The sequence below is a fragment of the Neoarius graeffei genome, chromosome 11 (assembly GCF_027579695.1).
Source record: "Neoarius graeffei isolate fNeoGra1 chromosome 11, fNeoGra1.pri, whole genome shotgun sequence".
Taxonomy (NCBI): domain Eukaryota; kingdom Metazoa; phylum Chordata; class Actinopteri; order Siluriformes; family Ariidae; genus Neoarius; species Neoarius graeffei.
The window spans coordinates 69,833,521-69,905,609 of NC_083579.1; the positions used below are offsets into that span (position 1 = coordinate 69,833,521).

The following is a 72,089-nucleotide window of genomic DNA, read 5'->3' on the forward strand; positions in this document are numbered from 1 at the left end:
ATGAGACCGAAATAGAACTTTTTGGTTTAAATGAGAAGCGTTATGTTTGGAGAAAGGAAAGCACTGCATTCCAGCATCAGAACCTTATCCCATCTGTGAAACATGGTGGTGGCAGTATCATGGTTTGGGCCTGTTTTACTGCATCTGGGCCAGGACGACTTGCCATCATTGATGGAACAATGAATTCTGAATTATACCAGCAAATTTTAAAGGAAAATGTCATGACATCTGTCCATGAAGTGAATCTCAAGAGAAGGTGGGTCATGCAGCAAGACAACGACCCTAAGCACACAAGTCGTTCTACCAAAGAATGGTTAAAGAGGGATAAAGTTAATGTTTTGGAATGGCCAAGTCAAAGTCCTGACCTTAATCCAATCAAAATGTTGTGGAAGGACCTGAAGCGAGCAGTTCATGTGAGGAAACCCACCAACATCCCAGAGTTGAAGCTGTTCTGTACAGAGGAATGGGCTAAAATTCCTCCAAGCCGGTGTGCAGGACTGATCAACAGTTACCGCAAACGTTTAATTGCAGTTATTGCTGCACAAGGGGGGGGGGGTCACACCAGATACTGAAAGCAAAGGTTCACATACTTTTGCCACTCACAGATATGTAATATTGGATCATTTTCCCTCAATAAATGACCAAATAGAATATTTTTGTCTCATTTGTTTAACTGGGTTCTCTTTATCAACTTTAAGGACTTGTGTAAAAATCTGATGATGTTTTAGGTTATATTTATGCAGAAATATAGAAAATTCTAAGGGGTTCACAAACTTTCAAGCACCACTGTAGGTGTGAATGTGAGTGTGAATGGTTGTCTGTGTCTATGTGTCAGCCCTGTGATGACCTGGTGACTTGTCCAGGGTGTACCCCGCCTCTCACCCACAGTCAGCTGGGATAGGCTCCAGCTTGCCTGTGACCCTGCACAGGATAAGCGGCTACGGATGGATATTTTCATATGCTGATTTGCATATTGATTTAAAAATTCCAGTGAGGATTACTGGCACCCAAATTTATCAACACAAACTCTCACATCAAATCACCACAATTTGTTTCATTCGTCTCTCCTACTTTAGTCATGCAAACAGGAAATATACATTCCTGACCTTCCAAAATTCTTGATGACTGTCATGTGTGTAATGGCTATTGTAATTATCTCTGAAACGTACATTATGTTCAATAAGTACAAAAACAAACAAGACATGGTTTTATTGAGGTTTTATTTATAAAAACAAATAAAATACAAAAACACTTTAAAAAGTTTCCATAGGAAAGCAATATGAATGCAATCCCATCTCTTTCGTATCCATTTCCAAATTCATCATGGTCATAAATAATGGTGCTTTTAATTATCATTAGTGTCATTATCGTCTTACCACCATACCAACACAAATGCTCTTTTAAAAGAAAAGAAACGAGAGGAATGTGTATGGTTTCTGCGAATGGTCAGAAGAGGCAAAAAAAAGGAGAAAAAAAAAAAAAAAAAAACATGCCAGGCTCGTGAACTCTGTGGTCTATTGTAGTGGTTAAATATAGTCAAACTCCATTGCACTGATGGTGTAACTCACTGTATGCTTTGGAGAGTGGGTTGCGAAACTGCAATAAACTACAGGGATGTGATTTGGGGCTGGTGAAATTATCTGAAAATTTTAGGCGGGGGTCTGGGGGCCGCAGGCCCCCAGCTGGTCCAGGGCAGCGCCCTGGTGGGGGGACAAGGGGGAGAAGCCCCCCGAAGCTCCTGGGTTTTGTGACTTAATTGTACTAAAATGGCAAGCAAAACACACAAGAAAAAAAACTTGTCATGATTAACAAATTCAAGCCAATTTAATGGTCAACATGCAACTCTGACACACACACACTCCCCCCCCAAAGAACCAGCGCGAGCAGGGCCCGCTAGCCCTGCGCCTTGGGACATAATTCACCCTGAGGCGAGCTGCGGCGCTCCGCTTAGGTTTCGTTTCTATCCCGGGCTCCAGCCCGACTTTGGACGCTTGTAGCTCGGGCAGGGGAGATCACAGTATCCCCAAACTTGACAGCCAGAGACCTCTCCCCAAAGAAGAAAATCGCTGAACAAATGTCTCACAGTCTTATGTCCAACGTCTGTAGCAACCTCTTTCCCCAACCATTCCCAGTGGAACTTGTTTTTCACTATTCTGTTGATTTCTTTAACTCGATTTGCATCTTTACGCTCGAGGCTGCCATCTTTCAACTCTTTGTTTGAAACGAGCTTACGTACAGCTAACAAGCGCGTTCACTGGTTGTTACAGAGTGATGGGCCAATCACGTACCTCGTTTCATCTCAATGACGTAATTGCGTAAATTACGTAATTACGTCAATGAGATGAAATGAGGTACGTGATTGGCCCATCGCTCTGTAACAACCAATGAACGCGCTCGCTTCAAACGGAGTTGAAAGATGGCAGCTTCCGTGATCGAGGCATAAAGATGCAAATCCGAGGCTGCCATCTTTCAAACAAAGTCGGAACGAATAGGATACGAATGTGGATTTGAGGGAAAAATCGGAAACTTTTTTTTTTTCCAAGTTTTGAGGTGAAAAAAGCGGAATTCCGCGAATTTGCGGAAAAATCACATCCCTGAAACTACTACTGAACACAGGAAATAGAAAGACATCAATGTTCTTCTCTATTCTCTGGTTAAGCAACTATATAAAAAGGAAGCAAGGACATATTTAGAATAAAAAAAAAAAATTGGAAAAAAAAAAAAGTAAATTTGTGCATCTGCTATATTTCAGGCACATGCACCATGGACCAATTACAAGGGTCATTGTGAACTGGGCACCACAACAAACTAAGGTAGCACAGCACCTCTCTGTACTGCATCTATGTTGACTTAGAGCACACAGGTGGCAGAGGGCTTAGCAGGCAGCTCCAGGGTGCTTCCATGCCCACAGTGGCCTGGCATGTTCACAGGGTTCTGTTCCTCCACCAGAGATGGCATCCCCTGGGCATGAATCTGCTGCATGCATTGCCTAAAATATGATGACAAATTCCTCACTATCAGACTGCAGAGATGGATTCAGCAGGAATATAAATTCTGTTCAACCAGAAGTACCAGAGGAAAGCAAAAAATGTGAACTCACCAAGCTGATCTGGACATGACGTAATGGATGTCTGGTTTTTGGAAGCCATTAAAGGTGGACGAGGCGGCCACGGTGTAAGCACCCATGTTTTCAAACAGGAGCCAGTCTCCGATCTGCAGGTCAGGTAGAGTACACAGCTCCACAATGCGGTCCAGGCCATCGCAGGTGGGACCCCAAATACTGCATGGGTACATGTGCTCATCAGGCTTGGGTTTCTGTGGAGAAAAACCCAAATAGTAACATTTAATAATATGTTCAATGATTAAAAGTTAACAGGATTTGCGTGTTTCATATCATATTAATAAGGTTTAATCTAACAAACAGAACATATGCAGTTATTTCCATACCTTGTGCACAATGGGAAACACATGTGCGTGATCAAAAAAGATGCAGTTGAAAGATCCATAAACACCATCATTGACGTAGTACATTATAGTTCTGTCACTGGTCCCGTCATCTTCATCTGAATTACGGGAAAAATAAATGTAAGACTCAGATGTTTCAGAGATATATTACAGAAGGGAACAGAAAGCAGTATCTTACCATCAGAGCTAGACTCCTCAATCATGTTGACTTTTTTAGCAATGATGTTGACAGCTAGTGTATATGCAGAGGCTGCGTAGAATCGGCCAGGCTCAGCAATTATCCTCACGCCACAGTCTGCAGGAAAGTACTTATCCAGTGCAGGGTTGATCACAGCAGTAATCTAGGGGAATCGAAATAAAAAAAATTTAACTTGACATTAAAAAAAAAAAAAAAAAGCCACTCATAAATTGAAACAAGTAGTAAACTAACCTCCTCAAACTTCAGCTTGCAATCATCAGAGCCAGGGAAGCCACCACCGATGTCCAGCAGAGTCATATTGTAGCCCAATTCAGCCTGAGGGAGAATTTAAATTGCAGTTTAGAAATGCAACTCTGCTGAAGGAGCACTTTTTACACCATCAGACAAGCAAGTTCACATCATTTGACCACTCACCCCCATGTCAAAGACACAGCGTGCATCTGCAATGGCCTGGCTGAATGACTCTGGGTCATTGCAGCCACTGCCTACATGAAAGCTGACGCCAATGATGTCCAGGCCCAGCTCCTTTGCCCGCTCCAGAAGCAGCCTGCTGTTTTTCAGCGTGGCTCCAAACTTCACACTCAGTCTGCACACTGCCTTAGTGTCATCTGTAGCTATACGCAACACTAGTCTGCATGGATATACAAATCACGGTTAGATAAGACTTTTAACCCTTTGATGCAAAACATATGCGCACCCCTTCTAATGCACAACCTGAGTCAAAAATGACCCGCATTCGTTTTCCAGGTTATTTCATGCTGACTGAGTTTTTCTTTGCTCCATCTTTTGAAATAAATTTATTTTATGATTGAATATTCCAAGTATTCTTTAAATATCTTGTTTTTAATTACCACAAATCATTAATTTAATTTTTTCTTTCCTACTTTATGAACAAAAATACTTTTTATATTACTACACATGGGTCATCCAAGTGGGCGGCACGGTGGTGTAGTGGTTAGCACTGTCGCCTCACAGCAAGAAGGTCCGGGTTCGAGCCCCGTGGCCGGCGAGGGCCTTTCTGTGCGGAGTTTGCATGTTCTCCCCGTGTCCGCGTGGGTTTCCTCCGGGTGCTCCGGTTTCCCCCACAGTCCAAAGACATGCAGGTTAGGTTAACTGGTGACTCTAAATTGACCGTAGGTGCGAGTGTGAATGGTTGTCTGTGTCCATGTGTCAGCCCTGTGATGACCTGGCGACTTGTCCAGGGTGTACCCCGCCTTTCGCCCGTAGTCAGCTGGGATAGGCTCCAGCTTGCCCGCGACCCTGTAGAACAGGATAAAGTGGCTAGAGGAGATGGGTCATCCAAGTGTGATTTAAAATTAAATGTCTTAATACTATAATAATAATAATTTGTTTCAAGTAATTACTTTAGCAGTGAATGGGGCCAGTTATTTATTTATTATGATCTGGAAAAACTAATACATGCCTTCATCTCTAGTAGGGTTGATTACTGCAATGGCCTTTTCACAGGCCTGCCAAAAAAGACCATCTAACGACTTCAGCTGGTTCAAAATGCAGCGGCTAGGGTTCTCACACAAACAAAAAGAACAGAGCACATTACTCCAATTCTAAGGTCCCTTCACTGGCTTCCAGTAAGCTACAGAATTGACTTTAAAGCATTGCTGCTGGTGTACAAATCTCTAAATGGTACAGGGCCCAATTACCTCTGATATGTTGCAGCGGCTTAACCCAATCAGATCTACCAGATCGAAACAGAAAAATTTACTATTAAAACCAGTTGTTAAAACAAAAGAATGGTGAAGCAGCTTTTAGCTACTATGCAGTACAGCTATGGAACCAACTGCCAGAGGACATTAAAAATGCTCCTGCTGTTGGCAGCTTCAAATCTAGGTTAAAGACCAAGCTGTTTTCAGATGCTTTCTGTTAAATAATTAATATTGTCTTCTTTACATTTTTTATAATCTTTACTTTCTCTGCATGTTTTAAATTTATGTTAACTTTATTCTATTTTATTCTGCTGGTTTCTTTTTTTTTCCTTTTTCTCCTCCTATTTGAACTACTACTTCATTTTATTATTTTATTTCTACTATTGTTTAATTCTTATTTTCTTTTAATTCTTTTAATTAATTGTTTTAGAATAAAAATAAAATTTTATATAATTATTTCTCTATTGTTTACTGTTTTTGTTTTTACTTCTGTAAAGCACATTGAACTGCCATTGTGTATGAAATGTGCTATATAAATAAACTTGCCTTGGCTATTAACTATGTAGTTAGCTAAGCCAACTACAATAAAATTAGCTAACTAAAGTAGAATATATCAACAGCTAGGTAGCTAATAGTAATTACTTGTAACTTTCTGACAAGTAATCTACTCACTCTTAAGGTAACCTAAACATAATCAATTTTTTTTCTAAGGTAATGTTAGAACAACTGAAAAACATTCCTTACATGTATGAGATGGGCAAAGGGCGCTGTGCTGAGCTGTGAAATGTCTGACACAAGCACAATTCACAGTTCCCACCAAACGCTGGAGTAAATGCATGCGGGTCGTTTCTGACCCATGTGTGTAAACTTGATGTAGAATTACAAAAGCTGTGCTTGTTCATAACTTAAGAAAGGAAAAATAAAAATGATTTGTGCTAAACAAAAACAAGATATTTACTGCATATTTGGAAAAGTAAATGACAAAATGAATTTAGTTCAAAAGCATATCATAGAAACACTCAGCCATACATGAAATAACCTGGAAAATGAATGCAGGTCGTTTTTGACCCATGTTGTGCATTAGAAGGGTAGTGATACAAAAAGGGTTTTTGTTCAAAAAGTAAGAAAGGGAAAAAATAAAATAAGGATGTATGATGATCAAAAACAAGTTAATTGAGGAATACCTTGAATACTGAATGATGGAATTAATTTATTGCAAAGATAAAAACTCAGCCGGGTCACTTTTGACCCATGTTTTGCATCAAAGGGTTAAATATTCTTGAATTTTTGTAATTACCGTATTTTCTGGACTATAGAGCGCACCTGTATATAAGCCGCAGCCGCTCCATTTAAAAAAAAAAAAAAAAAAAAAAAAAAGATATACAAGCCGCACCGGGCTATAAGCCGCAGATATCCATGTTGAAAAATTAGATATTTACTGCATGTACAGAACGATTTTGTACTGTAAATGTACATGTATGTACCTGAACAGATTCTTTCCGAACAGTGCCTTTTAACACGGCAGCAACTTTACTGATTAAAACGGAACAGAACCAAGAGAAAATAACCGGTATTTATTTACCTTCATTTCTCCTGTGTTTGAAACCACAAGTCACTTTAATCATCTTCGCTGGATTTGAAAATAATTACCAGTTAGTAATTTGTCGTGCGTGTTCTATCTGCTAAAGATCTGCTAATTCTTCTTTGCATTGATTTTTCGTCTATCTTATTTTTGATTCTACTTCCGGTTAGAGCGCCCCTAGCGGTGGAAGAAAAATCCACAGAATAGCCGCACCTTTGTATAAGCCGCATGGTTCAAAACCTAGGAAAAAAGTAGCAGCTTATAGTCCAGAAAATACGGTAAGTAAAGACAATGACAATTATAACTCTAAATACAGAAAGCTACTCACTTGGCATTGTCATGGCTACGAGCAACCTTCATCAGCTCCACTTCACTATCAAAGGTCATCACTTGCACGCCGTGTGCAAAAGCATACTTGATCTGCGACACCTGCTTACATGGGTTGGCATAAATGATCCTACTGGGCTCCACTCCCAGAGACTGCACAAGCTGGATCTCAGCCTAAAGGAAGATACAGAGACGTCAGTATAGTTTCTGCTAATGCTACACCTACTGGTACATTCAAAGGTAACAACAATTTGCGAACCTTGCTTGCACAATCAAATCCCGCTCTCAGCGTTGCCAGTGTCTTTACAACAGCCCTGCTATCATTGCATTTCACAGCATAGAAAGGTGTGACACGAGGCAAGGAGCGTGCCCATCTAAGGTGCTTCTTAAGGACATCCCCCAGGTCTGCCACAAAGAAAGCATCCTTGTCATCCTACAGGGGAAAAGAGAACAAAAAACATATCAAAAAAGAAAAAAAAAAAAAAAACCCAAACAAAACCACCATCAATACTGTACGCATTACCATCAAAAGAAAAAATGTGATGGAGAAAACTCACTGAGGTAGACTCGTTGATCTTCTGCTCAACAATGTCCCGTGCACAGAACCCCTCCTCCAGGAGAGTGAATTCAAAGTCGTTGAATGAAGTCATGGTGACAAATCAAGTTCCACTTGCAAAAGAAACTGTAGAAAGAGACATACTGGTGTTAAATGCAATCCATCAATCTGTTTATGCTATCAACAATATAAACAGTACAAAATACACAGACAATATGCAGGATATTTACAGACAATACACAATATACCAAAAATACACACGACACAGTCAGTTTACAGAGAGTGCAGTGAGGTCGTGCAAACAAGAGTGTGTTACAGGAGGTACAAGAGTTTAATGGCAAGGATGGATCAGGTCAGAGATTTATGACGTTGATGGCATGGGGAAAGAAGCTGCTCTTGGTGGTCTGGTGGTTCTGGTTCATAGTGCTCTATAGCGCCTGCTGGAGGGGAGGAGTTGGAAAAGGTTGTGACCAGGGTGCGAGGAGTCCTTAAAGGAGAGACGCAGAGCCATGGCCTCACTTTCGTTTATAAATGTCTTGAGACCTCAAGAATGGCACAGGAATAGTTTTAAGCATTAACAATAAATCTAATATAGTAATTTTTACGATTAAAGTGATTTATATAGGTAGCGGTCTGAGTGAATGACACTGATGTCCGTAACGTCACAGCAGGAAGGCAATCGGTCTCATCGCCATTTCCACTATACTAAAACACACAGCTGACTGCAATGCCGATCCTCCATTCTGAGCTAATTTATCGCCATGCCACGTAGATGTGTTGCTGGCCGGTGCAGCAACACGACAGCAGGTGGATTGACGTTGCATTCATGGCCCAAGAATGTTCAAACTGCAAAGATTTGGACGCGTTTAGCGAAACGTTCACGGGCACATTCAAGCGCCTACGAAGTGGTCTCTCCTCCGCTCTGCACATTTTACTGAGGACTCATATGAGACCTCTGATCTGTTGAGGAGCATTGGCTATAAACCCGCACTGAAAGAGGGTGCAGTACCAACAATTAAATAAAACTACAAGAAAAGGAAAGCATTTATTTTATTTATTTATTAAAAAAAGGAAGGGGTGGCACGGTGGTGTAGTGGTTAGCGCTGTCGCCTCACAGCAAGAAGGTCTGGGTTCGAGCCCCGTGGCCGGCGAGGGCCTTTCTGTGCGGAGTTTGCATGTTCTCCCCGTGTCCGCGTGGGTTTCCTCCGGGTGCTCCAGTTTAGAGCCCTGCACTCCCGCGGGAGTCCCGCGGGACCCGCCGCAAAGCAGTGTGGCGCGGGACAAATTTTGAAAGCTCATTGCGGGCGCGGGCGGAAGTGCACATATGCGGTGCGGGTGGGAGTGGTGATAAGCTGCAGTCCCGCTAACTAAAAACATGCTTGAAATAAAATTTATAAATTATTAATTTGTATGTCTATCATATATAATTTGTGCTGGATATTTTATTTGACATTAATAAAAACATTTTAAGATGCCTAAATTTGCAGAGAAAATCAGATTGCCAGATTACTCAGACTGAGTGAGAAATGGCATCTTAAACTTGCCACTGATCACTCTAATGACTCGCAGTTCACACCCAGCTAGCAAGAAAACAACAAGTAAGTTGATTTACTTGTTGCATTCGTCTACAACTTTAATCAGAGAGACAGGTTACACAGTGACGGTAGGCTTGACTCAATGCTATCCCAGAAATCCTTCCTGTAATATGCAAATGTGCATATTACAGGAAGGATTTCTGGGATAGCATTGAGTCAAGCCTACCGTCACTGTGTAACATGTCTCTCTGATTAAAGTTGTAGACTAACGCAAGCAGTAAATCAATTCACTTCTTTTACTAGCTCTGCTTTGTAATAATAAAAAAAAGAAAAAAAAAAAAATACACTGGTACAAAGCAAGCCCATTCACTTTTTTATGCTGATCAAAGAATTGTAATGGTTTCTCTTGTGATAAAAATGTGTGATTTGCGATTAAATATTTTAATCGTTTGAAAGCAGTAATTATTATTATTAGAAATACTACATGCTGAATTCAGAAACAAGGTAAACAATAACAAACGTGAGCTGTAGATATTTATGCTCAAATCCACTCAAAGTAGGGGGCGGGGCACCATCACGCTGTGTCAAGACAAGAACTTTCCTGAGAAATAACGCGAACGTCTGCATCATGCGGGATTTGCGGGCGGGAGCGGGACAAAATATGGCAGGCGCGGGCGGGACTGAAAATCATAATTCTTTGCGGGCGCGGGTGGGACTGCACAACGCGGGCGCGGGACTGAAAAATCCGACCCGCGCAGACCTCTACTCTGGTTTCCCCCACAGTCCAAAGACATGCAGGTTAGGTTAACTGGTGACTCTAAATTGACCATAGGTGTGAATGTGAATGGTTGTCTGTGTCTATGTGTCAGTCCTGTGATGACCTGGCGACTTGTCCAGGGTGTACCCCGCCTTTCGCCCGTAGTCAGCTGGGATAGGCTCCAGCTTGCCTGCGACCCTGTAGAACAGGATAAAGCGGCTAGAGATAATGAGATGAGATTAAAAAAGGAAAGCAAGTTCAATTGCACCAGTTCTCCTGGAGTGTGAGCCGAGGGTTGTTGGTAAAACCCGGGGCGGAATGGGACACGACATATCACTTGGGCAGTGACCTCCCCGCGGTTGCTGCTAAAACCGGTGACATCCCGTCCCGGGTTTTAGTAATTGCCCGAGCCAAGCAGTAATGGTGGAGTACTCAGTAATGGAGAATGGAGTGGAGCAGTCGTCAGATTTCTCTGCTGGATATTGCTGCCATCTCGCCCTTATGTGGAAGAAGTGAATGAACGGAGAACTGAACGAACAACTGAAAGTCAGATTGTTTCAAAACAAATCGGCCACAAGATCGGCCTTCAAGAATCGAGAACACAGACGGGTAAGCGCCGACTCTCATCTGGATATAAAACAACAAAAACAATACATTGTTTACCTGCATTTAGATTAATACATGTAACTGGTATTGTCTGTTTAAGTTACCGGTATAAGATTATTTAATTTGCTTCAGAATGTGATTGTCTCAGTTTCTGATTACTTAATTAGCCTTTTACGTTTTATTAGTGAAAATGCATGCATGTATGTTGCATAAGTTATAACACCCATCCTGTTTTAATGAGAGTCAATCCACAATCAATGAAGTCAAATCAGTCTTGGTTGAGCAAGTCGGTAACGGTATTTCTTACTTTCACCATAAATTTTTATTCATATGACTTTGGTCTATAGCTGTCAAAGGCCTCGGCCTTAAAACCAGTTACCGCTGTGACGTCACGCACTCAGGCCATCCTTAAAAAAAAAAAAAAGTTTCCTGTCCACCGGGTGAGCAAAAAAATTCAGTCGGGAGGGAGGGATTTTTTTTTTTAATATATGGATGGATAAGAAATCGCAATGCTGTGTTTGCTTTTTCTTTCAGTACTTTATTATTACAAAAGCAGACACATTTAATAAAACATGACAGTTTAATCAACTGAAACTTGTACAAAAACTTTAAGTTAGCATTTTAAATGCTGACTGCAACATTTGCAAAACTTTTACAAAGGTACTTAAAATGTCCGACACGGACTTTTTGTAGTTCTAAATCGACCATTAGGCCTAGTTCGGATTAAATTACACTATTAAAATGATCACTGAATGATTTGTTTTTCTGAATCTTTACTATTTTGTTGTTCACTAGAATACCATTTTGTGATTTCACACTTAAGCAAATATTTGAAAACTCCGGATCTCCTTCCTTCATGGTGGCTACCATTTTTTTGTGCCGCAAGGCGCATGCGCAGAGCTGATTCAATTCTATATTCTGCGCGGAATGCAGGGCTTTCCATACAGCCGGCTACTTTAATGACTTATTTTTGTAGCCCACAGGCTCTAAATATTAATTTTCGATTTTAATAAAATTAAATGTTTATCTAACGGACTGACAATAATGTCAAACTGAACCGCACTCATTTAAGTTGTGATTCGCGCTGTTTGTACTGATAACCACAAATTCCCCGCCGACTTCGTTGATCAAGGGAGAGTAACTCATCCGCGGCCCCGACATGTGGTGTGTGTGCGCGCGCACTCGGCGGAGGCAGTAGTGTGTCGGGGCCATCGGAGGGAACAGAAGCAGAGATAACGCTTATTTTGTCTCCGGTAAACCAGTCTTCTCTTGTTCAATTACGTGCTGGCATCAAAAGACACCGTTGGTTGTAAATGAAACTAAACTGAGTGGTTGGAGTGTATTTTCATACACAAATGGAGAAATGTTCGCTGAGTGTGTAATTGTGTAGCCCCACTGCAGACTGTTGTTGTTGTTAATTCATAGCATGCTCAGTTGCGTGAATGTGTCATGCACCGAAAATAAGAGATTTACAAGCCAGGAACGCCTCATGATGCAATACGCAAGAAAAGAAAGATTTACTGCCATTTTACTTTGTATTTGAGTAAAGTGAATAAATAAATAAATGGTCTGTGGAAAATACATTTAATCCTGGGAACTGCGTGCAGAGGAGTTTATTTTGTGTTTACTCCACTCCCCCGGCTGGCTACTTATTTGTCATGGCTGGCTAGTATGAGCCTTAGTGGAAAGCCCTGGGAATGCAGAAATGTCAAGTTCGATTTTAGATTTACAAACCCGAAAAAAATGTCGAAAAACCGGCGTAAAAAAAAAATTTCAACCGCATAAACGGCACTCACCTGGCCGGTGGACCGGAAACAGAACATTTTTTTTAATAATGGCCTCAGGGCTGGCTGGCTCAGCGGGGCAGCTCGAATGGCAACTTTGCGGTCGATTTTAAGTCTCATATTTTATTCCCATTTATGTAGCATACAAGAGTCAAGGATGGAGATACTATCCACTCAGAAATATATTGAAAAATAAAGGTTCTGCGTAATCTCCTTTAATGATTTTCTCTGCCCACTTCCTGGTTTGTGAAATGTACAAATCATGGACACTGAGCAGGGGAGCACCAATGATCCTTTCTGCTGACCTTACTGTTCGCTGCAGTCTGTTCCTGCCCTGTTTTGTGGCTGCTCCGGACCGGACCATGATGGATGCACACAGGACGGATTCAGTGACAGCGGTACAGAACTGTGTCAGACCATACTTTCTGAGTTCCACAGAAAGTACATCCTCTGCTGGACTTTAAGGATGGAGTTGATGTTGGATTCCCACTACAAGTCCGGTGAAATGGTAGTTCCCGGGAACTTAAAGGTCTCCACATTTGACACGAGACTGCTGGATATTGTGAGCGGGAGCATTGCACATGGGTGTCTCCTGAAGCCCAATATCATCTCCATCATCCTGAGCGTGTTTAGCTCCAAGTTACAAGCCTCAACGCCAGGCATTGCCCGAATGCCCGACCAAGATCTCATCTCATTATCTCTAGCCGCTTTATCCTGTTCTACAGGGTCGCAGGCAAGCTGGAGCCTATCCCAGCTGACTACGGGCGAAAGGCGGGGTACACCCTGGACAAGTCGCCAGGTCATCACAGGGCTGACACATAGACACAGACAACCATTCACACTCACATTCACACCTACGGTCAATTTAGAGTCACCAGTTAACCTAACCTGCATGTCTTTGGACTGTGGGGGAAACCGGAGCACCCGGAGGAAACCCACGCGGACATGGGGAGAACATGCTAACTCCGCACAGAAAGGCCCTCGCCGGCCACGGGGCTCGAACCCAGAACCTTCTTGCTGTGAGGCGACAGCGCTAACCACTACACCACCGTGCCGCCCCCCCGACCAAGATGCTCGGGCAAAAATATTTTAGCAAGTTAGGCCCATTCAGGCACACCTGTGATTGGCTTCTTTAAGCACAAAAATTATTTTCGAGCGAGTACGTTACAAAAAAACAAGACGTATCAACCAGCACCCTTCCCTCCCCTGTGATCGCCATTTTGTTTTTCTTCCCAATTTCTAACGGCGATTCTGATTGGCTCGCATGTGCATTTGTGCTTTTCATCACTACGAGTGGTCGCTGGTGCCCTCTACATTTTCCCAGGGTTGACGTCAGGACGTCCACACACATACATACACACACACACACACACACACATATATATATATATATATATAAAAATAAAGCTAGTGGTAAGTAAAGTCAATGAATGGAAAGAAATGCTTTTGTGTCTCCCGCCCGCAAATCCTGCATGATGCAGACGTTCGCGTTATTTCTCAGGAAAGTTCTTGTCTTGACACAGCGTGATGGTGCCCCGCCCCCTACTTTGAGTGGATTTGAGCATAAATATCTACAGCTCACGTTTGTTATTGTTTACCTTGTTTCTGAATTCAGCATGTAGTATCTCTAATAATAATAATAATAATAATAAATTACTGCTGTCAAATGATAATCGCAAATCACACATTTTTATCACATGAGAAACCATTGCAACTCTTTGATCAGCATAAAAAAGTGAATGGGCTTGCTTTGTACCAGTGTATTTTTTCTCTTTTTTTTATTATTACAAAGCAGAGCTAGTAAAAGTGAATTGATTTACTGCTTGCGTTAGTCTACAACTTTAATCAGAGAGACAGGTTACACAGTGACGGTAGGCTTGACTCAATGCTATCCCAGAAATCCTTCCTGTAATATGCAAATTTGGCCGCCTCTGATTGGACAGCCAAATTTGCATATTACAGGAAGGATTTCTGGGATAGCATTGAGTCAAGCCTAACGTCACTGTGTAACCTGGTTCTCTGATTAAAGTTGTAGACTAATGCCGCTTTTCCACTACAAACGCGGCTGAGTCGGGCTGAGCTGTGCCGTGCTGAGTCGGGCTGAGTGGGGCTGTTGGGAGTTGCATTTCGACTACAACCGCGCTGAACCGTGCTGGCTGGAAGTGGGTGGACACATTGGGTGGAGTTAGTGAAAGTGGGTGGACGTCAGGTGATGTTGTTAAGCAGCACAAACAGTGACATCAGTGAGCTTTTAAGCGGTAGTCTCACGACCCGAATAGTAAACAATAAACATGGAGGACATGGAGTCGTTAGTGTTGCTGGTCTTGGTGCTGTGGCTTGTTGTCACCGACAACGCGGACAGATACTGGCAAGAGCGTATAGATGAGGCGAGGCGCATAAGGCTTCAGAAATTCTCGTAATTCGTAATTCTTCTCCTTCCGGGTTTGCGGTGTTTACAGATCCCAGCGCGCTCGCGGGGCGTGTGAGGGCATGTGAGGACACTCCTCCTCATCAATCAGTGCACAAGGGAGTGTCTGCTCACGCCCCCAGCCTCACTCGGCTCGCTTTGGCTCGCTTCAGCCCTACTCCAAAACGGTGCGAGTTTTAGGGGCGAAGCAGGGCTGAAGCGAGCTGAGTCGTGCTGGTTTTTGGTAGTCGAAACGCGAGCCGTGTCGGGCTGAAGTGAGCTGAAGCGAGCTGAAAAAGGGTAGTGGAAAAGGGCCGTAACGCAACAAGTAAATCAGCTTACTCGTGGTTTTCTTGCTAGCTGGGTGTGAACTGCGAGTCATTAGAGTAATCAAAGAATTTCCCCTTAGGGTGATCAATGGTAAGTTTAAGATGCCATTTCTCACTCAATCTGGCAATCTGACTTTCTCTGCAAATTTAGGCATCTTAAAATGTTTTTATTAACGGCAAATAAAATATCCAGCACAAATTATACATGATAGACATAAAAATTAATCATTTATAAATTTTATTTCAAGCACGTTTTTAGTTAGCGGGACTGCAGCTTATCACCGCTCCCACCTGCGCCGCATATGTGCACTTCCGGTCCCGACCGCAATGAGCTTTCAAAATTTGTCCCATGCCGCACTGCTTTGCAGCGGGTCCCGCGGGACTCCCGCGGGAGTGCAGGGCTCTAGTCTCAAACAGTAAACCACACCCTCTACAGTAAATATTTACATAGTGAATTATCCCATAGATTAATATAACTTACCCCATTCATCATTAAAAATAAATGTTTTTGAAAAAACATGTACTTTTGTCTAAATAACACAATTATACTCCTAGAAAACATACCAGTATTGCCTTGTACCGTGTACTTAAACTTGCCGAAATACCGCAAAAATTTAGGGCAAAAGGAAATTCGAAGGGGGCAAAAATTTTTTTGAAGTCATTTAAGGTGTCAGAAGTTAAAATGCATATCACGGGTAAATTCAGGAGCAAGATCAATGTAATTCTTCTATTTTATATTAAACTTTGGTCAAATACCTAACATTCTGCATTCTCTGCAATTTTTTTACCTTGCGCAATATCAGAAAATTTCAGTTGAAATCAAGCCATTTGAGGTGAATTGGTCCGCCTCTGAAAAAAACTTGGCATTTGGATTTCCTGGCAAACATTGATTTTCATGACGTCATCTGCGGGACGCCTCCCTCTGAATCCTACGTCAGCACTGGTTTGCTTATGAGAAAACGACCTGGTGGTTTTCTGCAAATTTCTTCAACGCTATCACACAATTATTAAAATGGTCAACAGATGTATCGTAGGAGGGTGTAGCAACACCAATCTTGATGGGATCAGTACTCATTGTTTTCCAAAAGACCGGACAATGAGATAGAAATGGGAGTGCTTGGTCTACACAGGCTGTGCACTGAAACCGTGCAAAGCTCTCGCAGCCTGCTCCCGCTTTCGCAGATAACGTCACGAATCTGGCTCCAGACTCCCTTGGGATTTTTCCAGACGCGTTTTGTTATTTTATTTTTTTCTGCTGTAGACAGATGGCCTTGTGCAAAATTACCCTTCTGGATGAGTGTGTAAAGGAACATACTTTCATATAAAAAAAACCCCCACAAAATTGGTCCAGAATATGCACTTTAACATCTTACTTGGACAGAAAGAGATGGAATTATCAAATGTCAGAGGTTCAGCAGACCCAAGGTGGCTCCCCAGTGAAGTTAAATCCTTTCAGATAAGCCTCAAGGCCAGGGCCAGTGTGTGATTTGCTCAACCGAGTGATCTGAAATGAAGAAGCGCTGAGAGTCAGTTTCAAGCTTTCAGTAGTCAGGGTTATTAGATGACTATACATGCATCAAGACAACATACACTACTGTTCAAAAGTTTGGGGTCACTTTGAAATTTCCTTATTTTTGAAAGAAAAGCACTGTTCTTTTCAATGAAGATCACTTTAAACTAATCAGAAATACACTCAATACATTGCTAATGTGGTAAATGACTATTCTAGCTAAATTCTACTAAATGTCTGGTTTTTGGTGCAATATCTACATAGGTGTATAGAGGCCCATTTCCAGCAACTATCACTCCAATGTTCTAATGGTACAATGTGTTTGCTCATTGCCTCAGGTGGTGTTTACATTAGACCGTATCAGCGGATCATCAGATTAACGTTTTTAAAACGATTCGCGTGCACACAGCAACGCCAATACACGATTCGCGTGCACACAGCAACGCCAATACACGGATACGCTAATCACATGACTAATTAGACGGCACGTCACATGATCCCAGTGCATATCGGGCATGCGCAAGTCACTCACCACTTGCAAGTGGAAGGATGGCAAGCGAACACCTTCTCCAGCAGATAAACACACCTGGCTGTGATGTTCATGTTCTCACTGAGTTTAAGCGCCTGAAGGAGGTAAATAAGTTGAAATGTGTAAATAAACCTCAGTGCGGCTCAGCGCTTCCTCCTGCGCTCCAAATCACTCTGCCCTGAACAGCGAGTGCCCTCTGGATGGTGCGCACTCCGGCCCTGCGCAGCTCACAGAGCGCGCGAGTGAAGCGCACGAGCAGTGATTCGGGACTGAGCCGCTGTGCGTGTGATCCCAACGCCAGCGAACCAGGAAGGTGGATGTCACAGTGTCCAATGACGACGTCAGCTAGAGCTCAGCACTGCGTTTCCTCGTTCCTCAATGTTTACACAGCACCGGATCAGATACGAACTGGGTTGAATACGTGGGCCCTGGCGGATTCAAGTTGTTCCGCCTGTGGAGTCGTTTCCCGGCGTTTTAATGTGCACGGACAGTGCATCCGCGATGAAAACGAGACGGATACGGTCTAATGTAAACACCACCTCAGAAGGCTAATGGATGATTAGAAAACCCTTGTACAATCATGTTAGCACAGCTCACATTTGTGGGGTCGATTAAATGCTCAAAATGGCCAGAAAAATGTCTCGACTATATTTTCTATTCATTTTACAACTTATGGTGGTAAATAAAAAAAAAAAAAGTGTGACTTTTCATGGAAAACACAAAATTGTCTGGGTGACCCCAAACTTTTGAACGGTAGTGTAGATTATTAATGGATGGATGTTTTTGAAATATTACTTTTTGATTATTGATACAGAAAAACATAATATGGACACTGGCGATGCATTAAGCTTGCGAAAGGAATAAAACAGGAGAGAGAGAGAGAGAGAGAGAGAGAGAGAGAGAGAGAGAGAGATCCTTTCTTTTAATGGCAAGCCAACCCATACATGGCTAAACACTGGTAAAATAAGGGTCCACTCAGGAACTAAACCCAATCCCACTAGTGCACTATATAGGGAATAGAAGTCATCATGCCACATTTTAGGATCGACCCTCATTCTGTCAGACTCTCAGTGGTCCCCCAATGGGCAACGAGCTGCAGTTTGTAGACCAATGAGAGAAGTGCTACGCAGGCAGAGGCCAGAGAGAGAAGCCGTAGCCACAAATGCAGCTTTCGATGCCCATACTCAAACATTTTCAAAGGTAAAAAGGTTTACTTAAAGTTCAATTCCTACAGCGTATATACAAATTAATAGACACTTACTGAACTCCATCCTCACTTTTACATCGTTTTGCCTCATAAATGTTACAACCCACGCAACATCCGGCCACGTGTATTAATAAATCACTATTTTAAATATTTAAAATCTAGCAAGCCATGGAAAATGGTTATGTTGGTCAAAAGCGGTTATTTAGTTGTTTGGCAGAACAAACTTACTGTCCAATGAGTATTAAAATTATCACCATAGTAACCTGATAACTTGGTTTTAATGCTCGAACCGGACGTCCCGCCAGCTTAGCCGCTTTTTGTCAGTCTAACTGAACTCGCTAGCTTGTGGGTCCAGTGTAGTCGCGTAAAAAAAAAAAAAAAGCCAAAATTAAGAGAGATTTTAGTTGTACCGAATAGTTAACAATTATCTCGTCTTGGCGTTATTCAGAAAAAGTGCACTAGTTACACTCCTAATGCAGTTTGTGCTAGCATTATTTCAAAACCCATTTACCACGATGCTAACGTGCTAACTTTTAAAGCCTTGTTAGCATTGAGCTCTCATTCAGGCCCTCAGAACAACCTGTGAAACAGAAAAAAAACCCCAAATATATTATATATTTCGGTGTCATTTACGTACCTTAAAAAGCATTTACAAAGATTTTTGCCCATTAGAGACCAGAATCAAGGAATTGGAAAAGATGCTGTGCTTCCCCGCTCACGCAGCCGGTGTGTTCTGTTCTGAGGCAGGCAATGTGCCGGCGTTCATTTATAGTTCAGCAGTTTCCATGGCAACACGCCAGCTCAAACCGGTCTCCCGTCGGCCTGTGAACCGGTTCCAGCTTGCTACCTGACGGCTTTCGCGCGCGTGCAACAAAAGCTTGATGTTCTACTCTTGCAGATATTTAGTTTACCCACCCATCAGGAGCTCCACGTCGAGACAAATTTTTCTTTGTAGGCAAACAGGAGTCAAAGGCTTAGCAGTAATTTACCATTCTCAGGGCACATATAATATTAATATTAATATAAATGTGCAATACCTCTCCTGCTGGACTTTTTTTCATATCTTTTTATTTAAATACTTAATTTATTTATCTAGAAGTTTTCTAAAGACTTAATTTATCTAGAAGTTCTCCCTTTTTTTTCTATTCTATTCTCTGTTTATCCTATAATGATGCTACTGGAATTTATTTTCCCTCAGGGAACCCCAGAGGCGATTCTAGAGTCTGTTGTGGCCCCAAGCAAAAATTTCCAGGGGGCCTTTCTGACCAGTGTTCATCACCAATATGTTATAAATAATCTGACACCAATGAAAAATGTATGAAACCAAAGTTTTTTAAATTCCAAATGTGAAAATACACTGTAAAACCCGATAAGGTCACTGAGCTCAAAAATTTTATTGAAACCGATTACGTAAAAATTTTTGAGGTAAGTAACTTAAATTTTTTAAGGTAAGATTTCTTAAAAATTACACTATAATTACACAATTGTATTTTTTAAGAAATCTTACCTTAAAAAATTTAAGTTACCTCAAAAATTTTCACGTAATCGGCTTCAATAAAATTTTTGAGCTCAGTGACCTTATCGGGTTTTACAGTGTACAATGGTAAAGAACAATAAAAAACAAAATAAATAAATAAGCCCTCGGGCCCCGACTCTCGGGAGGCCCCTGGACCAGGGGGCCCCAAACAGTTGCCTGCCTTGCCTGTTCACAAGCTGCACGTTTGGGGAACCCTCCCAAAGGGATCAATAAAGTTCTATCTAATCTAATCATAACATAGTCCTCTGAGCCTATTAGTGCATAACTAGCGGCCTTGACGGGCCCTCGCACGTGTGGTTCTGCAACCCAGGACATCCCGCCACCCAACAAAACAGTCACATGTCATATAGTCATCAAATGTTCATCAGACAGGCCCATAACGGCTAAAGAGTATCAGAATCAGAATCAGAGTCATATTACAAGATATCGAGTTCAACATTCAGCAATATCCTACAGATATCAAATTCAACATTCAGTAATATCTTGGCATATTATATGCTATAATATTTCAACATATTACAATATATCAAAAATCATTGTGCATTTTGTCTGCAACAAAATGCACAATGATAGAAGGTCACTATTAGTGTGTGTGTGTGTCTGTTCGATTATTTGGTCCGCACCAGGCAGTAAAATTGTTACATTGTAGCATACAGACTGTGTGTGGTCCGCGTTCACACATACAAACGAACCAATGCATCAGAATCATATTACAAGATATCAAGTTCAACATTCAGCAATATCTTGGTATATTATATGTTATATTATTTCAACATGGCGGCACGGTGGTGTAGTGGTTAACGCTGTCACCTCACAGCAAGAAGGTCCGGCTTCGAGCCCCGTGGCCGGCAAGGGCCTTTCTGTGTGGAGTTTGCATGTTCTCTCCGTGTCCGCGTGGGTTTCCTCCGGGTGCTCCGGTTTCCCCCACAGTCCAAAGACATGCAGGTTAGGTTAACTGGTGACTCTAAATTGACCGTAGGTGTGAATGTGAGTGTGAATGGTTGTCTGTGTCTATGTGTCAGCCCTGTGATGACCTGGCGACTTGTCCAGGGTGTACCCTGCCTTTCGCCCGTAGTCAGCTGGGATAGGCTCCAGCTTGCCTGCGACCCTGTAGAACAGGATAAAGCGGCTAGAGATAATGAGATGAGATGAGATTATTTCAACATATTACAACATATCAAAAATCCCTTAGCAATTCAACTTCAGCAATATCTTGGCATCATGTTTGCCAAGTTTGACATGAATTTGATGAACCGTCTAGGAGGAGTACATTAAAAATGACCATGGGCAATTTCACTCCAAATGGCCTTATGACATCATCATTCCAAAGTTCTACCCATTCATTTCAATGGGAAATGGAAAAAGGGGCGCTATGAAGTCCCTGGGCCATGTCCGGGGCCAAAAATCTGTGGCTGAGTAGCGAGGACAATGACTGATGTGTGTATCAAATTTCATGAGTTTTCATGCATGGGAATGCCTCAAATAAGGCCAAACACGGCAGAATAATAATAATAATAATCCTTCGAAAAACAATAGGGTCGAACACCGTTTTCCTTCGAAAACAATAGGGTCTTCGCACCGAACGGTGCTTAGGCCCTAAACAGTACAGTGTCTTGCAAAAGTAGATAAGATTAGATTAGATAAAACTTTATTGATCCCTTTGGGAGGGTTCCCTCAGGGAAATTAAGATTCCAGTAGCATCATTACAGATAAACAGAGAAAAGAAATAGAGAAAACTTCTAGATAAATTAAAATAAATTAAGTATTTACATATACAAATATAAAAGAATAAGATATGGGGAAGAGAGGAAGGGGGGAAGGGGGTTGGAAGTGGGGTTAGGGTAAGTGTGTGTGTGTGTGTGGGGGGGGGGGGGGAAGCAGGAAAGATATTGCACTTTATATTGCACATTGTCCGGTATTGCTTATTGTTAGGCTAGGCTACTGCTCCTTCCCATTAGAGCCCTGCACACATTAGAGCCCTGCGGGGGCGGGAGCAGGACTGAAAAATCCGACCCGCGCAGACCTCTACTTCCCATCCTCTGTCCTCCTGTTACCCCTCCTCCCCCCCAGAGAGGAGTTGTACAATATTCATCCCCCTTGGTGTTTATCCTGTTTTGTCGCATTACAAACTGGACTTAAAACGGATTTTTTGGAGGGTTAGCACCATTTGATTTACATAACATTCCTACCATTTTAAACATGAAAATTGTTGTTTTATTGTGACACAAACAATATTTAAAATGAAAAAACAAATCTGGAGTGTGCACAGGTATTCACCCCCTTTTGTATGAAACCCTTAAATAAGAGCTGGTCCAATTAATTCACTTCATAACTCACATAATTACTTGATTTAAGATCCACCTGTGTGCAATCCAGTGTCACATGATGTCTGTATAAATCAGCCTGTTCTGGAAGGACCCTGACTCTGCAACACTACTAAGCAAGCAACATGAAAACCAAGGAGCCTCCAAACAGGTCAGAGACAAAGTTGTGGAGAAGTATAGATCAGGGTTGGGTTATAAAAAAATAAAATAAAATCCCCAACTTTGAATATTCCACGAAGCATCATTAACAGAGAACTGAAGGCAATTTTTTAATTATCAAAATTCTATTTCTCATCTCATTATCTCTAGCCGCTTTATCCTTCTACAGGGTCGCAGGCAAGCTGGAGCCTATCCCAGCTGACTACGGGCGAAGGGCGGGGTACACCCTGGACAAGTCGCCAGGTCATCACAGGGCTGACACATAGACACAGACAACCATTCACATCTACGGTCAATTTAGAGTCACCGGTTAACCTAACCTGCATGTCTTTGGACTGTGGGGGAAACCGGAGCACCCGGAGGAAACCCACGCGGACACGGGGAGAACATGCAAACTCCACACAGAAAGGCCCTCGCCGGCCCCGGGGCTCGAACCCAGGACCTTCTTGCTGTGAGGCGACAGCGCTAACCACTACACCACCGTGCCGCCCATTCTATTTCTCATTTTATTAAATATAGGAATGCATTTTTGATCGCTATTTTGTCGCTGCTATAGCAAGTTATGAGTGTTTGAAATATGTTCTGTAATGTATCAGTCCATATGTTAAAGCAATGGCCATAAACGAGATTCGTTGAGACCTGGGCAAGACATCGTATGATGGAAGTAAAACGTACAGCAGAAATCAAAGTGACCAACATCTGCCAACGTTGTCAAAAGACTCGCGCGCCATCTTTCGAATGCTGATGTAATCGAGCCGGAAGTTTTGTTTGTTTTGATAGCGATCAGGAAAGTTTGAAAAAAGTAGGCAGTAATCGTCATTTAAACTCATTTTTGTGCAATATTTCATTTGGAAAACAGTTTTCAAAATGGTGGCACTGACACCTGGCTGACACTTCATGTTTCAAAGTCTCGCACAAGTCTCGTGAAGATCGCGTGGATAAGCGATGCCTGCCATGGACCAAACGAACTAAATTCAACATGGCTAAAAACCGAATAGGCCGATAAGTATAATATTTAATTGCAATTAGTTGCCAATACGAGTCATGATATAAGGTTACTAAAACCGAAAATGTAATTGAATAACACATTAATTAAGAAATAAAGCAAGTTTAAAAATGACTTCAGTTCTCCTTTAAATCCATTATAGCAAAATGGAAAGAATATGGTACCACTACAACCCTGACAAGAGAAGGCCGTCCACCAAAACTCACAGACCAGGCAAGGAGGGCATTAATCAGAGATGTAACAAAGACACCAAAGAACACTGAAGGAACTGCAAAGATCCACCATGGGGATGGGAGTATCTGTCCATAGGACCACTTTAAGCCGTATACTCCACAGAGCAGGGCTTTATGGAAGAGTGGCCAGAAAAAAGCCATTGCTTAAAGAAAAAAATAAGAAAACACTTTTGGAGTTTGCCCAACAGCATGTGGCAGACTCCCCAAACACATGTAAGAAGATTTTCTGGTCAGATGTAACTAAAATTTAACTTTTTGCCCATCATGGGAAATGCCATGTGTGGCACAAACCCAACACCCTGAGAACACCATTCCTACAGTGAAGCATGGTGGTGGCAGCATCATACTGTGGGGATATTTTTCAGCTGCAGCAACAGGAAAGCTGGTCAGGACTGAAGGAAAGATGGATGGCACTAAATACAGGGTAATTCTGGAGAAAAACCTGTTGAAGATGACAAATGGTGTTGGTTACATTGGTTAACGACTGAGTTAGAGCTGGGCGATATGGCCTAAAAAAAAAAAATCTTTGATTTTTTCACAAAAAATCTGATTTTCGATTTTAATAGATTTTTCCCCCTACTAAAAATCAAACTACAGATGACAAAGAAATGGTTCAAAACAAGTTTTACCTTTATTTTGTTTTCACTTAAATTTCCCCTTTGGGGTTAAAGTGCAACCAGAAACCAAAAAGAAGCCAAAAAACAAGCTTGTAGATGAGATGGCAGACCATGCAATTGTAAATAGTGAGAACATACAGTAACATTTAGAAAGCTTTCTCCAACATAGCTTAGTTTCAAACTGGCACTGACACAATGCACCCTCAAACTTAAAGGGGAACAGAGGGCAATATATAGAGTAAATATAACAATAAAACACACATTAACGAACCTTATTCAAGACTTACAAAAGTTTTTGGTTCTAAGGTTGGAAAGTTATAGTGTTTTGAAAGTAGCTCGAGCAAACTATTTCCGCAGTTTGAACAGCCCGCCATGATATTAATTTTATCCAATCAGAATGCACGTTCATTTTCTCTGCGTAACACTCATGACGTATGTATGTGCCCAGTTGTGTTGGCTCATTGAGGTTGGGAATAGCTCGTGTGAATCGGAAAGTAGGATGAATTGTAAGTGATCGGCTACACAATGCCACAGTGTGTTGCTTTCGGGTGTAATAACAGGACCGATGGAAAGCATAACGATCCTCCAGACGTGTCTTTTCACTCGTTTCTGCTGAAAAACACCAAGCGAGTTCGAGCTTTCTTCTCTTCTTTCATCATCACCGGAGTCGAGAGTACCTCTCCTAGGTTCAAACTGGTACCCTTCTAAGCCATAGCCTGCTTGCAGTGTGTCTTGCGGGATCTCTTCGTATGATTCGACAGAGCTATCGCTTTCACTTGATGCGCCCGACGCCATGATTACACGCTTCTCTCCTAGTGCAGTGGGTAGGGCTGACGTCACGGTCTTTTAAAAATGGCGACTCTTGTGCCGTTTAGCGTACCGACTATTATATTTACAATTACCAAGATATTTCGTTGTTTTCTAGTATATAAATTTGATAGAATACTTAAGAATATCTTACTTTGTCACATCAGCAACTGTATATATTATATTTGGTACCACTTTAAAAAAAAAAATGCCCCCTCAAAAATAAATAATAAATATGTTATTTACTGGGCAGCACGGTGGTGTAGTGGTTAGCGCTGTCGCCTCACAGCAAGAAGGTCCGGGTTCAAGCCCCGTGGCCGGCGAAGGCCTTTCTGTGCGGAGTTTGCATGTTCTCCCCGTGTCTGCGTGGGTTTCCTCCGGGTGCTCCAGTTTCCCCCACAGTCCAAAGACATGCAGGTTAGGTTAACTGGTGACTCTAAATTGACCGTAGGTGTGAGTGTGAATGGTTGTCTGTGTCTATGTGTCAGCCCTGTGATGACCTGGTGACTTGTCCAGGGTGTACCCCGCCTTTCGCCCATAGTCAGCTGGGATAGGCTCCAGCTTGCCTGCGACCCTGTAGAACAGGATAAAGCGGCTAGAGGTAATGAGATGAGATGTTATTTACCAGCTTGGAGGTCCGTATCATGAAATACCGTGACCGGTATTTCTGGGCCGAGATCAGTATTCAAGGCCGAGGTCACGGTATTTCACCATACGGACCGACCTTAAGCTGGTAAATAACATATTTATTTTTTTCTTTACCAAATTCTAACAGAAAACGAGAGCGCCCGAAAGGGAAAACCGAGCCGAGCCGCCATTTTGAATCCTCATTCACGGCTGTAATGCAAATGGCCTCCTCCAAGTGCACTTCCATGGCAGGAAAACAACTATATTTTGCCGCCTATGTAGTCCCCTATTTATACAAAATTGAGTCATTCAGGATTCAGCCATGTTTTTGCTCAGCATTAGCAAGTTAGAGGTTTTTAGCTTTCTCCTGAAATGTTTTCTTTTATTTCGTCTTCCTCAGGGTAGTAAAACTCGCGTTCACTGTGAACACTGTCGTTATCGCTATCCATGCTGTAAAATCAATGCTATTCTCCTGAGAAATGCTGACAAAAATTGATAAGATTTTTGATATTATAAATAAATCTTATAAAAAAAAAAAGATAAATGTTGACAAAAAATGCTACCATGTTTGTTGTTGTTGTGAACGAGCGAGTCGCCAGAGGTCTGTAACCGGGGTCCGTAACTGGGGTCCATACCGTCGGATACGGACCCGCTTGCCAGCCAATCAGAGCACAGGATTTGGACTGTGAAAAAAATACAAATAAATAATAATAAATAAAATTGTGTCCTTTTTGATAAAACTGACAAAATAGGAAAAAAAATCCCGACTTTCCCACCGTATGTATGGGCACCATGTCTTTTGCAATAAACATCACGATAGCATCTGTGATTGCCTTCCACCACGCCCCATTCTTATCATCAGGCACACAGTTCAAAAATGTGTCCGGGACGGTTGCTTGCTTTACTTTGGATGGTGCACTTGTGCTACGGCTGTGTTAATTCCGCTGGGAGCAGCACTTCTCCTGCTCCGCTGCATGCTTCTGTTTAAGGTGTTGGAGTAAATTTGTCATGCTGCTTCCTTTGGAAGCAACCGTTTTCAAACACACCTTACAACGAGGACTTGTTTGGTCTGCGTCTGACGCCGCAAAACCGAACCAATTCCAGATCACGGAGGAAGTTACTCCTTTCTTGGGTACAAGTTGTGGATTTCCCCCAATCGCTGCCATGTTGTTTGTGTGTGTCTATGGCAAGCGCGCAGTGTTGCCAACTCCTCAGTAAGGAAAGTCACTATTGGCTGCCCTTAAAGTCGCTAGAAGTCGCTAAATGGCTTCATCGTCTAATTTGCATAATCGACAATTTGCAAGTAATTGTAATGGACGCTGTAGGAGAGAGGAATAACGTCGTGGGAGAGACAAAAAATGAGTAACTAACACCCTAAATATGTTTAGAACTGCAAATGAACTTTCTTCTTTTTTTTTTATTTTGCCATTGAAATAGGCCATCACTTCTCAAAATAACTTAATGACTTTAGTCAATTTTTTAAAATTTATATAGCGCCAAATCATAATACATTTATCTCAAGGCACTTTCCACATTACATAAATCAATTTCGTCCTGTATTGTTAAATGTTAGAATAGCAAATAGAATCAAAAGACTGTTGTGTGGGGTGGAATTGTTAGCTCTACATCCAACCCTCCTCCTTTATCCGGGCTTGGGACCAGCAAAGTGACCCAAAAGAGACACTCTGGCAGAGTTACTTAGGTTTTTTTTTTTTTTTTATGGGGGGGGGGGTTCTTAAGTTTATGCTCCACTTAGGAGCCTACAACAAGTCATAACATAACATTTTAACATTTTTTTCTATCTTAACATGACAACATTAACAATCTTACTGGACCAAAAAGAGACAATAGAAAAAAACTGCCAATGGCAATGTAAGTCAATGATGCTAACTAGTCTGGCCCTAATTCACATTCATTGTTTTTTTTTTTTTTCAGACCCTCCCTCCACACACACAAGCTGTGCTGGCTCACAGAAAGAGTAGGTCATCCTCATTATGGTCAAGGCTTCCTATGGCAGGTTCAGCAACTGAGGAAGCTGATTTAAATGAGTAAGCAGCTGATGTGCCAAAGAGCTGCAAAACATCATCAGGCAGCTTGTGCTCATAGCAAGCCTCACCAGACAGCTTCAGACCAAATCGGACATACAGAATGGAGTTAAGGGTCTGCAAGGACATCCTATTTCTAAGTTTGCTTTTTACCACACTCATCTGACTGAATAATCTCTCGACTTCAGCATTCGAATGTGGCAAAGACAACACAGACACAGCAGCCATGGCAAGTTCCTGAAACGGGTTGATATCAGCTGCATCCCTGAACTTCCAAATCTCACTCCAGAAGCCTACTGTGTTTTTTGTTTCATTCCACTTACTAAGATGGATGACATGCCATTGCTGGACAATCTTGTCTGTCTGTGCAGGAGAGTAGCCAAGGAGCTTGGCTATTTTTTCTATTTCTCCCAGACTCATATTGTGCTTCAGAGTTTCCTCTACATTGAAAACTGACATGTACTGCGATGCTTCGATGTTGTCCGGCAGTCTCACCCTCAACTCATTAGTGAGGGAGATGGTGAAGGCTACACACCGCTTTCGGACATTGTCCTTCTTCTCAGGCGCAAGATGGAGCTCAGCTGCCTTTGACTCAAAAAGGTAACCAAGGTACGGTTTGGGACTGATGTATCCATCAATTGGCTCTTTGAGTACATCAATATTTGCCAGTGGATTCAGCACCATGTTACTCACAGACTTTATCAGGCTAACCAAGCTGTCAAGAAGTTTAAAAGGCTCTACCTGCTCTCCCTCAAAAGCCTTGATGGCCAACTGTACCTCACCCAGCACTGACTTCAAAAAAATCAGATACAAGATGTTTTGAGGATCATTGTACATGGAGTATAAAACCTCAGCCATGTAGCAGTGTTCACTGGACTTGGTGACTGCGAAATGCAGTTTAAGTGCCTCCCACTGGTCCAAAATGTGTGAAACCGCTGGTTCAATGGAGAGCCAACGTGTAGCACACACCTTGGTTATTTGTAAGGGTTTATCCCCATAGTTGATGGTCTCATATAGTGCTTTGTAGGCCTCCCTGTGCTTTGGAGACACTGAAAACCAGTTATAAGTCTCCCCTACCAAGTACTCCACCCTACGGGGGATGGTGTCATTGGAAGCATGGCTCACAGCAAGCTGCAGGGAGTGACATACACAGCGAATAAGAACCAGATCTTTAAGGCCATACTCCTCCTTCAGCACTTTATGAACCCCATTGTTAATCCCCGTCATAATGGAGGCATTGTCAGTCCCTATCCCCAGGAGTTTCTCTTTTTTAAGACAACACTTCTCCAGGAAAGCCACAACAGCTCGGGCTATAGATCTGGCATCTCCTCCCTCCAACTCAACTAGCCCCAGAAATGTTGAGACAATTGTGTGTTTGGTGTCACTGAAGTACCTTATCACAACCCCCAAGTAGAGCCCTGCACTCCCGCGGGAGTCCCGCGGGACTCGCCGCAAAGCAGTGCGGCGTGGGACAAATTTTAGAAGCTCATTGCGGGCGGGACCGGAAGTGCACGTATGTGGGCACGGGCGGTGATAAGCTGCAATCCTGCTAACTAAAAACGTGCTTGAAATAAAATTTATAAATTATTAATTTTTATGTCTATCATATATAATTTGTGCTGGATATTTTATTTGGCATTAATAAAAACATTTTAAGATGCCTAAATTTGCAGAGAAAGTCAGATTGAGTGAGAAATAGCATCTTAAACTTGCCATTGATCACTCTAATGACTCGCAGTTCACACCCAGCTAGCAAGAAAACCACAAGTAAGTTGATTTACTTGTTGCGTTAGTCTACAACTTTAATCAGAGAGACAGGTTACACAGTGACGGTAGGCTTGACTCAATGCTATCCCAGAAATCCTTCCTGTAATATGCAAATTTGGCTGTCCAATCAGAGGCGGCCAAATTTGCATATTACAGGAATGATTTCTGGGATAGCATTGAATCAAGCCTACCGGCACTGTGTAACCTGTCTCTCTGATTAGAGTTGTAGACTAACTCAAGCAGTAAATTATTTCACTCATGGTTCTCTTGCTAGCTCTGCTTTGCAAAAAAAAAAACATTTGTACAAAGCAAGCCCATTTACTTTTTTATGCTGATCAGAGAATTACAATGGTTTCTCATGTGACAGAAATGTGCGATTCGTGGTTAAATATTTTAATCACTTGACAGCACTAATTATTATTATTAGAGACACTACATGCTGAATTCAGAAACAAGGTAAATAATAACAAATGTGAGCTGTAGATATTTATGCTCAAATCCACTTAAAGTAGGGGGCGGGGCACCATCACGCTGTGTCAAGACAAGAACTTTCCTGAGAAATAACATGAATGTCTGCGTCATGCGGGATTTGTGGGCGGGGGCGGGAGCGGGACTGAAAATCATAATTCTTTGTGGGCGCGGGCGGGAGCAGGACTGAAAATCATAATTCTTTGCGGGCGCGGGCGGGAGCGGGACTGAAAAATCCAACCCGCGCAGACCTCTACCCCCAAGTACTTAGGAACACTTACATCCGTGGACTCATCGAGGAGGAGGCTGAAATGCTGGTCACCCACATCTGCAACCAACTTTTTTAGAAAGTATGGTGCTAGAACACCATTAATCATTTCCGTGCACTTTGTCCTATGCATTTTGAAGTGAGTAGCAGCAGTGGAGTCTGAGAAAGCAGCCTTACATGCTTCCCCAATGTGATCACATGCCAGCAGGGAAGAGTGTTCAGCAATAGCTAATGCCATGGTGGCTTCAGCCTTTTTTGCAGAGTCAATTTTTTTTCACATTAATGACAGCTTGCTTTGGGTGGAACTGTTATAAGGCTTTGCCTTTTAAGTATGTTTTTGAGTTGCCATATGTTTTTTTATGTCACAAAGTTTGGCGTAGAAATCAGCCTTACAATACAGGCAGTATGCCTGTGTATCATCCCCAACCAGCCTTTGAATTCAGGGTTTGATTCCCACTCCTTTCTGTATTTCTGAGTGTACAGTTCAGACTGAGACATGATGAGCTAGCTAGCCAGATGTTTAGCTTATGTCAGAGGCACACAGTGGACGAGGTGAGTAAGTGACTGAGGCTGTGTGAGTAAAATGCAGTGATTTTAGTGTGACAGTGAAGAAACATTTACATCCCGCCCTCTAAGCCAGGGCGGGAAAAGCGGCGGCTTTGCACATGCGCGATTCATTAGAAGTCTAGAGTGGAGAGGAGAGGAGAGCCCCGCCCCCACCACTCCTCTCCACTCTGACTGCAGCTGGGGCTGCTGCGCTGCGCGAGGCCGCTGTGACACTGACTGCCTGTGAGCAGGCCCGCCGACAGGGGGGGACAAACGGGTATGTTGTCCCAGGCCCAGGAATGGGGGGGAGCCCAGAACTGGGCTCTCATGAAGTTGCGATTATTTTATTTCATTTCAAAATATGTTGATTTGGGGGAGAAATGTGCTATATTTGCATTCAATAAATGATTTCTAGATCTTTTGCCTTTATTGTCTTTGAAAAAGGCATCAAGAACCCCCTACCACCCCTAATGCAAAAATGGTTTGGTCTGACTCTTTGATTAAGGGGAAAAAAAACGACATCATTCAATCATAGCGCTTCGACAATCAGCGTGCGTGCGTGCCATTTGCCAACATGCACAAGTCAGGAGCACAGAAAAGAAAAGAGAAAAAGAGAGGAAGAAACCAAGAGACTCAGGGGCTCACTGCATAAATATTTTAAAAAAGATTCGGATGATGCAGAGCCGTCTGTCCGGACGTCTGTTACGCGTCCTCACTTTTTACATTTTGTCCTCATTTCGGACCCTCAGCCACCACCGTTGCATCAATCATCACAAATCCCCACCCATTATTTACACTTGCTATTCTGCGATGACATACAAGCAAAGATAGCCTACAGGGATTTCTCGTATACAAACATTCGCGCTGCGCGCGCAGCTGATGGAGCCTCTGCAGCCTCTGATTGTCTGGAAGCTGCTGTCACTCGCGCGATTGACTGATTTTTGCTCCTCCGAGCTGCGCGCGCAGTGCGAATGTTTGTGCGGAAAAACCTATGAATGTTGGCGCGCATGCTGTTGAACAATACTCATGCCGAAACGAAAGACATCCTTTAAAAATGCTTGGTGCTTAGAGCATCGTTTTGTCGGCAAGAGCCAAAAAGGCACTTCGCCTTCTGCAAGCTCTGTCGCATTGGCATTGATGTGGGGAGCAGAGGTAAAGGTGCGATAGACAGACACACGGACACAGACCGCCACAGAGAGAATGCCAGCAGTGCTGAACAGTCATCTTTAGCATCATTTTTTGCCCCAGCTCTAGTACCAACCCCAGTCGATGACAAAACCACTGCTGCTGAGCTGACTAAATTGTTCCACACCATTAAACACCATCACTCGTACAGGAGTTTAGACTGCTCTGCAAAAGTTGACAGGTAAGGTTATAGGCCAAATGTAAATGACATGGTTGACTGTCATTTTTCATGTTTTTCTTTTTGATATTTTTTTGGATGAGCATAAATGAACACAACAATGTTTTGTTTTTAGTTTAGTTCCTGTGGATAAGCCAAGGCCAGTATAGTAGGCTAAATGACAGTAGGCCTACATGTTTCTTGATTCATTTTTCGATTTTTCTTTTTTTTTTCTTTTTGATGGTCATTTTCAAGTGAATAAATATGTTGGCCTATGGCATGGCAAAGACTGTTTTTTTCAGTGTCTATAGATGGACACAACTCTTTACAGTGACTTTACAGTGATGTTTTGTTGCTTGTTGACATGGTCTTGACCATCATTTTCCACATTTCTCTTTTTGATAGGTGTTCCAAGTTAATAAATATATATTGACTTCATACGTTTTTTTATGTTTTTCTTACCCCCCCCCCCATAACGCGACGGTGTCCTAACTTTAGGGCCTTTGTCCTCACTTTTGGACACAAGTGTCCTAACTTACAGACTCATGTCGGTGGTCACCCTAAAGACACAACCAACTTTTTCCAGCCCCGTAAAGTAACCCCAACCAAGGCACGCGCGGCACGCAATTCATGTTACAAACGAGGGGAGAGCAAGTCACACTGAACACCATATCAAACGCACAGGGCATTGAATCATTTCATAACCACAACGGCTTAATAACATTGTGTTTCATATATATCTGATTGAAGCTAAGAATATTCACATTAGCCCGCAATCATATCCCGCCATTTCTCGAGCGGTGTGTTCTTCTCTGCTTTTCACACTAGACAGTACGCACGCACAGTATACTATGTTCTTCCATGTTCAGCTCAATGGGCTGGCAATGCTCTCTATAGAGCATGAACTTGCGAAAAAGCTGGACTTCAATGACCTTATTGACGACTTTGCCACAACAAAAGTCTGGCGCATTGCATTTCGCACCTGAATAGTTGCAGACTAAGGAAATGTTAAAATGTTAAAACTGTAAAAATGTTGAAATGCTAAAATGAAATGGTTGTTGACCGGTTGAATGGTTTTTGAATACCTGTCATTTAAGGGTTGGAGTGAGTAGAGACTGGGATAAGAGAGGTGTGTGTGTGTGTGGGTTGGCCCGGGGGGGGGCCCATTCAGAGCATTTTGTCCCGGGCCCAGCCAAAGCTGTCAGCGGCCCTGCCTGTGAGTGCTGTGGGACGGCGGAGGGGCTCGCGGCAGCACCTGCAGAAATATACGTGCTTTCACGTCAGAGTCTCCAAAACACCAGTAAAAGTCGCTGGATTTGTCACGAGTCGCTTTTGACAAAAAAAAGTCGCCAAAAGGATTTGTAAAGTCGCCAGATTTCGCGAGAAAGTCGCCAAGTTGGCAACACTGTGTCAGTGCCCGATCCGTCCCTGCTGCCTGATCCGTTCTGCACATGTGCAGAAGGGAGCATCGGTGGCGGAAGTTAAAACTGAGAGAAAACCGATTTTCATAAAAACACATCGTCCTTAACTGTAAATTCGAATTAATCGATAAAATCGATTTATCGCCCAGCTCTAGACTGAGTCAGAATTTCTGCTGTACATTGTAGGTGGGCTTTTTTCTTTGGAGGAGGCAGAATTGAGAAGCCATAGCTGGAGCTGAGTACAAACTATATTTACATAGAATAACGCATGTGTACAGTGTAAAGTCACTTAGGAGGTCAGTTTGTGACTCTGCAAGTTTTAACCTTCCAGTTATAATATGCTTAAATTCTGGCAACAGCCTTAGCCTCCAGCGATGACAGTTGCTTGGAAAACATTGATGGGGGCATTAAATTTTCATTGACAACAAATTCACAGACACTGCCATACTGGTTTTTCTGCAGTTTCCATACAACAACATAAGGGTCACATTGGTGATGTTTACAACACATAAGAAAGTGGGATGAATCACAACACAGCCAACCTAATACAATCGAGTTATGATATGGGGGAATTTCCCCCCAGAACTATAATTAGTAGCGCTACAGTTACAGTGCCTTGCAAAAGTATTCATACCCCTTGACATACATGTCAACCTATACGGATTGTCTGGAAATTATACGGATTTTAGCTCATTTCAAGGGCGTACGGGCGTATAAACAAAGTCTTACGGATTTTCAGTATTTTCTGACCTAAATTTATTTTGTGTCTCTTACTTGAACATCGTCAGCTGACCGTCGCAAAAACATACAAAAGCTCGATTTATAGACAAAGAACAGCATGTATGCAGGGGCAGATAACCCAGACTATGTGAAACCGGATGTTTATTCCTCAAGCCTCGTGCAGTATCGCGACTGCGAGACTTCGCTCGTTCCGGTCATGCGCACGATCTGCACTTAAACACGCCAAATGGTCATTGTTCGAACAATTTTCTCATTGTGCAGAGCGACATTGTTTACACCTGAGAGATTTTGAATAGCGTCTGCTGAGTGAAAAAACCTGGGCACAGACACCCTTACTGCACTACTGCAATGCAAACTGAACACAGACTTCTGTTGTGACATCACCCCCACAGAAAGGCAGTTACAGCTGGCAAAGAAGGCTGCTAGTGATTATAATCAAGATCATATGTAAACATGACTGACTGTGGACAAAAATGGTGAAGTTTGAGTGCTTTCTCTGGCTATATGAAAAGTTGACTGTGGACAAAAATGGTCTCTGTGAAAAGTATCCCATTGAAATGGGAGCAGCCTACACTTTGACTGACAGTGCACAGCCAGTGGAGTTTGAGTGTTTTCCCTGAGTCTGTAAAAAGTATTTTTCTTTGGAGTGGGAGCAGCCTACCCTATGAACAATAGGATAGCAGTAAATGTGTATTGTACAAATGTACATCAAAATAAAAGTTTGGTGCGATTCGAAGGCTATAAGGATTTTATGTTGATTTTATGGATTTCTTCCTCTGATACTACAGGTGGACGCCCAAAAGGGTTGACATGTATGCCTTGAACTTTTTCACATTTTTCTGCCTTACAACCACGAACTTAAAAGTTTTTTATTGAGATTTTATGTGATAGACCAACACAGAGTATCACATAATTGTGAAGTGAAACGAAAATGATAAATGGTCTTCAAAATTTTCTCATCTCATCTCATCTCATCTCATTATCTCTAGCCGCTTTATCCTGTTCTACAGGGTCGCAGGCAAGCTGGAGCCTATCCCAGCTGACTACGGGCGAAAGGCAGGGTACACCCTGGACAAGTCGCCAGGTCATCACAGGGCTGACACATAGACACAGACAACCATTCACACTCACATTCACACCTACAGTCAATTTAGAGTCACCAGTTAACCTAACCTGCATGTCTTTGGACTGTGGGGGAAACCGGAGCACCCGGAGGAAACCCACGCGGTCACGGGGAGAACATGCAAACTCCACACAGGAAGGCCCTCGCCGGCCACGGGGCTCGAACCCGGACCTTCTTGCTGTGAGGTGACAGCGCTAACCACTACACCACCGTGCTGCCCCTTCAAAATTTTAAACAAATAAAAATCTGAAAAATGTGGTGTGCATTAGTATTCAGCCCCCTGTACTCTGATACCTCTAAATACAATCCAGTGCAATCAATTGCCTTCAGAAGTCATCTAATTAGTTAATAGAGTCCTACTGTGTACTGTGGGTGGTAGAAGAGAGCAACTGGACTTGTTTGAAGATTCTTGAAAACGTTTCACCTCTCATCCGAAAGACTTCCTCAGTTCTGTCTGACTAATAGGGAGGATCAGGTATTTATCCTCTCATGGATAATAATAGAATCAGAATTCTGATGGTTGCATAGTAGGTGGCTGATAAAAGATGTCTTAGACCCCCACCTCTGTTCAGTGATGGCCGTTCCAGGTTGACAAAAAAGAACCCCTAGAAGCTGTCTAGAAGTTCATCATTTTGTGTACCTGACTTTTGCACTCGTTGTACTTTGCTCTGGAAAACAGCATCTGCTAAATGCCATGTCTCGTCTCATCTCATTGTCTCTAACCGCTTTATCCTGTTCTACACACAAGGTTAAAATCAAGGTCAAGATCACCAAAAAGGTCAAAATCATTTTTTCACGATATCTTCCTTCATATTCATCATAAGTGCTAACGAGCGAGGTTTGTTTTGCCTGACAACACTTGTTTTACAACCCCAATTCCAAAAAAGTTGGGACAAAGTACAAATTGTAAATAAAAATGGAATGCAATAATTTACAAATCTCAAAACTGATATTGTATTCATAATAGAACATAGACAACATATCAAATGTCAAAAGTGAGACATTTTGAAATTTCATGCCAAATATTGGCTCATTTGAAAGTACATGACAGCAACACATCTCAAAAAAGTTGGGACAGGGGCAATAAGAGGCTGGAAAAGTTAAAGGTACAAAAAAGGAACAGCTGGAGGACCAAATTGCAACTCATTAGGTCAATTGGCAATAGGTCATTAACATGACTGGGTATAAAAAGAGCATCTTGGAGTGGCAGCGGCTCTCAGAAGTAAAGATGGGAAGAGGATCACCAATCCCCCTAATTCTGCGCCAACAAATAGTGGAGCAATATCAGAAAGGAGTTCGACAGTGTAAAATTGCAAAGAGTTTGAACATATCTACAGTGCATAATATCATCAAAAGATTCAGAGAATCTGGAAGAATCTCTGTGCGTAAGGGTCAAGGCCGGAAAACCATACTGGGTGCCCGTGATCTTCGGGCCATTAGACGGCACTGCATCACATACAGGCATGCTTCTGTATTGGAAATCACAAAATGGGCTCAGGAATATTTCCAGAGAACATTATCCGTGAACACAATTCACTGTGCCATCCGCCGTTGCCAGCTAAAACTCTATAGTTCAAAGAAGAAGCCGTATCTAAACATGATCCAGAAGCGCAGACGTCTTCTCTGGGCCAAGGCTCATTTAAAATGGACTGTGGCAAAGTGGAAAACTGTTCTGTGGTCAGACGAATCAAAATTTGAAGTCCTTTATGGAAATCAGGGGACGCCGTGTCATTCGGACTAAAGAGGAGAAGGACGACCCAAGTTGTTATCAGCGCTCAGTTCAGAAGCCTGCATCTCTGATGGTACAGGGTTGCATTAGTGCGTGTGGCATGGGCAGCTTACACATCTGGAAAGACACCATCAATGCTGAAAGGTATATCCAGGTTCTAGAGCAACATATGCTCCCATCCAGACGACGTCTCTTTCAGGGAAGACCTTGCATTTTCCAACATGACAATGCCAAACCACATACTGCATCAATTACAGCATCATGGCTGCGTAGAAGAAGGGTCTGGGTACTGAACTGGCCGGCCTGCAGTCCAGATCTTTCACCCATAGAAAACATTTGGCGCATCATAAAACGGAAGATACGATAAAAAAGACCTAAGACAGTTGAGCAACTAGAATCCTACATTAGACAAGAATGGGTTAACATTCCTATCCCTAAACTTGAGCAACTTGTCTCCTCAGTCCCCAGACGTTTACAGACTGTTGTTAAAGAGAAAAGGGGATGTCTCACAGTGGTAAACATGGCCTTGTCCCAACTTTTTTGAGATGTGTTGTTGTCATGAAATTTAAAATCACCTAATTTTTCTCTTTAAATGATACATTTTCTCAGTTTAAACATTTGATATGTCATCTATGTTCTATTCTGAATAAAATATGGAATTTTGAAACTTCCACATCATTGCATTCCGTTTTTATTTACAATTTGTACTTTGTCCCAACTTTTATGGAATCGGGGTTGTATTTGACTATTACGAAAACCCGGGATAGGATGGGACATGACTCATCGTTCACAGTCAGGGATCTCCCTGTCCTGTCACAGACATATTATCACTCACGGACATTGAACTTTTGTCCTGTTCTGTCCTGGGAGCTCTTACCTTAGCTGTCCTGTCATGTGTCATGGTATAGTTTGGATAACATTGTAGAACTTTGAATGGGTGGGTGGAGCACAGAAGTACGGCAGGCCAGAACTGAGTTTCCAAAACTCTTTATTTTTGCACTTTTCAGTGACACACGTACACTCTCCCAGCCACACGCATACACACACACATAAGACATCTGGTTCGGGAGAGAGCTTTCTTCTTCTGCTCTCTCTCTCTCTCCTTATATAGGGCATGGTTGCTGGGAAGACACACAAACACAGGTTAATTCACATCAGGTGTAGTGATTCTGCCACTTACCTTCCCTGACTCCGCCCTCCGGTCACAAACCGACGCTTGACCACGCCCCCACTGCCACATACCCCCACCTCCCGACTCAGGCCGGGCAGCCGTCCGGCCTGCAGCCGACTCCCCCCCCCCCTTGACGGGAGACGAAGTCCGCCACGACCATCTGCGCCCCCGGCCTGTGGACCACCTTGAAGTTAAAGGGTTGGAGTGCCAGATACCAACGGGTGATCCATGCGTTGGCATCCTTCATGCAGTGGAGCCACTGGAGAGGTGCATGGTCTGAACAGAGGGTGAAAGGGCATCCCAGCAGGTAGTAACGGAGAGCGAGGACTGCCCACTTGATGGTCAGGCACTCCTTCTCTATGGTACTGTAGTGCTCCTCACGCACTGACAGCTTCCTGCTTATGTATAGCACTAGGCAATCCTCCCCCTCCACCTCCTGGGACAAAACAGCCCCCAGCCCTCTGTCCGACACGTCCGTCTGCAATATAAAAGGGAGAGAAAAGTCAGGGGAGTGTAACAGTGGCCCCCCACACAGTGCAGCCTTTACCTCAGAAAAAGCCCGCTGGCATTGCTCCGTCCACTGGACCGGATCTGGTGCCCCCTTTTTAGTGAGATCAGTCAGCGGGCTGGTGACGTCCGAATAATTAGGTATAAACCTACGATAATAGCCAGCAAGCCCCAGGAACTGTCTCACCCCCTTTTTGGTCTTGGGCCTCGGGCAGGCCGCAATCGCTGCCGTCTTGTTAATTTGGGGATGCATCTGCCCATTGCCCAAGTGGAAGCCCAGATACCGTACTTCCACCCACCCAATCGCACACTTCTTCGGGTTGGCTGTGAGACCCGCCCGCCTCAGCGACCTAAGGACGGCCCTCAGGTGTTGTAGGTGCCGCGGCCAGTCATTACTATAAATAATGATGTTGTCAAGGTACGCCGCCGCATAGGTGGCGTGGGGGTGGAGGACCCTATCCATCAGCCGCTGAAATGTAGCGGGCGCCCCAAACAGCCCAAAAGGAAGTGTGACAAATTGGTGTAAGCCGAATGGTGTGGAAAAGGCCGTTTTTTCTCGGGATAATGGAGTCAAGGGGATCTGCCAATAACCCTTTGTCAAATCCAGTGTCGAGTAAAAGCTAGCCGTGCCTAGTCGATCGAGCAACTCATCAATACAAGGCATTGGGTACGCCTCGAATTTAGACACTGCGTTGACTTTTCTATACAGTAGTCTCCACAGAACCGGACCGACCTGTCAGCCTTGGGTACCAAGACCACTGGGCTGCTCCAGTTGCTGTGGGACTCCTTGATGATGCCCATTTCGAGCATGGCCTCGAGTTCTTCCCGAACCACTTTTTTCTTGTGTTCGGGTAGCCTGTAAGGGTGGCTGCACACTACCACCCCCGGGGGCGTCTCAATGTGGTGCTCTATGAGGTCGGTGCGGCCGGGCAGGGGCGAGAACATGTCCAAAAATTCAGTCTGCAACTGGGCAACCGCCGTGAGTTGTGTCGGGGAGAGGTGGTCTCCACAGGGGACCGGAGAGGTACGCGATGCCAATGCTCCCTTTTGAACCTCCGGCCCCAGCTCCGCCTTCTCCGGAACCACCGACACCAACGCCACGGGGACCTCCTCATTCCAGAGTTTGAGTAGATTGAGGTGGTAAATCTGTAGCGCCCCACCCCTGCCCGTTCACCTCACCTCGTAGTTGACGTCCCCGACTCGCCGTGTGACCTCAAAGGGTCCTTGCCACTTGGTGATTAATTTGGAGCTCGATGTGGGCAACAGTACGAGTACTTTATCTCCTGGTGTGAACTCCCTAAGGCGCGTACGCTTGTACAGGCGGGTTTGCCGTTCTTGGGCCTGCCGCAAATTCTCCTGGGTTAGGTGCGTGAGTGTGTGGAGTTTTGCGCGCAGGTCAATAACGTATTGAATTTCATTTTTACTTGGTGAAGGTCCCTCCTCCCAATTTTCTCGCAGCACGTCTAAAATGCCACGTGGCTTACGCCCATATAACAATTCGAATGGGGAGAACCCCGTGGAGGCTTGTGGGACCTCTCGCACTGCAAACAACAAGGGTTCGAGCCATTTATCCCAATTACGTGCATCCTCGCTTACGAATTTCTTAATTATATTTTCGAGGGTGCGATTGAATCGTTCGACTAAACCGTCCGTTTGTGGGTGATAAACGCTGGTGCGGATCGGCTTAATACCTAATAACCCATAAAGTTCGTTCAGTGTTCATGACATAAACGAGGTGCCTTGATCAGTCAGAATCTCTTTCGGGATTCCAACTCGGGAGATAACGCGGAAGAGTGCTTCCGCAATACTGCGTGCTGAGATATTGCGCAGAGGCACTGCTTCCGGGTATCGCGTTGAATAGTCCACCAGAACTAATATAAAGCGGTACCCTCGTGTTGACCGATCTAATGGCCCGATGAGATCCATCGCAATTCTTTCGAATGGGGTCTCGATTAATGGGAGGGGGCGCAAAGGCGCTTTTGGGATGGCCGCTGGATTTACTAACTGGCATTCGCGGCACGCCGTACACCACCTACGGACATTGCCGCGAATCCCTGGCCAATAGAACCAGGCCATTATTCAGGCAGTGTCTTATCCTGCCCTAAGTGTCCAGCCATGGGATTAAAGTGAGCCGCCTGGAATACCAATTCCCGGCGGCTTTTTGGAATCAAGAGCTGCGTGATTTGTTCTTTAGTCTGAGTGTCCTGCATCACTCGGTATAATCTATCCTTCATAATAGAAAAATAGGGGAAGGACGGGGTGGCGTTTGGCTCCAGCATTTGACCATCGATTACTCTCACTTGGTCAAATGCATGCCGCAGAGTCTCGTCTCGCGACTGCTCTAACGGGAAATCTGTGAGGGATTCCCCGAGAGAGGGAGGAGGAGATGACGTAGACGGCTCTGTGACAGCTGCTCCCGCCAATGCGACACCGGGACCTCCCCTTGCTGAAATACAGCAGGACCCACTCTTTACTAAATGACTCATTAACTCCCCAAATCCCGGCCAGTCAGTCCCCAAAATTATTGAGTGGGTGAGGCGAAGATTAACCACCGCCTTTACTCTAAATTTTTCCCCTCTGAAAAAAATGTGGACTGACACTAAAGGGTAGCTGTGAACATCCCTGTGCACACAACACCTTCACCCCCTGTGCTCCCCCCAATGCCTCGTCTTGCACCAGGCTTTGGTGGATTGAGGTCTGATTACAGCCAGAGTCCACCAAAGCCTGATAAGTATCCCCTTGGATACTCACCGGTATGCGATACGCTCTGGCCCGATCGAGGGTGGCTCCTGGCGCGTCGGGGATCTGAACCACCACGCCCACTTCCATCACCGAGCACTGCTGTTGGAGGTGGCCTGGCTCCCCGCAGCGCCAGCAAACCGGCCTGGGCTTTCTCTCTGCACCGGTACTCTGGGGCTCACTCACCTGTTGGGGTGGAGAGACAGACACGGAAGTGGGAAACGGGAGGACACCACGGGTGCGGTGGACCGGCTGTGAGGGAGCCGGCCCCCGCCTCCATGGTGAGGGAACGGGGCGAGGACAAGACCCAGAAGGGGAGGGGGAGAGAGAGAGGAGAGAAGCGAAGAGGGGATCTGTGATCCTGCCGCGAGAACAGCCGCCAAATGATCCTCCGCCAACTCGATGGCCTGATCCAGCGACGCCAGGCGATGGAGCTGGACCCACTCCGCCGTTCCTTTGGTAAGTTGCGTGATGAACTACTCCAGTGCCACCAGGTCGACGACTCCCTCGGCGTCGCGGTTGTCAGCCCTCAGCCACCGCCTGCAGGCATCCCGGAGTTGCTGGCCAAACACAAACGGGCGGCCGACCTCCTGTAGGCGCAGAGTGCGGAAGCTCTGACGATGTTGTTCGGGGGTGCGCCCCACACGCTGGAGGACGGCCAGCTGCGCCTCGCCTGTTAGCAAGGGGAGGAGGCGAGCCGTGCGCTGTTCCACTGGCCACCCCGAGGCTTCTGCTGCTTGTTCAAATAGCGTGAGGAAGGCCTCGGGGATGTCGTGCAGGCCCATCTTCATTGGGGTGAGGTGGAGTGGGCCCGCAGCGGTGGAGATGGTGGACCCCGCCGACGCGAGGAGGTGCCGGAACGCCTGACGATCTTCCTGTTGCGCCAGCACCAGGACCTCGAACCGTTGTTCTTGCTCCTTTCGGAGGGTGAGCAGCGCCTGGTGCTGGCTCTGTTGGGCCGTGGTGAGGGCATGGATCAGGTCTGTGAAGGGGGAGGACTCCATGAGGATGTTCTCTTCTGTGCTCAGGTCCCGGGTTTCGGCACCACTGTAGAACTTTGAACGGGTGGGTGGAGCACAGAAGTACGGCAGGCCAGAACTGAGTTTCCAAAACTCTTTATTTTTGCACTTTTCAGTGACACACGTATACTCTCCCAGCCACTCGCATACATACACACAAGACATTTGGTTCGGGAGAGAGCTTTCTTCCTCTGCTCTCTCTCTCTCCTTATATAGGGTGTGGTTGCTGGGAAGACACACGCTTGACCACGCCCCCACTGCCACAAACATACTCTAGTTAGTTAAGAATAATCAAAAGAAAAGAAAGAAATCTCATTATCTCTAGCCACTTAATCCTGTTCTACAGGGTCACAGGCAAGCTGGAGCCTATCCCAGCTGACTACGGGCGAAAGGTGGGGTACACCCTGGACAAGTCACCAGGTCATCACAGGGCTGACACATAGACACAGACAACCATTCACACCTACGGTCAATTTAGAGTCACCAGTTAACCTAACCTGCATGTCTTTGGAGAAAACCCATGCAGAGAACATGCAAACTCTGCACAGAAAGGCCCTTGCCGGCCACAGGGCTCAAACCCGGACCTTCTTGCTGTGAGGCGACAGCACTAACCACTACACCACCGTGCCGCCAAAAGAAAGAAATAACAAACAAATTTGTGTGTATGTGTTAATATTTATTTCTTCTTTGGTCTTCATGTCCCGGTATTACAATGGCAGGATGACTCCTAGATTACATGAGTATGATATGAGAAGAAGAAATGACAAGTCAACACAAGAATTTTTCAACAAATTATTTATGAATTAACAAATTATATCCCATCACAGACAATAAGGTAGGTGCCCTATCCCATCCCCTATGTCCCGTCCCGTATGTCATGGGTCCGTCCTGTCCCATCCTGTATTGCAAGGAGGTCACTGCCCGAGCGATAATATGTCACGTCTCGTTCCGTGATGCAGGTTTTAGCAACAACCCACACACACACACACACCTAAACATCTCATCTCATTATCTCTAGCCGCTTTATCCTGTTCTACAGGGTTGCAGGCAAGCTGGAGCCTATCCCAGCTGACTACGGGCGAAAGGCGGGGTACACCCTGGACAAATCGCCAGGTCATCACAGGGCTGACACATAGACACAGACAACCATTCACACTCACATTCACACCTACTGTCAATTTAGAGTCACCAGTTAACCTAACCTGCATGTCTTTGGACTGTGGGGGAAACCGGAGCACCCGGAGGAAACCCACGCAGACACGGGGAGAACATGCAAACTCCGCACAGAAAGGTCCTCGCCGGCCACGGGGCTCGAACCCGGACCTTCTTGCTGTGAGGCGACAGCGCTAACCACGACACCACCGTGCCACCCACACCTAAACATATCCATCCATTATCTGTAGCCGCTTATCCTTATTAACTATGGGCAAAAGGCGGGGTACACCCTGGACGAGTCACCAGGTTATCACAGGGCTGACATAGAGACAAACAATCATTCACACTCACACCTACAGTCAGTTTCGAGCCACCAATTAACCTAACCTGCATGTCTTTGGACTGTGGGGTAAACCAGAGCACCCGGAAGAAACCCACGCAGACACGGGAGAACATGCAAACTCCACACAGAAAGGCCTTTGCCAGCTGCTGGGCTCGAATCCAGGACCTTCTTGCTGTGAGGCGACAATGCTAACCACTACACCACCGAGCCACCCCCACCTAAACATATATCATATTTAATTATTGTGATTTGTTTAAACATTAATTTAAACATTAATGTGTATAGACTAAACCATAACCATATCCTCTTTGTCTAATCCTGTCACAAGCGACACAGTGGAACCCAGAAATATTACTTTACATCCCTTGTAAACATGGATTGCAGAAATGATCAGATTTCCTTATTTCAAAACAAAATATCCGGTAGAAAATGTACTTTCCTGGGTGAGCACAGTCTGATGGTTGCAGGTTGAAGTGTTACCTAATTTTAACTTCAATAAAAAGGTATTTTTAAAAAAAGGGTGGAAATGAGTGATTTTTTTTCTCCTGAGACCATGTCAGACACTTTGTATGAATGTAGTTTCAATAATCCCCACATTCAGACAGATACTATCTGTACAGATATTATCGTTGTGACACACATATTGTAAGAAGCGTTTACACAAAGAAAACTTCCTGGAATCCACGTCAGAGGAGTTTCTTTGCATCAGGACAAGCGGAGGAGACAGACAACATAGTGCCCTCCCCTTTTGTATTCTCTCTCTCATGTACTCACACACATTCAGAGATACTCAGCACCACTTGATCTGACATCCAGTTACAAGAGGATGTGAGCCATTCTTATTAACACAGACTGTTGATGTGGCAATGTTCTTGTGTTCCTCCCACACACACCTTTTATAACAGCAAACATAGGTGTTTCAACACATGGAACTGTAGAAAATGTAGCACTACACTAGATTTAACTGGTTGGAAACAAACCTGTGTATGTTGGGTTAAAAAAAGTTTTTCATCACTAGAGATAGAGCAAGACATAATTTTACAAACTACAAAACAATTGCCTGAATTATAAATTCTGCTGTGATCTACACTCAAATCTACATATTTTCACACATATAGTACCAAGCAAAAGTTTGGACACACCTTTAATCCATTTTTTTTTATTAATTAAAAGACACTTCAAGTCTTAAAGTAATGAGAATCATTTCTCTTTACTTAGTTGAGCGGTTTTTGACATAATATAGATTACTAGGAAGCAGCTTTGGGACCAAGAGGTCGCCGGTTTGATTCCCAGGAGGAACAGGAATGGCTGAAGTGCCTACACTTGAGCAAGGCACCGAACCCCCAACTGCTCCCCAGGCTGCTCTGGGTATGTTGTATGTCAATCTAGATTAGTGTTTGCTAAATGTCTGTAACGTACTACAGTTGTGGAATAGGGCTATTTACTGTATTTTTATTATTTACTGTTTACTGTTTGATCTCAGATGCATTAAAAAGGCAAGAAATTCCACTGATTAACTTTTGACGAGGCACACCAGTTAAAGCTAGACTGCCTTTCGATTTCATAAAATCAGTGAAATTTAGTTCCCACTGAAATTTGGTCATTGTTGTATATGTTTATTTTTGTTATATCTCACAAAATATCAGGCCATTCTGTGGCTGGGAAGTTATATAATTTGAGGGGATTCCTGAGCAAATAATGTGTAAGAAATCGCTCGCTTCACGCAGTCAAGCAGACAGAGGAAATCCATGTGCGCATGCACAGGTTTACTTTCTTCTTCTTTTGGGTTTTACAGCAGCTGTCATCCACAGTGTTGCATTACTGCCATCTACAGGTTTACCTTTGACTGTGCACTGACAGTTCCATCATTCTGTCACTCAACAAACAGTTGATCACACCGAGGCGCTCGCTGACCGCCGATATTTATTAGTTTGGTCCTGCATTTCCTTTCCTTCACATATAACGTCTTTTCTTCTCGCTTTCCGTTACTGTAGTCGGTCTTTCACATTTCATTCACATCCTTCATTTTTCTCTCCTGTTTCAAATTTGTATCCCACAATTCCTTGCGCGAATGGGGAAAGCCCACCACGTGATGCACGACGTAATATCTTGAATTGGGTCATGGTGAAGCAGGAAAAAATAGCAGAGAATTTAGGGCCACATGGCCCTAAATTCACTAATTGTGCTATTAAAAAAAAAAACTCATAAAACTGGAAGTTTGTGATTCGAATTCAGTAGCTTTTGGTCCACTAAACAAAAATAATTAGGTGTCAGGGAAAATTATTTTTATGACCTACACTTGAAAAATCGGTCTACATTTAATTGAAAAGCATTCTAAATACAGAAAAACCTTTGAATGAGCACTGTATAATAATCCAAAGCACTAATCTTGAACAGTAATCTTGAAAATGCCAATTCTACTGTCAACGTTCTACACAGGATATCACATTAATTAATGTTGATGCAAAATGATGACCTCTTACTCTTTTGTTTTTAGGTACGAACAGCAAAATCTGATCATTATCCCTTACATTTGTGATCATTCAGATACTCTTTCTGTTCTAGCAATGTCTCCTTGTGATGTTAAAGTTACAGGCAGCCACTCCCTTCTCATAGAAATAATGACATTACACCATCAACCAACAAATTATCTCCAGAATTTGAAAACACGTCATCTCATCATCTCTAGCTGCTTTATCCTGTTCTACAGGGTTGCAGGCAAGCTGGAGCCTATCCCAGCTGACTACGGGCGAAAGGCTGGGTACACCCTGGACAAGTCGCCAGGTCATCGCAGGGCTGACACATAGACACAGACAACCATTCACACTCACATTCACACCTACGCTCAATTTAGAGTCACCAGTTAACCTAACCTACATGTCTTTGGACTGTGGTGGAAACCGGAGCACCCGGAGGAATCCCACGTGGACATGGGGAGAAAATGCAAACTCCGCACAGAAAGGCCCTCGCCGGCCATGGGGCTCGAACCCGGACTTTCTTGCTGTGAGGCGACAGCGCTAACCACTACACCACCGTGCCGCCCCGAAAACACATCAAAAATATTTAAATATAAACATATTAAATGTGGGTGGCACGGTGGTGTAGTGGTTAGCGCTGTCGCCTCACAGCAAGAAGGTCTGGGTTTGAGCCCCGTGGCCGGCGAGGGCCTTTCTGTGCGGAGTTTGCATGTTCTCCCCGTGTCCGCGTGGGTTTCCTCCAGGTGCACCGGTTTCCCCCACAGTCCAAAGACATGCAGGTTAGGTTAACTGGTGACTCTAAATTGACCGTAGGTGTGAATGTGAGTGTGAATGGTTGTCTGTGTCTATGTGTCAGCCCTGCGATGACCTGGCGACTTGTCCAGGGTGTACCCCGCCTTTCGCCCGTAGTCAGCTGGGATAGAACGGGGAGCAGTTAGGAGTTAGGTGCCTCACTCAAGGGCACCTCAGCCCAAGGCTGTCCCATATTAACCTAACCGCATGTCTTTGAACTGTGGGGGAAACCGGAGCACCTGGGGGAAACCCACGCAGACACAGGGAGAACATGCAAACTCCATACAGAAAGGCCCTCACCGGCTGCTAGGGTCGAACCCAGAACCTTCTTGCTGTGAGGCGACCGTGCTAACCACTACACCACCGTGTCACCCAAGTACACACGATGGGTGTGGTAAAATGGCCACTTGGACTGGATGGTACTCTTCACTCATCACATATTGGCAATGAGCTATCCAGTGTTTTTATGTAGAGATCAGTGGTGGTCCCTCAATAGGCAAGGAGCTACAGTTTGTAGACCAATGAGAGAAGTGCTACGCAGGCAGAGGCCATGGAGAGGCTGTAGCCACAAATGCAGCTTTCAATACCCATACTTATACATTTCAAAGGTAAAAAGGTTTACTTAAAGCTCATTTGCCACAGCGTTTATACAAATGAACACACTTGCTGAAATCCATCCTCACTTTTACAACCTTTTGCCTCATATAAATGCGACTCACTTAGGACTGAAGGAAAAAGCATCATTGTATTATTTAAAAGTATATTTTCATAGGGGTGGCACTGTCACCTCACAGCAAGAAGGTTCTGGGTTCGAGCCCAGCAGCTGACGAGGGCCTTTCTGTGCGGAGTTTGCATGTTCTCCCCGTGTCTGCGTGGGTTTCCTCTGGGTGCTCCGGTTTCCCCCACAGTCCAAGGACATGCAGGTTAGGCTCAGAGGTGGACAAAGTACCCAACTTCATTACTTAAGTGAAAGTACAGATCCCACTGGTCAAATGTTACTCTGATACAAGTGAAAGTTGTCCAGTCAAATTTTTACTTAAGTTAAAGTATTGAAGTACTTGCTTTTAAAAAAAATTTAAGTATTAAAAGTACATTTTCTGTCAACACATTGTTATATTATTGCTACAACGCTTACAAAGCCTAATGCTGCTATAAAGGACAGAAATGTGAATTCACAAAATGAATGCATGCTGTGACATCATGGTGGTTTAGCGTTAAGCTAGCTAGTCAGTGAAGCTCCACCTGACATGCCAGCAAACTCTTTTCAAACTCAAAATCATATTGGGTAGCTAACGCCACAAGAAAAAAGAGATTTCTACATTTTGTTTATTTGGCAAGATTATGCTAAAACATTTTTCTGAAAGGACTTCAGATAAGTTAACGCTATTTATGTTGGCATAACTCTGTTTTTACATGCTAACTAACAGTGTCCAAGTTAACTAGCTGTGTGTTAACGTTAGCCGTGGACAAGGCGATGGCAACTTGGTGGGAAAATCCATCGAAAGTCATTTGACTAACCAGACTGCATAGCCTTGTTTACAACGTTATCGCTTGCTCTAAAAGCACAGACAACTTCACTGCAAGCTTTCTCTTGGAATAAAACATTTACAGACCCTAATATTCTTCTGCAGGTTGGACGGCGAGTTTTTGGAGGCCGTGATGTGGTTCGTTTTCAGCAAACAAAGCAAACATTTAAAACAAAACATATCTTTAATCCTTTCAGAAAACTGAAACATGGGTTCATGGGCCATGGGTGCGTACATTCTCCAGAAGACCCGCCTCCTTCCATTCTGCCATCAACTGATCGTGTTCAAATAATGCTGCTGAGAAATCATTGAGCTTGATTTTATACGGGCACTTTCACACCAAAGGTTGCCTTTTTCAAGTTTAGCTTCTAGGGTCATAAAAGTAAACTAAATGTGACATAATGTATCACTTTTGTTCACTGTTTTTGTCTGAGGGTCGGAAAGAAGCTACACAGTCAGTGGTTCTTCCATCCTATCATTATTGTGGAAATATTAGCCATTTTTAACATGTTTTTGACAGAATCTGCAGTCCCAAATTAAATTTTAAAATATTGCATTGAGTATTAAATAATTTCTGTCCCATGCATGGCTGAGCATGCTGCTTCCTTATATAGGGGGTGAGTCAAGAAATGTCCATTCCAAATTTCATGAAAATCGGTAAATTCGTTTGGCCGCTATGGCGATTTAACTGAATCATGGCATTCCGTGTTAAAACAAATAAAGTGATTCTCCTTTCCTGAACAACATGAGTAACTGATAATGTGTTGTGCATTATCAGTCTAGAATAACATTTAGGAAATTGTTTTTCATCACTGTTTTCACCTCATTTTCAATTTGAACTGTTATTAAGCAGGTAGTGAGTTTTTCAGCTATTTGAAATCCTGATGTAGAATCTGCGTTAAAAATCTGTCCTCTCCAGAACTTAGGATAATCTGTAAAACTTACTTCAGTTTTATGGAGAAATATTCTTACTGGATTAATTAGGGCCCAACAATATAAAACCAATGAGAAACTATCGCATTCAAATGCATGGTTGAGATACATTTACATAAAAATGTTGTTAAAGGGGATGTCCTCTCCAGAACAGGATATTTAATATCATAATAGGCATATTTTGTACTGCGTTACACAATGCACTTCATGCACCCAACAACTCAGGCAGCAAACCTGGCCCTGCAAAAAAGTGCTTTATGGGTTCATTCTAAGGTCATTGGGTGCAGTTTAAGTGTAAACAGTAAACAGGTAGAAGACCAAAATTGATACATTGTATCATTTTGTTGTTTTGAATGATTTGATTGGTTTAGAATTATAGAGAGAATGCCCAGTTCACATTTCCAGGTCTTTAGAGCTAGCCTGTCATTACCATAGGGTTAGAATGTATTGTAACCAAACTTGGACAGCCTTCAGTTAATAAGCGGGATCAATACTACTTCAAGTTACCAGAAAATGTCAACTTGGAATAGTTTTATCATGCATTTGTTTCCACATGCCTACTAGTACATTCATTTGTAAATGATCTGTTTGAATGTAGTCATTGGTAGGACCAATGTATTGTTGTTGTTTCATAGTTTTACTGTTAGCATTTTGGTTCTTGTTTAGCCATGTTAAGTGAAAGTTGATGTTGATAATGTCGGTCCAATGCTAAAGAGGCATAGCGTGTATGAAATGAATAGATTTTGTAGACGACCAGGACTTTCAGATCAGACATTCTGTGTTCATGGGAATTTCATGTTCAATTATGACCATTGGAAAATAAGTAGGCATAGTTTTGGTGTTGTTGTGTTTCACTGTTATGTGTTGTTCATTGTTATTTGATAAGTTAAGTTTTTGTAGCATTAGGCTTTCTTGACAGGTTTTTCTACTGATGTGTAGGAAAGCAAGAATAGACAGATGAGGAACTTCTGAGATTGAACTAGGTGGCAATTTGAGAAAGAACTTTCACCTCAAAGTTACCATCTGGGGACTAGTACTAGTACAAACAAAGACCTGTCGGTCAGACAAGTCAAATAATTTGGATGTAAATGTGCCCAGGTTACAATATTGGTTAATTTTCTGAGAAAATTAAGCGTTAAAGAAAAATGTCCTCTCCTGAACAAATGCCCAAGACTCCCAACACTATTAATTCTCTCTCACTGGCGATGTTAAATGTTTGCTCTCATCAAATGCATAGTTTAACATATGAAATTTGTGGCTCCAGGTGTTTTGGATGTAAATTGCTAACTTATATGTTAAGTACTTTTAGGATAATAAGGATAAATAAACCTTCATTATTGTAAAGGTCCAAGAAATAATATAATGGTCCAAGAAACTGCGCAAAAGGTTCTTTTTTCAATCAGAAAACATATTCAAAATTGTTGCCATATTCCTGAGTAATTTTTCATTTGAAAAGTGATGTTAAACATTCTGTCCTCTCCTGAACAGAAATATGGATTTTGTGACCTGATTTGATTTGCGCGGTGACCGGAAAGTAGATACAGTATGAAGTTGAAATTTTCTAGTCACCTACCAGATTGGTGTATCTTTCTAAAAAGGCATTTTAGCTGATTTCCTGGACCTATTTCTCATTTCTAGCTCTATTGATATGTGAAGTGACTCCTAAAATAGACTGAAAAAATTCACCAAAAACTAGATTTTCCAAAATATGTCCACCATTGATGGATATTTTGGTGTCTCTTTGTTCCATTAACATCTCTGCAATAATTAGGTGGAATGTCTCATCTCATCTCATTATCTCAAGCCGCTTTATCCTTCTACAGGGTCACAGGCAAGCTGGAGCCTATCCCAGCTGACTACAGGCGAAAGGCGGGGTACACCCTGGACAAGTCGCCAGGTCATCACAGGGCTGACACATAGACACAGACAACCATTCACACTCTCATTCACACCTACGGTCAATTTAGAGTCACCAGTTAACCTAACCTGCATGTCTTTGGACTGTGGGGGAAACCGGAGCACCCGGAGGAAACCCACGCGGACACGGGGAGAACATGCAAACTCCGCACAGAAAGGCCCTCGCCGGCCCTGGGGCTCGAACCCAGGACCTTCTTGCTGTGAGGCGACAGCGCTAACCACTACACCACCGTGCCGCCTAGGTGGAATGTAGGGGACCCAATCCACCAATTAGGCTTAAATCTGAATGATAATGTAAAAAGTCCAAATTTGTGAATTTTACCTTCCTGCTATGTTAAAACTAATAAATTTTGGAATTTGAAATGACTTGTAGCCTTGATACTTGAGGTACATGTTACCCAATATGTATTCTATGGAATTCAGGATGGATTTTTGCATTACATTGAAGTTCATTTTCAACTGTTTTTGGGACTTTTAAGGCAACCTTTGGTGTGAAAGTGCCCATACAGTCTGTGGACGTGACGTGACCCTAGTGATTACTGATAGACTGTCTGAGTGTCACCTGGTGAAAAAAACAATTACGTTTTAGAAAACAAAAGACAAAACATCCACTTTCAAAGCCGCTTCATAGTAACGAGTGACGAGGACCTTGACAGAAATGTAGTGGAGTAAAAAAAGTACGATATTTGCCTTTCAAATGTAGCGAAGTTAAAGTCATAAGTTGCAAAAAAAAAAACCTCAAGTAAAGTACAGATACTCAGTGTACTTAAGTACAGTACTCAAGTAAATGTATTTCGTTAATGTCCACCTCTGGTTAGGCTAATTAGTGGCTCTAAATTGACCGTAGGTGTGAATGTGAGTGTGAATGGTTGTTTGTCTCTTTTACATTAGACCGTATCTGTCTCATTTTCTTCGCGGATGCACTGTCTGTTTACATTAAACCGCCTGGAAACGCCGGGAAACGGGAATCCGCCAGCGTCCACGTATTCAATCCAGATCGTGTCAGCTCCGGTGCTATGTAAACATTGAGAATACGCAGATACGCGGATACGCTTGTGCTGAGCTCTAGCTGGCGTCGTCATTGGGCAACGTTACTGTGACATCCACCTTCCTGATTCGCTGGCGTTGGTCATGTGACGCGACTGCTGAAAAACGGCGCGGACTTCCGCCTTGTATCACCTTACATTAAAGAGTATAAAAGTATGAAAATACTGCAAATACTGATGCAAATACTGCCCATTGTGTAGTTATGATTGTCTTTAGGCTTGCCATCCTTCCACTTGCAAGTGGTAAGTGATATGCACTGGGATCACACACACAGCGGCTCAGTCCCGAAAACACTGCTTGTGCACTTCACGCGCGCGCTCTGTGAGCTGCGCAGGGCCGGAGTGCGCACCCTCCAGAGGGCACTCGCTGTTCAGGGTGGAGTGATTTGGAGCGCAGGATGCCTGCGGAGCCGAGCATATCCGTGTATTGGCGTTGCTGTGTGCACACTAATCGTTTTAAAAACGTTAATCTGATGATCCGCTGATACGGTCTAATGTAAACATGGGCTATGTGTCAGCCCTGTGATGACCTGGTGACTTGTCCAGGGTGTACCCCACCTCTCACCCATAGTCAGCTGGGATAGGCTCCAGCTTGCCTGTGACCCTGCACAGGATAAGCGGCTACGGATGGATATTTTCATATGCTGATTTGCATATTGATTTAAAAATTCCAGTGATGATTACTGGCACCCAAATTCCTCCCAAATTTATCAACACAAACTCTCACATCAAATCACCACAATTTGTCTCATTCTTCTCTCCTACTTTAGTCATGCAAACAGGAAATATACATTCCTGACCTTCCAAAATTCTTGACGACTGTCATGTGTGTAATGACTATTGTAATTATCTCTGAAACGTACATTATGTTCAATAAGTACAAAAACAAACAAGGCATGGTTTTATTGAGGTTTTATTTATAAAAACAAATAAAATACAAAAACACTTTAAAAAGTTTCCATAGGAAAGCAATATGAATGCAATCCCATCTCTTTCGTATCCATTTCCAAATTCATCATGGTCATAAATAATGGTGCTTTTAATTATCATTAGTGTCATTATTGTCTTACTACCATACCAACACAAATGCTCTTTTAAAAGAAAAGAAACAAGAGAGGAATGTGTATGGTTTCTGCGAATGGTCAGAAGAGGCCAAAAAAAAAAGGAGAGGGAAAAAAAAATCACATGCCAGGCTCGTGAATTCTGTGGTCCATTGTAGTGGTTAAATATAGTCAAACTCCATTGCACTGATGGTGTAACTCACTGTATGCTTTGGAGAGTGGGTTGCGAAACTGTAATAAACTACTACTGAACACAGGAAATAGAAAGACATCCATGTTCTTCTCTATTCTCTGGTTAAGCAACTATATAAAAAGGAAGCAAGGACATATTTAGAATTTAAAAAAAAATTGGAGAAAAAAAAAAGTAAATTTGTGCATCTGCTATATTTCAGGCACATGCACCATGGACCAATTACAAGGGTCATTGTGAACTGGGCACCACAACAAACTAAGGTAGCACAGCACCTCTCTGTACTGCATCTATGTTGACTTAGAGCACACAGGTGGCAGAGGGCTTAGCAGGCAGCTCCAGGGTGCTTCCATGCCCACAGTGGCCTGGCATGTTCACAGGGTTCTGTTCCTCCACCAGAGATGGCATCCCCTGGGCATGAATCTGCTGCATGCATTGCCTAAAATATGATGACAAATTCCTCACTATCAGACTGCAGAGATGGATTCAGCAGGAATATAAATTCTGTTCAACCAGAAGTACCAGAGGAAAGCAGAAAATGTGAACTCACCAAGCTGATCTGGACATGACATAATGGATGTCTGGTTTTTGGAAGCCATTAAAGGTGGACGAGGCGGCCACGGTGTAAGCACCCATGTTTTCAAACAGGAGCCAGTCTCCGATCTGCAGGTCAGGTAGAGTACACAGCTCCACAATGCGGTCCAGGCCATCGCAGGTGGGACCCCAAATACTGCATGGGTACGTGTGCTCATCAGGCTTGGGTTTCTGTGGAGAAAAAATCCAAACAGTAACATTTAATGATATTTTCAATGATTAAAAAATTAACGGGATTTGCGTGTTTCATATCATATTAATAAGGTTTAATCTAACAAACAGAACATATGCAGTTATTTCCATACCTTGTGCACAATGGGAAACACATGTGTGTGATGAAAAAACATGCAGTTGAAAGATCCATAAACACCATCATTGACGTAGTACATTATAGTTCTGTCACTGGTCCCGTCATCTTCATTTGAATTATGGGAAAAATAAATGTAAGACTCAGATGTTTCAGAGATATATTACAGAAGGGAACAGAAAGCAGTATCTTACCATCAGAGCTAGACTCCTCAATCATGTTGACTTTTTTAGCAATGATGTTGACAGCTAGTGTATATGCAGAGGCTGCGTAGAATCGGCCAGGCTCAGCAATTATCCTCACGCCACAGTCTGCAGGAAAGTACTTATCCAGTGCAGGGTTGATCACAGCAGTAATCTAGGGGAATCGAAATAAAAAATTTAACTTGACATTAAAAAAAAAGCCACTCATAAATTGAAATAAGTAGTAAACTAACCTCCTCAAACTTCAGCTTGCAATCATCAGAGCCAGGGAAGCCACCACCGATGTCCAGCAGAGTCATATTGTAGCCCAATTCAGCCTGAGGGAGAATTTAAATTGCAGTTTAGAAATGCAACTCTGCTGAAGGAGCACTTTTTACACCATCAGACAAGCAAATTCACATCATTTGACCACTCACCCCCATGTCGAAGACACAGCGTGCATCTGCAATGGCCTGGCTGAATGACTCTGGGTCAGTGCAGCCACTGCCTACATGAAAGCTGACACCAATGATGTCCAGGCCCAGCTCCTTTGCCCGCTCCAGAAGCAGCCTGCTGTTTTTCAGCGTGGCTCCAAACTTCACACTCAGTCTGTATATTGCCTTAGTGTCATCTGTAGCTATACGCAACACTAGTCTGCATGGATATACAAATCACGGTTAGATAAGACTTTTAACCCTTTGATGCAAAACATATGCGCACCCCTTCTAATGCACAACCTGAGTCAAAAATGACCCACATTCATTTTCCAGGTTATTTCATGCTGACTGAGTTTTTCTTTGCTCTATCTTTTGAAATCAATTTATTTTATGATTGAATATTCCAAGTATTCTTTAAATATCTTGTTTTTAATTACCACAAATCATTAATTTAATTTTTTCTTTCCTACTTTATGAACAAAAATACTTTTTATATTACTACACATGGGTCATCCAAGTGGGCGGCACGGTGGTGTAGTGGTTAGCGCTGTCGCCTCACAGCAAGAAGGTCCGGGTTCGAGCCCTGTGGCCGGCGAGGGCCTTTCTGTGCGGAGTTTGCATGTTCTCCCTGTGTCCGCGTGGGTTTCCTCTGGGTGCTCCGGTTTCCCCCACAGTCCAAAGACATGCAGGTTAGGTTAACTGGTGACTCTAAATTGACCGTAGGTGTGAATGTGAGTGTGAATAGTTGTCTGTGTCAGCCCTGTGATGACCTGGCGACTTGTCCAGGGTGTACCCCGCCTTTCGCCCGTAGTCAGCTGGGATAGGCTCCAGCTTGCCTGCGACCCTGTAGAAGGATAAAGCGGCTAGAGATAATGAGATGAGATTAATTTAATTTTTTCTTTCCTACTTTATGAACAAAAATACTTTTTATATTACTACACATGGGTCATCCAGGGTGCCACGGTGGTGTAGTGGTTAGCGCTGTCACCTCACAGCAAGAAGGTCCTGGGTTCGAGCCCCAGGGCCGGCGAGGGCCTTTCTGTGTGGAGTTTGCATGTTCTCCCCGTGTCCGCGTGGGTTTCCTCCGGGTGCTCCGGTTTCCCCCACAGTCCAAAGACATGCAGGTTAGGTTAACTGGTGACTCTAAATTGACCGTAGGTGTGAATGTGAGTGTGAATAGTTGTCTGTGTCAGCCCTGTGATGACCTGGCGACTTGTCCAGGGTGTACCCCGCCTTTCACCCGTAGTCAGCTGGGATAGGCTCCAGCTTGCCTGCGACCCTGTAGAAGGATAAAGCGGCTAGAGATAATGAGATGAGATGAAATGGGTCATCCAAGTGGGCGGCATGGTGGTGTAGTGGTTAGCGCTGTCGCCTCACAGCAAGAAGGTCCGGGTTCGAGCCCTGTGGCTGGCGAGGGCCTTTCTATGCGGAGTTTGCATGTTCTCCCTGTGTCCGCGTGGGTTTCCTCCGGGTGCTCCGGTTTCCCCCACAGTCCAAAGACATGCAGGTTAGGTTAACTGGTGACTCTAAATTGACCGTAGGTGTGAATGTGAGTGTGAATGGTTGTCTGTGTCAGCCCTGTGATGACCTGGCGACTTGTCCAGGGTGTACCCCGCCTTTCGCCCGTAGTCAGCTGGGATAGGCTCCAGCTTGCCTGCGACCCTGTAGAACAGGATAAAGCGGCTAGAGGAGATGAGATGGGTCATCCAAGTGTGATTTAAAATTAAATGTCTTAATACTATAATAATAATTTGTTTCAAGTAATTACTTTAGCAGTGAATGGGGCCAGTTATTTATTTATTATTATCTGGAAAAACTAATACATGCCTTCATCTCTAGTAGGGTTGATTACTGCAATGGCCTTTTCACAGGCCTGCCAAAAAAAGACCATCAAACGACTTCAGCTGGTTCAAAATGCAGTGGCTAGGGTTCTCACACGAACAAAAAGAACAGAGCACCTTACTCCAATTCTAAGGTCCCTTCACTGGCTTCCAGTAAGCTACAGAATTGACTTTAAAGCATTGCTGCTGGTGTACAAATCTCTAAATGGTACAGGGCCCAATTACCTCTGATATGTTGCAGCGGCCTAACCCAATCAGATCTACCAGATCGAAACAGAAAAATTTACTATTAAAACCAGTTGTTAAAACAAAAGAATGGTGAAGCAGCTTTTAGCTACTATGCAGTACAGCTATGGAACCAACTGCCAGAGGACATTAAAAATGCTCCTGCTGTTGGCAGCTTCAAATCTAGGTTAAAGACCAAGCTGTTTTCAGATGCTTTCTGTTAAATAATTAATATTGTCTTCTTTACATTTTTTATAATCTTTACTTTCTCTGCATGTTTTAAATTTACTTTAACTTTATTCTATTTTATTCTGCTGGTTTCTTTTTTTTTCTTTTTCTCCTCCTATTTGAACTACTACTTCATTTTATTATTTTATTTCTACTATTGTTTAATTCTTATTATTTTCTTTTAATTCTTTTAATTAATTGTTTTAGAATAAAAATAAAATTATTTTATGTAATTTTATTTCTCTATTGTTTACTGTTTTTGTTTTTACTTCTGTAAAGCACATTGAACTGCCATTGTGTATGAAATGTGCTATATAAATAAACTTGCCTTGGCTATTAACTATGTAGTTAGCTAAGCCAACTACAATAAAATTAGCTAACTAAAGTAGAATATGTCAACAGCTAGGTAGCTAATAGTAATTACTTGTAACTTTCTGACAAGTAATCTACTCACTCTTAAGGTAACCTAAACATAATTAATTTTTTTTCTAAGGTAATGTTAGAACAACTGAAAAACATTCCTTACATGTATGAGATGGGCAAAGGGCGCTGTGCTGAGCTGTGAAATGTCTGACACAAGCACAATTCACAGTTCCCACCAAACGCTGTAGTAAATGCATGCGGGTCGGTTCTGACCCATGTGTGTAAACTTGATGTAGAATTACAAAAGCTGTGCTTGTTCATAACTTAAGAAAGGAAAAATAAAAATGATTTGTGCTAAACAAAAACAAGATATTTACTGCATATTTGGAAAAGTAAATGACAAAATGAATTTATTTCAAAAGCATATCATAGAAACACTCAGCCATACATGAAATAACCTGGAAAATGAATGCAGGTCGTTTTTGACCCATGTTGTGCATTAGAAGGGGAGTGATACAAAAAGTGTTTTTATTCAAAAAGTAAGAAAGGAAAAAATAAAATAAGGATGTATGATGATCAAAAACAAGTTAATTGAGGAATACCTTGAATACTGAATGATGGAATTAATTTATTGCAAAGATAGAGAAGATAAAAACTCAGTCGGGTCACTTTTGACCCATGTTTTGCATCAAATTAAATATTCTTGAATTTTTGTAATTAAGTAAAGACAATGTTGCGGCGACCTGCCACAAGGAGTGCCTGAACGCAGGCTCACATGATTGACAACTGCCTCCGCCACTTCCTGCTACGCTGAATCGCTGCGCTACCAGGGCAGCCAATCACAACGCTAGTTAGCAGGGCAGCGGTCGTTCTAGAACGATAGGCAGAATTGACATTCAGTTTGTAACGAAGCAGCAGCAAAGAGAATTCGCTACTAACACAAACTTTACAGCACATCAGGGAAAAAAGGACAAAAAAGGCTACCGGTAAACCCACTGAACTTTTTATATGCAAACGCTGCGCTCGCAGTAATCCGTGGGCATGAGAAATGTTTGTTCCTTACCCGTGATTGGTTTAATGGTTTAAACTTTCTTTCTCAGTGGCGTGTAGTAAAATATCTTCAGTTAAAGTGAACAAACCGCCTGTGAAAGGGCTAATGGTTAAAATGGTTCTTAGTTTAAAACTGGTTTTCTGTTCATTTATATTTGTTCAGCAACATATTACCTGAATGATTAAAAATGGTTAAAATATACTTAATTTACCTTATACATAAATATTTATATATTGTTGCCTAATTAACTTGGGCTTTGTTATAGAAAAACAAGCATTTATTCTTGGAGCAGTGAACTTCTCCAAGAAGAAGAAGAAGAAAATGCGCCTCGGCCAGGACTTGTTGAAAGAACAAGTGAGAGAACAAACCCCTGACCCACTAACCAGAAGAGAGCTGTTAAGCCAAGTCTCTGGTCTCTATGACCCTCTCGGCCTTGTGGCCCCAGCAAAACAGAAGGGAGCCATCCTGATCCGCAGGGCCTTCCAAGAGGCAAAAGTCATGTACTGCGTAGAAGACACCTGGGATGCTGCCTTGTCCAGAGAGCTCAGAGACGATGCCATAAAGCTCCTCGAAGAGTACGCTGAGCTGAGCCAAGTTAGATTTCCCAGAGCTCTCACACCGCCAGATCCAGCTGAAAGACCATGAGCAATCACCTTCTCTGATGGCAGTGAGTGTGCATATGGTGCCGTGCTGTACCTGCGTTGGAGCTGCAGCCATGGTGTCGTAGTAAGGCTAGTTGAGGCCAAGGCTAAGCTGACCCCCCTTGACCATAAAGGTGACCCTGTGAAAGCAGAAATGTGCGGAGCAGTCTTTGCAGCACGGCTGAAGAATTACTTCCAAAAGCACTGCCGAATCGAGGTCAAGAGGTGGTATCATCTAGTCGACAGCCAGACCATCTTGGGTGCCATACAGCATGAAAGTTATGGATACCAAACCTTCTACGCAAACAGAGTTGGTGAGATCCAGAGCAGCACTGACATCCGAGATTGGTGGTGGATTCCAGGTGCCGAGAACATTGCAGATATTATCACCCGAGGGGCCAGTCCTGATGACCTAATCGAGAAATCCAAGTGGCAGTCAGGTCCGCAGTTCCTTCAGCTTCCTGAGAGTGAGTGGCCAAAAAAGTCAGCGAAAGATGTTGCTGCACAGGCAAGAGACAACGTCACAAAAATGCAGAAGAAAACATTCACTGCTGTACTCACCCGAAGTCAGCTGAAGACACAAAGCCCAATTGCAGTCCAGGACGAAGCACAATCCAAGTCCAGAAACCCGCCACCAACAGTAGCAGCAGTCCAAAATCTATTGGACGAAAGGCGCTTCAGCAGTCTAAGATGGCTGGTCGGGACGGTTGCATGGATTTGGAGGGCGGCTAAGAAGTTCTTGCATGCCAAGAGGGGAGATGAAGCAAAGTGGGAGGCAATACCCTCATCTGGCGCCATCACTGTCAGTGAAAGGAAAAACGTGTTCCTGAAACTATGTCTGGCAGTGCAAGAAGGTGTGAACTTCCCAAACACAACTACTGACAGGCTTGTTGTATACAAAGATCAAGTAACTGGGATCCTGATGTGTGGAGGGCGGATACAGGCCTTCAAAGAGGACCATAATGCTGTTCCCCTGCTACCATACCAAGCCTGGGTCTCCACTCTCCTGGCCCGTGAGGCACACAGTGAGGGACATGACGGAGTGGCAGGAACTCTGCTGCGGATGCGAAAGAGAGCCTGGGTGATCAGAGGAAGAATTCTGGCCCAAAAAGTTGTCGACAACTGCATCATCTGCAAGAAGGAAAGAGCAAGAACCTGTCAGCAAATCATGGGTGACTTACCTGAAGAGTGTGTCAACCCAGCTGCGCCATTCCAGTTCACATCCGTCGACCTGTTCGGACCATATCAAGTGAAGGATGACGTCAGAAGGAGAGCAAGCATGAAAGTATGGGGCGTACTATTCTGCTGTATGTCAAGCCGAGCCATCCATGCCGAACTGGCAAACACTCTAACAACAGAGAGCTTCCTCCTTGCTTACCAGAGGTTCACTTCAATCCGTGGTCATCCGCAGAAGATCTGGTCCGATCCTGGAACAAACTTCATTGGGGCGAAACCTGTCCTGGAAGAAATGTATACTTACCTGAGACAACTGAACAAAGAATCACTCGAAGAGTACGCTGCCAAAAACGGTACCTGCTGGACGTGGAAAATCCTTCCAGCTGACTCACCCCACCAGAATGGTGCTGCTGAAACTGCTGTCAAGGTCACCAAAAGAGCTCTGCAAAGCCTTGGTGGCGGAGGAGGCCTTACCTTCAGTGAGTTCCTGACAGTGCTTAAGCTAGCTGCTAACCTTGCCAATGAAAGGCCAATCGATGCCAGAGTTCAGAGCCGTGAGGACCGCATCAACTACGTAACCCCAAACACACTGTTGCTTGGCCGAGCCACACAAACTGGAGACTTCAAAACAGTAGACTACACCACCTACCCCTTCAAGAGACTGCAAGAAATGCAAACACAAGTTAGCCACTTCTGGAGGTCCTGGAGCCAACTTGCAGGTCCGAACCTGTTCGTCCGCAGCAAGTGGCACACTGCAAAAAGGAATGTTGCCGTCGGAGACATAGTGTGGCTCTGCGACCAAAACGCACTGAGGGGGCAATTCAAGCTTGCAAGAGTGGTCAGCGTGAATGCAGACTCCAAAGGCATTGTCCGGGATATCCATGTGAAAGTCCCCCTAGGTGGACGTGCTCAGGTGAAGACTCCAAAGCCAACTGAAAAGTCCTGGGACCCACAGGGTACCACACTGCATCGGGATGTGCGACGCCTCATTGTCCTCCTCCCAGTGGAGGAACAAGTCAGCAGAGACCAGCTCGCCTGATGGGTGCGATCTTCCCGTGTCGCGCCACACCAAGATCGAGTGGGAGGTGTTGCGGCGACCTGCCACAAGGAGTGCCTGAACGCAGGCTCACATGATTGACAGCTGCCTCCGCCACTTCCTGCTACGCTGAATCGCTGGGCTACCAGCGCACGCACGATGCGCTGAACAGGCAGCCAATCACAACGCTAGTTAGCAGGGTAGCCAATCACAACGCTAGTTAGCAGGGCAGCGGTCATTCTAGAACGATAGGCAGAATTGACATTCAGTTTGTAACGAAGCAGCAGCGCAGCAGTTGCAAAGGGAATTCGCTACTAACACAAACTTTACAGCACATCAGGGAAAAAAGGACAAAAAAGGCCACCGGTAAACCCACTGAACTTTTTATATGCAAACGCTGCGCTCGCAGTAATCTGTGGGCATGAGAAATGTTTGTTCCTTACCCGTGATTGGTTTAATGGTTTAAACTTTCTTTCTCAGTGGCGTGTAGTAAAATATCTTCAGTTAAAGTGAACAAACTGCCTGTGAAAGGGCTAATGGTTAAATGGTTCTTAGTTTAAAACTGGTTTTCTGTTCATTTATATTTGTTCAGCAACATATTACCTGAATGATTAAAAATGGTTAAAATATACTTAATTTACCTTATACATAAATATTTATATATTGTTGCCTAATTAACTTGGGCTTTGTTATAGAAAAACAAGCATTTATTCATACATGCTTTGTTGTAAAAAAACAGGCATTTATTCATACATTTATTTTATGTTTGTATGTTTAAAGGTTTTTCACCTTCTAGCTTCGGCTTCAAGCTCCAAGCTTCTACTTCTGATTCTACTTCTGATTCTGGTTCTACTTCTACCTTTTCTTCTGGGAAAACCCACTACTACCACAATTCTACTATAATGTCAGTTCCACTGAAAACCAATAAAATACAAGATGAGTGGAATCCTGTGTCCGAGTCCTTCCCTTTCAAGTGTGGGAAACCCTGATGCTCACATACACTTGACAGACAATGACATAATTATAACTCTAAATACAGAAAGCTACTCACTTGGCATTGTCATGGCTACGAGCAACCTTCATCAGCTCCACTTCACTATCAAAGGTCATCACTTGCACGCCGTGTGCAAAAGCATACTTGATCTGCGACACCTGCTTACATGGGTTGGCATAAATGATCCTACTGGGCTCCACTCCCAGAGACTGCACAAGCTGGATCTCAGCCTAAAGGAAGATACAGAGACGTCAGTATAGTTTCTGCTAATGCTACACCTACTGGTACATTCAAAGGTAACAACAATTTGTGAACCTTGCTTGCACAATCAAATCCCGCTCTCAGTGTTGCCAGTGTCTTTACAACAGCTCTGCTATCATTGCATTTCACAGCATAGAAAGGTGTGACACGAGGCAAGGACCGTGCCCATCTAAGGTGCTTCTTAAGGACATCCCCCAGGTCTGCCACAAAGAATGCATCCTTGTCATTCTACAGGGGAAAAGAGAACAAAAAACTTATATCAAAAAGGAAAAAAAAACACTATCATACTGTACGCATTACCATCAAAAGAAAAATGTGATGGAGAAAACTCACTGAGGTAGACTCGATCTTCTGCTCAACAATGTCCCGTGCACAGAACCCCTCCTCCAGGAGAGTGAATTCAAAGTCGTTGAATGAAGTCATGGTGACAAATCAAGTTCCACTTGCAAAAGAAACTGTAGAAAGAGACACACTGGTGTTAAATGCAATCTATCAGTCTGTTTACATAGCTGCCAACATTCCAAAATTGTAAATAGTAATACAAGGTTGGGTACTGAGTCTTGGTCGGGGGGGCAAAGCCCCCCCGCCGCCAAAGCTTTCTAGCAAAACTACCCTGAAAAATCACACTAAAACAAAATAGTTTGACAAAATTTATTCTACAAACTAAACTATCATCTTACATTAATTTGCAAAGTTCTTTTCAACAATGTATGAAAATAGTCAGTGAATCAGGCAAAAACTTCAAGTAATGCAATTGGCACATACAACTTTTGACAAAGTACACATTAGAGAAATAGACTAGAGCTTACTCAGTCAACAGTTGATGTTATTGCACCACATAAACTTGGCAATATCTAACACCATTCATTCATTAGTCACAAACAAAAATGAATTAAGAATATATGTGGCAGCGGGGGCGTGGTCAAGCACCGGTCTGTGACAGGAGGGCGGAGTCAGGGAAGGTAAGTGGCAGATTCACTTCACCTGAGAGCAATTAACCTGTGTTTGTGTGTCTTCCCAGGGACCGCGCCCTATTTAGGGAGGGAGAGCGAGAGCAGAGGAGATCTCTCCCGAACCACACACCTGATGTGTGTGTGTGCGTGTGTCTGCGTTAAACCTATTGTGTTCCCTGAAAAGTGGAACAATAAAACTGTTTGTTGAACCTGATCTCTGTCCTGCCGTCCTCTGTGCTCCACCCACACCTAGGGAAAGCTACAGTGGTGCCGAAACCCGGGAAATGGAGCACCAACCCAGCAGCCCCATGGAATCCTCCCCGTTCACCGACCTGGTCCACGCCCTCGCCACGGCTCAGCAAAGCCAGCACCAGGCGCTCGTCACACTCCGAAAGGAACAAGAGCGGCGCTTCGATGCCCTGGTGCTGGCCCAGCAAGAAGATCGCAAGGCGTTCCGGCGTCTCCTCGCGTCGGCGGGGCCCACCAGCGCTCCGGCCGCGGGCCCGTCTCCCCTCACCTTAACTAAGATGGGCCCGCAGGATGACCCCGAGGCTTTCTTCACGTTATTCGAGCAGGTCGCTGAAGCCTCGGGGTGGCCGATGGAGCAGCGCGCGGCGCGCCTCCTCCCCCTCCTGACGGGAGAGGCGCAGCTGGCTGCACTACAGCTCCCCGCCGATCGCCGGCTGGCCTACGCCGACCTTCGCCGGGCTGTCCTTCAGCGCGTGGGGCGCACGCCGGAGCAGCAGCGCCAGCGCTTCCGCGCGCTGCGGATGGAGGAAGTCGGCAGCCCGTTCGCGTTCGGCCAGCAGCTCCGGGACGCCTGCTGGCGGTGGCTGAGGGCCGAAGATCGCGACGCCGAGGGAATCGTCGATCAGGTGGTACTGGAACAGTTCATCGCCCGCTTACCAGCAGGAGCCGCGGAGTGGGTCCAGTGCCACCGCCCGGCGTCGCTGGATCAGGCAGTCGAGCTGGCGGAGGATCATCTGGCGGCTGTCTCGGCGGCAGGACAGCAGATGTCGACATCTCTTCTCTCCTCTTCTCTTTCTCTCTCTCTCTCCCCTCCTTCTGTGTCCCGTCCTCGCCCCATTCCCCCACCGCGGAGGCGGGGGCCGGCACCACCCCTGCCGGCCCGCCGCACCCGCGGTGCCCTCCCGTTTCTCCCTTCCGTGTCTGTCTCTCCCCCACCTCAGGTGAGTGAGCCCCAGAGCACCGGTGCAGAGGGGAAGCCCGGGCCGGTTTGCTGGCGCTGCGGGGAACCGGACCACCTTCAACAGCAGTGCACAGCAATGGAAGTGGGCGCGGTGGTTCGGATCCCCGACGCGCCAGAGGCCGCCCTCGATCGGGCCGGAGCGTATCGCATACCGGTGAGTATCCAAGGGGCTACATATCAGGCATTGGTGGATTCTGGTTGTAATCAGACCTCAATTCGCCAAAGCCTGGTTCAAAACGAGGCATTGGGGGGAGCACAAAGGGTGAAGGTTTTGTGTGTGCACGGGGATGTTCACAGCTACCCTTTGGTGTCGGTCCATATTATTTTCAGAGGGGAAAAATTTATAGTGAAGGCGGCGGTTAATCCTCGCCTTACCCACTCGTTAATTTTGGGGACTGATTGGCCGGGATTTCGGGGTTTAATGACGCGCCTAGTAGAGAGTGGGTCCTGCCAGTTGACAGGGGGAGGTCCCGGTGTCGTTTTGGCGGGAGCAGCTGTCGCGGAGCCGTCTACGTCATCTCCGCGTCAGGGTGAGGAGCCACCGGCTCCTCCTCTCTCTATTGGGGAATCCCTCGCGGATTTCCCATTAGAGCAGTCGCGAGACGAGACTCTGCGGCATGCGTTTGACCAAGTGAGAGTAATCGATGGTCAAACGCTCCCGCCGAACGCCACCCCGTCCTTCCCCTACTTCGCGATTATGAAGGATAGGTTATACCGAGTGACGCAGGACACTCAAACTAAAGAGCGAGTCACGCAGCTTTTGATTCCAAAGAGCCGCCGGGAATTGGTATTCCAGGCGGCTCACTTTAATCCCATGGCTGGACACTTAGGGCAGGATAAAACACTAGCCCGAATAATGGCCCGATTCTATTGGCCGGGGATTCGCGGCGATGTCCGTAGGTGGTGTACGGCATGCCGCGAATGCCAGTTAGTAAATCCAGCGGCCATTCCAAAAGCGCCATTGCGCCCTCTACCGTTAATCGAGACCCCGTTTGAAAGAATTGGGATGGATCTCGTCGGGCCATTAGATCGGTCAGCACGAGGGTACCGCTTTATATTAGTTCTAGTGGACTATGCAACGCGATACCCGGAAGCAGTGCCTCTGCGCAATATCTCAGCACGCAGTATTGCAGAGGCACTCTTCCGCGTCATCTCCCGAGTTGGAATCCCGAAAGAGATTCTGACTGATCAAGGCACTACGTTTATGTCACGAACACTACGCGAACTGTATGGGTTATTGGGGATTAAGCCGATCCGCACCAGTGTATATCACCCACAAACGGACGGTTTAGTAGAACGGTTCAACCGCACCCTCAAAAATATCATTAAAAAATTCGTAAGTGAGGACGCACGTAATTGGGATAAGTGGCTCGAACCCTTGCTGTTCTCAGTGCGAGAGGTCCCTCAAGCCTCCACGGGGTTCTCCCCGTTCGAATTATTATATGGGCGTAAGCCGTGCGGCATCCTGGACGTGCTGCGGGAAAATTGGGAGGAGGGACCTTCACAAAGTAAGAATGAAATTCAGTACGTTATGGACCTGCGCGCAAAACTCCACACGCTCACCCACCTAACTCAGGAGAATTTGCGGCAGGCCCAGGAACGGCAAGCCCGCCTGTACAACAAGGGTACGCGCCTTAGAGAGTTCACACCGGGAGATAAAGTACTCGTACTCTTGCCCACGTCGAGCTCCAAATTAATCGCCAAGTGGCAAGGACCCTTTGAGGTCACACGGCGAGTCGGGGACGTCGACTATGAGGTGAGGCGAACAGACAGGGGCGGGGCGCTACAGATTTACCACCTCAATCTGCTCAAACTCTGGAACGAGGAGGTCCCCGTGGCATTGGTGTCGGTAGTTCCGGAGAAGGCGGAGCTGGGGCCGGAGGTTCAAAAAGGGAATTTGGCATCACGTACCTCTCCGGTCCCCTGTGGAGACCACCTCTCCCCGACCCAACTCACGGAGGTCGCCCAGTTGCAGGCCGAGTTTTCGGATGTGTTCTCGCCCCTGCCCGGTCGCACTAACCTCATAGAACACCACATAGAGACACCCCCGGGGGTGGTAGTGCGTAGCCGCCCTTATAGACTACCCGAACACAAAAAAAAGGTGGTTCGGGAAGAACTTCAGGCCATGCTCGAAATGGGCATCATCGAGGAGTCCCACAGCGACTGGAGCAGCCCGGTGGTCTTGGTTCCCAAGGCCGACGGCTCGGTCCGGTTCTGTGTGGACTATAGAAAAGTCAACGCGGTGTCTAAATTCGACGCGTACCCAATGCCTCGTATTGATGAGCTGCTCGATCGACTAGGCACGGCTCGCTTTTACTCGACACTGGATTTAACGAAGGGATATTGGCAGATCCCCTTGACTCCATTATCCCGGGAGAAAACGGCCTTTTCCACACCGTTCGGCTTACACCAGTTCGTCACACTTCCGTTTGGGCTGTTTGGGGCGCCCGCTATGTTTCAGCGGCTGATGGACCGGGTCCTCCGGCCCCACGCCACCTATGTGGCCGCCTACCTGGACGACATTATCGTTTATAGTAACGACTGGCAGCGGCACCTGCAACACCTGAGGGCCGTCCTTAGGTCGCTGAGACGGGCGGGACTCACGGCCAACCCAAAGAAGTGTGCGATTTGGCGGGTGGAAGTACGGTATCTGGGCTTCCACTTGGGCAACGGGCAGGTGCGTCCCCAAATTAATAAGACAGCAGCGATTGCGGCCTGCCCGAGGCCCAAGACCAAAAAGGGGGTGAGACGGTTCCTGGGGCTGGCTGGCTACTATCGTAGGTTTATACCTAATTATTCGGACGTCACCAGCCCGCTGACTGACCTCACTAAAAAGGGGGCGCCAGATCCGGTCCAGTGGACGGAGCAGTGCCAGCGGGCTTTCTCTGAGGTAAAGGCTGCACTGTGTGGGGGGCCACTTTTACACTCCCCTGACTTCTCTCTCCCTTTTATGTTACAGACGGATGCGTCGGACAGAGGGCTGGGGGCCGTTTTGTCCCAGCAGGTGGAGGGGGAGGATCGCCCGGTCCTATACATCAGCCGGAAGCTGTCAGTGCGTGAGGGGCGCTACAGCACGATTGAGAAGGAGTGCCTGGCGATCAAATGGGCGGTCCTCGCCCTCCGGTACTACCTGCTGGGGCGCTCTTTCACCCTCTGTTCGGACCACGCGCCCCTCCAGTGGCTCCACCGCATGAAAGATGCCAACGCGCGGATCACCCGTTGGTATCTGGCGCTCCAACCCTTTAATTTCAAGGTGGTCCACAGGCCGGGGGCGCAGATGGTCGTGGCGGACTTCCTCTCCCGTCAAGGGGGGGGGGGAGTCGGCTGCGGGCCGGACGGCTGCCCGGCCTGAGTCGGGCGGTGGGGGTATGTGGCAGCGGGGGCGTGGTCAAGCACCGGTCTGTGACAGGAGGGCGGAGTCAGGGAAGGTAAGTGGCAGATTCACTTCACCTGAGAGCAATTAACCTGTGTTTGTGTGTCTTCCCAGGGACCGCGCCCTATTTAGGGAGGGAGAGCGAGAGCAGAGGAGATCTCTCCCGAACCAGACACCTGATGTGTGTGTGTGCGTGTGTCTGCGTTAAACCTATTGTGTTCCCTGAAAAGTGGAACAATAAAACTGTTTGTTGAACCTGATCTCTGTCCTGCCGTCCTCTGTGCTCCACCCACACCTAGGGAAAGCTACAATATATTACATCAATGAAAGTTGATACAAAAAAATATTATGAACTTTGTCATCAAAATTAAATATACAACAAAATGTGAAAATTGGCAATGAATATGGCACTTCAAAGATAAAAAACAAAGAATTTTTCGCGTTACGATATCAGAACGCCCGCAATGACTGATAGAAATGTCTCGCCGACATGGAGCATAAAACGCGTAGCAGAGATGCCTACCCCAAATTTTGAATTTCAGTATTCTTGAAAACATTTTTCAGTATTTTGGAATGACTTTCAGTAGCATTATGCGCATTTCCATTATAAAGAGGTGTATATACCAATATGTTTAACATTTAAATTATTAAAAAGTACTGTTTTGTGTGAACTGAATAAACAAAACGCGAGCAGCCATCTCAACTGAATTTCCACTCAATAAATTTCTAGAGCATACAATAGATCACATTTTTATAAATTCAATAGTGTTCCCTGTTTGCAGACATTACGGTTGACTACCAATCATTGGTATTGAATGTAACTCCTCAAAAGTATTATATTATATTGCCTGGCAAAATGTTCTACCTGTTAACGGATTCTAATAAAATAAAAAAAAAAAAAATTTCTTATTTCATGCCAAAGAGAGTCCGACATTGTTATCTTAATGTCCCAATATATAAATACTTCAGCATAATGCTTCAGAAGAGACACTGAATAAAATGACATTTATAATTGTATTTAAAACAGTGGAATGATCAATTTTTTGCCACAATCCCAACAACACTAATCATAAAATTCTGTTTTTGATCATACTACATGGACATTTGCACTTGCAACACTGAAAAGACTTTGAATTAAAGAAGTACAGCCAGTGTTTGATATTTCAGTGAATAAAAATCAGACATGTAAAAAGAAACTGAATAAGTTTAACTCACATTTCATGGCACTAATCGGCAAGTTCAACTCCAAGCATAGGTCAACCATCACCGCTTCAGCACGGGTCACGTTCCATGTCTTTTCATCCACAGACTTCATAAAAAACTGCTGGATACCCCCAGATTTACTTTCCGCCTGACTCGCCATTTCAGCATACTCCATATATTGTTTGTAGTTGACATGCCGCGTGCAGTCATTGCGACCACCATGTTAATGTCAGTTTTACACAGTTTGCAGTGCGCGTATCCATTGCCCTTTTGACTGGGTGTAATGCACGGCCATTCTACCGTATCGAAAATAGCGCGAACAAATGTGCGGAATCTGCGCATGTCACACACAGCATGTGCGGAATCTGCGCATGTCACACACAGCATGTGCGGTTGTCATAAAAATAAATAGCCGTGAATCACGCATGGATTGAAAAAGTCGCTTGGACATTTAAAAACAACTCACTGGAATTTAAGACTTTATAATAATTCTGTACAGAATAACACTGTTTGCCGTAACATCGTATTTACGTAACTTTTCCGTACAAAATACGGCCAATCCGTACTAGTAGGCATCTCTGGTAGTGATCGCCCTTACTTGACTTAGAAATAAAGGGAAACTCCTCTCGGTACGAGTCCTTGAAGCGCTGGCCCTTCCCCTTAGCCATGCTTTCTTTAGAGATTAGTACTACGCTACATCTTCATAACAAATGCTTGAAACGCCATGCTTTGTTCAGAAACTTCGTGAACAAAGGCCAGACGATAGCGTGCCATGGATGATCTAATAGCATCATTGATTGGCTGAGAGAACAAGCAATAGCCAATGAAATTTGGCGTAGTATCTGCCGCTTGGAACGAAGCAGTGTTTTATCAAATACGAATCCCACCGGTGATAGACTTTGAAAATGACCCATGAAAATTGGCAAAATCATATTTTATTGTAGTAAATTCGTATTTTCGTAATCAAAACGACAAATCGTAATAAATACGATTTATTCGTAGTAGTTGGCAGCTATGTGTTTATGATATCAACAATATAAACAGTACAAAATACACAGACAATATGCAGGATATTTACAGACAATACACAATATACCAAAAATACACACAACACAGTCAGTTTACAGAGAGTGCAGTGAGGTTGTGCAAACAAGAGTGTGTTACAGGAGGTACAAGAGTTTAATGGCAAGGATGGATCAGGTCAGAGACTTATGACGTTGATGGCACGGGGAAAGAAGCTGCTCTTGGTGGTCTGGTGGTTCTGGTTCATAGTGCTCTATAGCGCCTGCTGGAGGGGAGGAGTTGGAAAAGGTTGTGACCAGGGTGCGAGGAGTCCTTAAAGGAGAGACGCAGAGCCATGGCCTCACTTTCGTTTATAAATGTCTTGAGACCTCAAGAATGGCACAGGAATAGTTTTAAGCATTAACAATAAATCTAATATAGTAATTTTTACGATTAAAGTGATTTATATAGGTAGCGGTCTGAGTGAATGACACTGATGTCCGTAACATCACAGCAGGAAGGCAATCGGTCTCATCGCCATTTCCACTATACTAAAACACACAGCTGACTGCAATGCCGATCCTCCATTCTGAGCTAATTTATCGCCATGCCACGTAGATGTGTTGCTGGCCGGTGCAGCAACACGACAGCAGGTGGATTGACGTTGCATTCATGGCCCAAGAATGTTCAAACTGCAAAGATTTGGACGCGTTTAGCGAAACGTTCACGGGCACATTCAAGCACCGACGAAGTGGTCTCTCCTCCGCTCTGCACATTTTACTGAGGACTCATATGAGACCTCTGATCTGTTGAGGAGCATTGGCTATAAACCCGTACTGAAAGAGGGTGCAGTACCAACAATTAAATAAAACTACAAGAAAAGGAAAGCATTTATTTTATTTATTTATTAAAAAAGGAA

The 72,089-nt window shown here is 44.3% G+C and overlaps 2 protein-coding genes across 2 annotated transcripts; both read right to left on the reverse strand.

Moving 5' to 3' along the window:
• Window positions 1-2,335: 2,335 nt before the first annotated feature.
• LOC132894608 (ornithine decarboxylase-like) lies at window positions 2,336-19,220 on the reverse strand. The gene is made up of 11 exons (XM_060934679.1): window positions 19,095-19,220; window positions 16,585-16,715; window positions 7,795-7,919; window positions 7,497-7,670; window positions 7,239-7,411; window positions 4,079-4,295; window positions 3,896-3,979; window positions 3,644-3,806; window positions 3,448-3,563; window positions 3,101-3,315; window positions 2,336-2,989 (listed from the first exon to the last, which is right to left on the reverse strand). Exons 3-11 carry the CDS (start codon window positions 7,885-7,887, stop codon window positions 2,851-2,853), a joined length of 1,374 nt encoding a protein of 457 aa, XP_060790662.1. The 5' UTR covers window positions 7,888-7,919; window positions 16,585-16,715; window positions 19,095-19,220; the 3' UTR covers window positions 2,336-2,850.
• A 34,519-nt stretch (window positions 19,221-53,739) lies between these two features.
• On the reverse strand, window positions 53,740-63,726 carry LOC132893676 (ornithine decarboxylase-like). Its single transcript, XM_060932822.1, has 9 exons — window positions 63,718-63,726; window positions 63,484-63,657; window positions 63,226-63,398; window positions 55,614-55,830; window positions 55,431-55,514; window positions 55,189-55,351; window positions 54,993-55,102; window positions 54,644-54,858; window positions 53,740-54,532 (listed from the first exon to the last, which is right to left on the reverse strand). The coding sequence occupies exons 1-9, from the start codon at window positions 63,724-63,726 to the stop codon at window positions 54,394-54,396; spliced, it is 1,284 nt and encodes a 427-aa protein (XP_060788805.1). The 3' UTR covers window positions 53,740-54,393.
• Between the last annotated feature and the right edge of the window lie 8,363 nt (window positions 63,727-72,089).

Bases quoted from the DNA above. Each gene is read 5' to 3' on its own strand.
- LOC132894608 (XM_060934679.1), bottom strand. From the start codon at position 7,887: ATGACTTCATTCAACGACTTTGAATTCACTCTCCTGGAGGAGGGGTTC. The intron at 3,564-3,643 runs GTAAGATACTGC...CCCGTAATTCAG, and splicing joins TGAGGAGTCTAGCTCTGATG to ATGAAGATGACGGGACCAGT. The intron at 2,990-3,100 runs GTGAGTTCACAT...ATCATATTTTAG, and splicing joins GTCATGTCCAGATCAGCTTG to GCAATGCATGCAGCAGATTC.
- LOC132893676 (XM_060932822.1), bottom strand. The intron at 55,831-63,225 runs GTGAGTAGCTTT...ATATCCATGCAG, and splicing joins CGTAGCCATGACAATGCCAA to ACTAGTGTTGCGTATAGCTA. The intron at 55,515-55,613 runs GTGAGTGGTCAA...ATTCTCCCTCAG, and splicing joins GCTGTGTCTTCGACATGGGG to GCTGAATTGGGCTACAATAT.